Genomic DNA, 72,089 nt, shown 5'->3' with positions numbered 1-72,089 from the left:
TGTCCACACCATCAAACTGAAATAATATCGGAAAATGGAGAGCATTCTAACAAAACCCTTGTTTCTTAACCAGGAAAATATTAAAATATTTCATTACTCAACGTAACTAAACTTATGTTCGAGTTCTCTGTCATAAGGGTTTTGAGGAGCTATCCAATCCTCCTTTCGCTCTACTGTTTATGCTTAGAAAGTACCATAAACACACCAAAGGATTTTAAAAGGGGGCTCCCTCAAGGCTAATAAAGTGACAAAAGTAACAATTACATTATCAGATGCAAGATGCAAATGTGCCAACTAAAGGTTTTGACTAGTGCAATATGTAAACTCATCTTATCAATTTGTATTGAGGCAGGTGAATTTCTAATGAACCAGACACACCTGTCCAACCGCAGTGGGAGATGCAGGTTGGTCCTTGTCCCACTCTTAAATGTTTAAAATATTTTCAACCAACCACCACCCCCTACTAGTTTCTCTTCTCTAAGTCTTCCATCCCATCAAGTCTCACCAGTCATTCAATGACCCCTATTGATTTTCATTATCCACTGTGCTTTATCTATTGAGGTGATTTAGGATTTTTTATTTATTTTTACTGTTGAAGAATAACAAACTCAATATGCGCTGCATGCTTGATTTTATGTCCAACGGGAGATTGCTTTTGTTCAGTATGTGCTTTCATGCTTCATATTTTTCCTTTGCACACCCCGTCTTATGGTCTCTCTCCCTCTCTCTAACAGCCTCTTTTTTTTTTTCCTTTCTTTTTTTCTGCTTTAAATCAAAACAAGTTGTTTCTGGTTTCTCTCTATTTCAAGTGCTGTAGTCTTCTTGTGGGTTATGTTGTTTTTAAAATGCTTCTACGCTCAAGCACAACCCAGAAACTGAACAACCCGACCCTTGTTGAATCGGGTTGGGGTAGCTTGGTTGAAATTTCTTCAGTCAGTTTCAGTTTCCAATTTTCCCAAACCGGTAAGGTCTGGTTGGTTGGAAGCTTGGGCCTCAACCTACCTCCAAAACCAATCTGTGCCATGCCCAAATTTGTAAGATATTTTCATTAATACAAACGACATCTTCCAATACTGTCACACAAACAAGATATTTATAATATATTTTCATAACCAGTATGTATATATATATTTATGTACTTACTTGTCCACGTATATATGCTTCACCCGGCCACATTTCGAGCATTCTTCTTCAACATCGTCTTTAATGTCTATATCAAAATCTGGCTCCCTCTGCAATATAATATTAAATTTCAAAACAAATTTTTTTTCTTCGAAGGAAAGCAGAACAATCTTTACCAAAGAGCACAAACCTCTGTGGCTGGATCAAACATATTCTTTAATAGTAGACATTCACTGGGGTTTCCAATGGGTTCGGTGACTGCAAACGGCATAACTGTAGCCGGAAGAATTGGAGCAGAGACTGCCGCTTGACCATTGATCGGCAAAGTACCAGCTCGTTGATTTGGTGCTGACCCATTCAGCACTGGAACTCCAAGAGACCCCGCAATACTGCCAAAAGAGAAACAATCAGAAACAAGATCATGACATAATTATCTGAAATCAGTGAAGAATAATGAAGACAAACCTTGTGGCAATACCAGTGCGATCCAGCTTCTGCATTAGCAATGCTCTCGATTGGGCATTTAAAGACTGCAAAGAAAGATGCTTCACATCAGAGGAAGTCACATTTATAGAAATTGAATTATTCATTCATATTATACACTTCAAGAACAGGCAACATATGGCTCCCACAATTGGAATTCACTGTTCCAGGATTCTCCATCCTTCCATGATTCATCTGTTTTGTTGTAATTCTGCAATCCAGGAGGATGGAAAAAGCCTTCCCTTTCCCCTTTCCATGTCATTTATAAGTTCCTTTAATCTTCTTTAAGGGAAGCCAAGCATCCAAAAGTATGATTTACTCAACTGCATAGGTCAACCCCTTGATATATAAATAATACACATGCTTAGTATTAAATATCAATATTTTTCGACGTTCCCTTATTTTTAACAATTACTGGAAGTATTTTATGCTCTTTCAGAATACCTCATTTAAAATTTCCATCATTTAGTCTGAAAACTGATATTTTGTCAATACTTATATTTGTCAACCTTCGGTTATTCCATTAACATCAATATCAGTGCTTAAAATATACGTGAAAGTACTAACATTCATCAACATAATGAAAAGATTGAAACTCACCAAACCACCCCCATCATCATCATCAAAGTCTGCAGATTTTGCTCCAGTCTCTTGTGATCCAACATGATCCGTAACAGATGAAACCTACATAGTGTCCAATAACTGTGTTAACATGGGATCTTCACAAAAGAAAAAAACAAAAGAAAATAAAATCGTTACGAAGGTACAACCAGATATACTGACAGGAAATCACAAATATTAAAGCTATCATTTCCCTCTAGAAACTTGCAATATCCAACTTCCCTACAAATCTACAATAAAAAATGCAAACCAACCTTGATAGTTCGACCAGCAATCTCCAACTTTCCATTCAAACTTTGAGCTGCCTTTGCATGTTCTAGATGAGCAAACTATAAACATAATGAACAAATAAATAAGTAACAACCAACATAAAAATCTTCTAAACAGAAAATGGGAAGTAATCACTGACTTGAACAAAGCCAAACCCCTTGCACTGTCCTGTCTCAAGATCAAGGGGAAGTTGCACGAGTTCCACTGGACCAAATGGTTCAAAAATCTGAGCATGCAACATAAATAAAAAAAATATTGTGAGGAAAGAACTCCTAATTTTATTAGAGAGTTGAAGATAAAAAAATACTGTTAACAACTAGTTTATAGTAGTCCCATTTATTGAAAAGGTTGATTGTTTCATAGTGTAGATTTATTATTTAGAGCATAAACTTAAGGTTTCTAGTCTCGGATCGATTAGTCGCTTCAATTTTAGCTTCAATTTAAAACCTAAAATTGAAACTCTAAGGGACCATTATATGCCCTAAATAATCAACACTGTCGATAACAAATGGGACCAAAGTTGAAGAAAATTGAAAAGATGTGAGGTTTTCTCAACACATCCTGCCTTTAAGAAAGATAGGACATCCTACACAGAGAACAAATGCATATATAAGTGTCCATATAGGGAAATGTCCTCTTGCCAGACAGTTGCTTATGTTGTATACACATAAAAGTAAACATATATTTAGAAAACTAAACATAGATGACAAACCAAGTAGCAATACCTCTCTAAGGTGAGTTTCAGTCATGTTAAAATGTAAGTTCCCTACATACAGTTTCCTATCAACTGCACCATACGGTCCTGCAACACCTACGGCCCCACCAGATGTGTTGGACTGAACAAGATTCTTTTCAGCCTCTGAAGGTTTTACCATTACAGGTTGTCCTAGAAGTAGTTGGCCAGAGAGAGCTATAGCCATTGGCACAGACATTGCATCATAAAACTCAATATACCTGCAGTATCAACGGCCCTACACAGTAAGTTTGATGGAACATACAAGACCTTAAGTATTGCAATCAAAACTTACAAAGCATATATCAAAGAGATGTAGGGAAACAAAAACTCTAGGGCAGAGAGCTCAAGCTGAATTTCTTTTGATGAATCTGATGACTCATATGAAAGAAAATGTTAGCTCATCACAATTAAAAAAAACATGAGTACTACATTAAAAACTGATCTACAAGAAAACACTAATAGGATAGGGCACATGGGAAAAAAAAAAAAAAAAAGCAGTCATATGAGCTAAAGTTTAATAATGAAAACCCAATCATGAAAATTAACAGTGAACTTTCAAATAAGCCTTAACTAGGACTGGAAAGAGCACTAAGATGTCAACCAGACTTAGAACTTATGAAATACCAGAACCAAAGGAAATTGAGATAAAACTGTCCACTCGCTCTACCCACTTAAAATTTTACCATTCAGAAAATCTGCTATCATAAATAAACTCCACCAAGTCATTACCAATTTCCACAATAGAATGGGAGGACCATTAAATGAAGAATTTGAAAAGGTGCACTGGGATGCAGAGCGGTGCCCTTATAGCAGGAAACACGAAGAGGAAGAAAGCGGGAAGCGATAAAAATTAGGTTTTTGTCGTCTACCTTGAGTACGCAGCATGAATTGATTAAACATGATTGCAAGGTATTCCCACCATCCCTCATCATTATCGCATTGCTAGTCCATTTAAGAATACTGTTAAACTTGATTCTAAAAGGATGATATGCAAACAACTATCTTACAAAGTACACACACATGACTATAATATAGTTTCATATAAATGCACATACCCAACTCCTTTTGACCGTCTAGAATTCCTGTCCATGATCAGTCGTACATCCCTCACCTGAAAGTGGGAAAAAAGAAAGAATAACAAAAATGTAAGACCAAATAGAAATTCATGTATTGAAAGAAAAGTGGCTTATAGAGAGATATTTTAGATATTGACACTACGTGATAAAGCACCTAGTTTGGGGTGTTCACAAGATGACCGCATAACTCATTTGCATATTTTCACTCACCCCACATATACAGAATGTTGAGACAATAGAAAGTCATTATATTACTCGTAACTGAAGGCAGAGGAGCATGTACTGCAACAGGAAGCAAATGAATCTCAATAACATGCATCCATAATGTGTGAAGGAGTGTCTCATGCAACAAGATTGTAATTATTCTCAGGTATTAGGATTAAAAGATTAGAATCCTAATTCAGATGTCACAAAATGAGAAAATAAAGGTAGCAAACCTGGTTATATATATAATATAACATAACCTTCATCAAGAGGGAAAAAAAATCATCTAATAATCTAAAAGAATGAATGAATTTCAACCAACCTTGCCCGCTTTTGAGAAAAATTCATAAACATCTCTCTCGGTTGCCTTCAGTGGCATCTGTCATCACCAGATTAAACCAACCAAAGAATAGTCAGAGAAATTGCAAAAGGGAAAGAATTTGGTTAGGTTCGTTAGGTTCCCAAACTTAGGTTCATTACGTTCCCATATCAACAATCATTCTGCATATTTATATCTGTAAAAATCAACTTGACTTTAAAAATCCTAACATTTGAAATAAACTCTCATTTTTCTCATATCGTCCTGACTATTTTATTGTGAGTCTGACTGATCCCTTAACAACATTTACTAAATAGCATTAATCTGTAATCGAAACTAAAATTTCTAAGAAAACCAAGAAACCCTTTAAAAAGAATCAGGATTAAGACTTGATTGCAAATAAAATTAAAATAAATTTATTGAAGAGCAAAGGCACAAGCCACATACCTGGTAAGCAAAAACAGTTCTCTGATCCCTTTCTGGATCAGCTTCAGGCTCCACCGCTTCTTTTTTGTCTTTAAACCTCCTGGCATTTGAATGTCATTTGACACAGTTAATAATTTGAAATTATAATATAATTATCATTTTCAAATGAAATGTTTAAGGATTACTTTTCATAACCTAGGCATTATGGTGCATTAAAAAGGGCAAGAACCCTCCCTTAATATAATCCATGTACTTGTTGGCATGCAAAAGAACCCCTTTCTGTAATCAACATATTATTATATTGTTAACTGTAATACGTCTCTAACTATTAGCAAGAACCTTGACAGGAAATCGCAGCTACTAAGATAACGGAATATCTGCATATCAATTGAAATTTAATACTTTCTCCAAATTTCAACAGTTCAATACGTTCTCCAAAACAAAAAAATTCAATACTCCTCACAGCAAGTAATAATTGAAAGTTGAAGAAGAGAAGGACAAAATCTTCGTCTACAAGAGAGAGTTGCAATACCTAACACAGCAAAACATGATATATGTCAAATCTAATTATAAATTCCTTTAAAACAGAGAGTAACCAGCCAAAAACTATAATGCCCTGGTAAAGAAAAGTTCCGGCAAACAATCCTGGGGCCAAAGCTCGATTCATTCTTAACTATTAATTTCCTAATCTAAAAGTAAAATTAAACAAAAAAAAACATCATTGTAACTACTCCGAGTGAACAGCGGTTGCTAAAGTAAAAAATGTTTGAAGGTGCGAGACTGCGTGTAGTTCCCACAAAACAATCCACATTACCATACAAAATACTTACGCAAGTACCAACACGGGCATTAAGAAGAGCAAACCAGATAAAGTATTGAGAACCTAACATCACAAAACAACCCAATTGAAGTAAACAATCATATTATCAATACTAATTTTACCTGCTCTCTCTCAACTCAATTTCTCGTTCCCTTTCTCTAATTTCCCTCTCCCTATCACGATCAGAGCGGCTTCTACTTCTGCGAGACCTCTCCTTCTCTTCGCGGTCGATACTTTTGCGAGGCCTCTCTTTCTCTTCGCGGTCGCTACTTCTGTGAGCCCTTTCTTTCTCTTCGCGGTCACTACTTCTGCGAGGCCTCTCTTTCTCTTCACGGTCACTACTTCTGCGAGGCCTATCTTTCTCTTCCCGTTCGGATCGACTCACACTCCTCCTAGACCTCTCTTTCTCCTCCTTCTCTCTTCTCTCTCTCTCCTCCCTTTCTCTTCTATCTCTCCTCTCTCTTTCCCTCTCCTTATCTCTCTCCCTCCTCTCTCTTTCTCTCTCCTTCTCCTTGTCCTTGTCCTTATCTCTACTACTCCTGTCTCTGTCTCTTTCCCGCTCGCGGTCACGATCTCGGTCCTTGTCCCTTTCGCCCTCTCTCTCCCTTTCTCTACCACTTCTGTGGTGCCGATCCTTATCGCGGCCATTCTCGTACTCGCCCTTCGACCTCTTACTGCTCTTCCTATCCTCATCTTCGGCACCGACCGAAACGTCGTCGTCAACCTCTCTTTTTCTGTAACTCTTCTCGGTTCCGTCCTTCTTCGTTTTCTTCTTCGAGTCCCGCTCGTCGTTCTCCTGTACAGTCTTCTCCAGATAATCGTACTCGTCGAAGTCCATCGCTGGCTTCAGAATTGCTTGCCAAGGTTCTCTGAGCTAGGGCGAAACCCTAGGTTTACCAGAAAGAAGGAGCAATAAAACGCTGTGTATTGGGAATTTTTATAGTTCTAGGGTTTTGAAGAGTTTCAGCAAATGGGAAAGAACTTCGGTTGTTTCCTGTGTTTCTCTATTAAGCTGGGATGTAGGGCCGGATGTAATTTGCGCATATACGAAGGCCAAAAGCCCGTGGGAGAAAATCCATCAAGAAAAATAATAGGAAAAGCGCAAAATACGAGGTTAAAATTCTATTTATCTATTTCTTTGAGTGTTGCTACTTCTTTTTCCGTCCTATTTCCGTCCTCACTTTTATCTTCTCATCTATTATGTAAATTTGAAAAAATATTATCTTATCTTTTCATCCACCATTATTTCTAAAATACCCATTAATTATTAATTCAAGCAGTCCTGATTTTCTTGGAAAATTTTTTAAAGCCCGTCTGATAATATTTTCGGATAATATTTTCAAAGAATGAAAACGAATTTGCATTTTCAGAATTAGAGAATGCGGCTAGTAGATTAATTGAAAAACAAATTCAGAAAATAAAAATAGTGAAACATGTCTAGTAGTACGATTTTAGAATAATAATATGTGAGTTATTTTTCAAGTGTATTTTTGCTAATATATGTTATAAAAAAAAACCCTAGACAAAGAATGTATAACTTTAATAAAAATGCATCATATAATCTATGTGAGTTGTTTTTCATGGAATTATGGAATAGGGAAAAAAAAATACAGATAAATCTTTTATGAACATTCTAATTAAGTAAAAAGGGTAAACGTTAAAATTTCAAATAAAAAAAACAAAGGATTTATATTTAAAACCCCCTCTCTCTCACCAACCAAAAACCCCCTTCTCTAAACCACATCCTCACCCTGCATCCTCAACCCACACCCTCTCATACTCCCTCCCTTACAACCACAGCCGTCCCCCACCCACCGACCACCTAAACCAGAAGTCCCCAAAGCCAAAGTATGACCCATCGACCCAGAAGTGGAATTCATGTTTTTGTTTTCATAGAAAACAACAAGCTGTTCTCAACTTTTGTGCATAAGTTTGGCTTCTTTTTTAGAAGTTGATTTCTACTTTTTCAAAAACATAGCACCGAAAGCATTTTCAATGAAAAACGGATATGAAAAATAAAAATGGGGTCCTAAAAAAGTAAATGAATAGGCCCTTAGTTTCTAGTTTTCTTGGATTTAAATCCTCGCCCCTTAAGTTTTGCTTCAAAACCTGCAAAGGTTATTTTAGTTCTTGTTGGGATTTCAATGAGGCTATAGCAATCCGAAGATGCCCACTGCCTGCCATGGTAGTCACCCAATATATTTTTTTTTTTTGCCCATCTTTCATATCTCTTCACTTCACAATTTCTTAACACAACTTTAAACATTAAAAGAAGGCTTGAGAATCATCATATAGCAGGCCTAATAATTTTTATAGTTGACACTGCATCTATCTCTCAATCTATGGTTTAACGAAATAGATGAAGAATCTAAAAAAGTTGGGTTGATGGTCTTTAAGGATCGATTGAATCCTCTTGTCTTGCAAGGCCAAGAACATATAGGTTTATAGCTCAAGAAGTCTAAAACCTTCTGATACATTTCCATGACCGGGAGTTTGGGCTAGTGGGCTTTGTTGTTGAGGAAGGGAAGTTGATGGGCCTTATTTTTTCAAGTTTTTAATTTTATTTACAAACATAAAAAGTAGGGTTAAATCCAGCTACAAAAAACTTGAACACATGACAAATTTTAAAACTAGTCCTTAGAAGTCATTTTATAAAAGGGTAAATTTGTCTTTAAAATTTTGAAGATAAGATAGGTGAGGAAATATGACAGGGGGTGGAAATAGCACAACTCTTTCTTTTTGGTGCTGTTATTTCCATCCACTTGTACGAAACATCAATAGTACGAGAGTATAGGGGTGACATAAACCAGTACCTTGACTAATGGCATTTTGAATAAAATCAAGGGCACCACAAACCATTTGGCCGAATTACCATGTCGAATGTGTCATGTCAGACATTACTTAATCCAGTCGTGCTCGGAAACCTCTAGTCATATCTTATTCAATAATAAGATCCATGTATGTAGACTTGAAAGCCTCAGCCAAAATATTATTCATCATAACTTTGTTGCGTATTGAATCCAATTCTTTTTTAAATGGAGAAATTTAGCCTCAACTTCCTGAAGTCTTATCTCATACTTTCGACATTTCAGCAACATTCTACTCTATCTCCTTGTGACAATTAGCCCTTTTATTTGGTGTGCAAGTTATTTAGCTATTTATTTATTTTTCAAGTCTATTATGTTTTTTACATTGCTAATAGTGGCACGTTTGCGACTTACATCATCTAGAGCCTATTTCTAATGCTTGGATATTTTTAAGGTAAACACGACTTGAATTGTTTGACGGAGTCCAGACCAAGGCCCACAACATCACTCTCTTTGTTTTCACGGTCATCAACAATAGTGAGAATTGGCATGCCGCACGAATACACTCCAAGAAGGATGACTATATTGCCATTCCCGTTCGGCCACATTTAATTATTTACTTGGTTACATAATTAAATAAGGGCCAAAAGATTTGTGGAGCAACAACTTCCTTGTAGAGATATATTAATTTTTTAACATTTTGTTTCATTACTTTAAAATCTTTATACTCTAATTAGATGAATTTAATATATTATGTATTTTGCAAAACAAAATCTTAAGAAAAGCCTAATGATGATCCTTGATGTAATCATTTAATATGAATAAAATAAAAATAATAAAAAAAACTCAAAAGTTGCAACTCAAAAGTGTTACAACTAGAGTGTCAAAAGGGTCGTCCTGGCCCGGCCCGTCTAGAGTCGGCCCATTTAATAAATTGCCCATTTAACAACTTGCTTGTAGAGATATATTAATTTTTTAACATTTTATTTCATTACTTCAAAATCGTTACACTCTAATTAGATGAATTTAATATATTTTGTATTTTGCAAAACAAAATCTTAAGAAAAGCCTAATGATCCTTGATGTCATCATTGAATATGAATGAAAAAAAAAACATGGAACTCAAAAGTTGTAACTCAGAAGTATCACATCTAGAGTGTCAAACGGGCGGTGCTGGCCCGACTCATCCAGAGTCGGCCCATTGAATAAATTACCCATTTAACAACTTGCTTGTAGATATAGATATATAGATATATAGATATATAGATATATATATATATATATATATAGATATATAGATATATAGATATATAGATATATATATATATATATATATATATATAGAAAGGGGAAAGAACCAAGGAATAGTTAAGGAATAGCAAAAAGGGGGTGGGGGCTAAAGGAGAAACATAATAGGGGCTCAGAGATGACCAAGACAAGAAAAACAAAATTGAAATAAGTCAAAGTAAAATTTAACTAAAGCATAAATACAAAAATCTTATCTCACAAATTGCATGAAAGAAAATATAATTAATCATTTAAATGAATGCTTAGGAACGAAAATAGGATTAACATAAAATTAACTTAATAATTTTATTGACTTAATAAAACTTTGAAAACATGAAAATAAAACTTACAGAAAGCAATGTCACGCAGGACATTCACACTTCTACTGAACACTCGAATCCTATCTTGAAGAACTTTGAAAGAAAATTACAAAGGAAAGCTAGAAGGAAAAGCTTGGAGATTACAAATGACTTGGGGCTTCTACTTAAAGACTTGGCATTGGGAAGAAGACAAAATAACTTTTGAAAATAACTTTGGCATCTTTGCTTTAACTTGGGCATCTTTACTTTAACTCTGGGGAACTTGCTTGAACTCTGGGCATCTGCTTTAACTCTGGGTAATTTGCTTGAACTCTGGGCATATCTTTACTTTAACTTTGGGGAACTTGCTTCAACTCTGGGCACCTGCTTTAACTTCTGGGTAATTTGCTTTAACTTTGAGCATCTTTTGCTTTCGACCACTTTGCAAAAAGGCCTAGTCTTCATTCAAATCATAAGGATCCTGACTGTCGAGGGCATAATCTGACCATCTGGGCTTCGGCTTTTGACTAAAAGGAAGTTGGTTTGGTTGTTGACTGGAAGAAGATTCAGACTTTGGACTGGCATCATCACTATCTTCGTCGTTCATTTGTGTAACTTGGGCAAGGATTTGCTCAGCTAACTCTTTTAACTCTTTTTTGGATTTTCCCTGGAGGGAGGCATTGGAGCCACTTGGGGAAGCAGGCAGTGGAGCCACTTGGGGAAGCATCTTTGACTGGATGGATTGGCACCTGGAAGGGTGGAAACTCTGCATTGACTTGATGGATAATTTTGTCTGTCCCAAACTTATCCCACCATTTGACAGCAAAGTGACAAGATAAAACTCTGGTATCCCAATTAACTTGATAATTCCATTTCATAATCCATGAGACTTTGTATTTGGCGACATAATGGAGAAGTGTAGGGAAAATTTTTTCTGACTTTGTTAACTTGTGTTTTTGACCAAAATAATTTACTGACTGCTGGAGATTGATTGGAATGATTTCCCAAATAGGGCAATGGATATTCCACCATTGGAGAAACCAGAAAGGAAACTGGACTTCGAACTTGGCGTCAAAATTAATAAACCATGAGTGACTGAAATCAGGGTGCTGATGATAAAAAATTGTATACCAGGCATCAATATAATCACCATAATTTTAAGTGAGTCCTGACTGGAGGGGTTTCTGATCATAAGGATTGCAACTCCAAACTTGAGGCATAAGAATTTGGCGTATGTAAAGGGAATGGAACATGGTGACATTTGTTTCTTTGTCTTTGATAGGCCTAATATCTATTGACCGAGTTTCGTAGAGAATATCCCTGTAAAACTTAATTGACTTTGAAGGATGGCTTGGAAAATAGTGAAGATTAGAAGGGAAGAATTTCTGGGCAATTTTGACAGGGTCACAAAGCTCTTCTAGGTATGACTCAACTATAAAAAGATGGCAATGGCTTCTAGTGGCATAGTTAGACCTTTTAACTGGGCTTTGGCTCTGCGAAGGAACTGAAGCAGGAGGATTAACTATGAAAGGATCATAATTGGAAGTTAATGCTGACTAATAATTGGGGCGTAAAAAGGGTTGACTCAAGGGATTAAACCTATTATTGACTGGAATTGGAGAATGACCTGGGAAGGGCACAATATGTGAAGGCATGATTTGAGAAGATGATTCTTGTTTAACTGGCATTAGGGTAGCTGGGAGGATTCAGGGTTGACTCGGTTGATCATTTTGCATTTTTTGCTTGTCTTTTTCTTTGCTGGACATGATTCTGTTTGTTTGTCTTGCAGGAACTCTCTTGTAAGAAAATCAGGAATACTGTTTTCACTACCTCTCAAATATTCTAACTCAAAATCAAAGATACCCAGAATGGCTTGCCAACATGCAAAAATCTGTTTACTAGCTATATTTTTAACATCTTTTTCTAAAACATGTTTTGCAGACTTACAATCAATTCTGACTAAAAAATTTTGATTTAATAAACCATCTTGAAATTTACTAATGCATAATACTATAGATAAAACTTCCTTTTTAATAGTACTATAATTAGCTTGAGACTGACTCCAAACTCCGGAATGAAAACGGACAATTTGCTCAGGTGACTTAGGGGAAATTCTTTGCTTTAGAATACCACCGTAACCAGACTCAGAAGCATCTGTTTCAACAATTTTGAAAGAATTAACTAAAGGAATACCAAGGCATGGAAGGGACTTGACATGAACTTTGATTTGTTTAACTATTTCTGTATGACTCAGAGTCCAAGCAGGAGGATTGCTCTGGAGACGATCAAACAGGGGCTTGCATAATTTTCTTAAATTTTGGTATAAATAAGAAACATAGTTCAAGGATCCTAAAAACCTCTGTAATTGACTTTTATCAAGAATTTGATCTAGAAATTTATCTGCAAACTGGATAACTCGATTGATTGGGCTTATTTGAGACTGACCAATATTAAATCCTAAAAATCTGATATTGACTTGAAATAATTTGATTTTCTTGGTTGAGATAACTAGACCATTTTGCTTAACTATTTGAAGGAATTTATTCAGATATTTCTAATGTTGCTCAATTGACTCAGAAAAAATCAAGACATCATCAATATAAACTATGGAAAATTGACTATATTGATTAAAAATTTCATTCATTATATTCTGGAATTCACTAGGCGCATTTTTCAGTCCAAAAGGCATGACATTCCACTCGTAATGATTGAAAGGGGTTAGGAATGCAGTTTTGTATCTATCTAAATCTTTGATTTGGATTTGCTAGAAACCACTTTTCATATCAAATTTACTAAAGATAAACTGCCTTTTTCTAATATGTTAACTAAATCTCTTTTATTAGGAATGGGATACCTAATCCATTTAAGTACTACATTCAGGGGCTTATAATTGATTACTAAACGAGGGGCTCATCTTTCTAACTCTGCATTTTTCTGAACATAAAAAGCTAGGCATGACCAAGGTGACTTGCTTTTTCTCACTATTCCTTTCTGTACTAACTCGGTGACTTCTTGTTTACATAATTCCATTAATTCTTGACTCATTTGGATAGGATGGGCCTTAGTGGGAATGTTCTTTTCATTAAATGACTTTTCATAGGGTAAGGTAACTACATGCTGTTTTCTATGCCAAAATGCATTAGGTAAATCAGAACAAACTTCATTTTTTAACTTTTCTTCAAATGTAATTATTTGAGACTGAAGTGACTTGTCGGCTAACTGTTGTTCGACTCGTTTGAACTTAATTTCGTTTTAAAGAAAATTAACTTGTTTTGTTTTATTCTGAATTAATTTAATTGATTTAGAAACTGCTGACTTTTGTAGTGACTTGAGACTGTGTAACTCCGGTTTGGTTAAGAACTCAAATTTAACTCTTTCACCTAAGTGACTAGATGTAACTCCATCGTATTCTACTTGAAAAAGGTAAGGTAATGAGATAAAGGGTAAACCTAAAATAACTTTATCTGTGATATTTTGAATTAAAACAAAAGACGTTTTAAAACATATTTTGTTTTGGCATACGTAGGCTTTGGGTAATTCATATCTTAACTTTAAGGCTTTACTGGATGCTGTTCCTAAAACTTCTTTTGATTTTTTGTAAAACTGGGTTGGAACAAAACCTTCCTGAATACAATTTAGATCGGCTCCTGAATCAAATAAGGCAACTGTGTTTAATTCAAATTCATTAATAAAAATATTGACTCGGGAATACCATTTTCTAAAATTAATTTGCTTAATTATCTTGAGGATTTTGTCATATTTATCGGAAGATTCAGGTTCTGACTCGGAACTGGCTAAAAGGGATTACTAGACTCTGCTCTAGACTCTAATAATTGAATTAAGTCTTTTTTAATTTTGTAATTCTCAGTTTGTAATTGTTGACTAGCTTGTTTTAAATTTAAGATTTCTTTTTTGATTGTTTTAACTTCTAGCTGGAGATCTTGAAAGGTGACTTATTTCTTTTTGTTAAACCTTTCTAGAGTAGTATTAAGACTAATAGTGGGGACTTTGCTAGTACTGGGTTCTTCTTGACTTATGACTTTCCTAAGCTTTCTTAAATATTCAGTTTTTAATTCTAGATTTTTTATTTTACTGATTAAATCGATTAGCACCTCTTCTTGTTCTTCTTGCTTAGTTAAGACACTAATTGATTTGCTTAAGATTCTGCAACACTTATCTTTACAACCTATCTGGACCTTTGGTGAGCTAGACTGGGAATTGTCTGAATTATAATTAATTGAACTGACTGAAGACATAGAATCTGACTCAGTATTAGCTAACTCAAGAGCTTTAATTAAATTGGCTTCATCTTCGGATTTTAACTTTAACTGTTTAATTGTATCTTTAACTCGGCACTCATTAGCAAAATGACCGAATCTTTTACATTTAAAACATTTAACTTTTGTTTTATCCGAACTTTTCTTAAATTGATTCTTTTTACTTTGTCGGTAACCTTTTGAGTAGCCTTTTGACCATTTACTTTTCCTAGGGGTAAACTTCTTTTTACTATAAAACTCATCATTTGGTTTAAAGGAATGTTTTCTACGGGAATAATATCTACTTTTACTAAAGCGTCGATCATCACTTTTTTTGACTTGTCTAGACGGGGGAACTGGGGCTAGACCGTATTGCTCACAGAAATTTTCTAATTCATATTTAGCATTTTTTTATCGGCTTGAACTGATTTGTTAATTTTTAAATCTACACACATTTTCATTCCAACTTGATTAATTGTGCTAATTATATTGCCATATGTTAATTCATCATAATTAATTTGACATGACTCATTACTTAAGTCTGTTCTAATTTTGTGAGCAAACAAATTAGGAAGACTGTTAATGAACTTTTCTTTCCAGAATGATTGATTGCTGTCATCTCTTAACGTCACTCTAGAAATAAATACATCTTTATACCATCTAAAATCACTTAGCTTAGGGCATCGTAAATTACTTAATTGATCATGAATTCTGGCTGTTGTGCGACTAGGTGTGCCAATAAAATGTTCAATTATTGTGTATAAAAGGACATTGGCTCCATCTTCTATACTTGTTCCTATTAGCTCATCAAAAATAGGGTAACCATCATCATTTGTTTTATAGGCATGGATTATTCTTAATTTTGCGTCTTCTATGAGATGTTTATCCCACCAGAAACGAAGTGTTCCTGTAAATCCTGTTTGTAAAAGGGAAACTATTTCTGATTGTTTTAACTAGTGATTGGTGGCATAACTATTGGCTACCATTGACATGTGTTGTAATTTGTTGAGTATCTCCTATTCGGACAAGCCATCGATATTCCACTCTTATAGCTTATCAGAAGATACTGAGAATTGATTATGGGTTCTTTCTTCAAACTGGACATCTGGAGGCGTAGGCTTAGGATACCAATTTTTGGTCAGACTTGTGGGATTGACTTTACCTGTTAGGCGACTAACTTTAAGACTTTGGGAATCCTGATTAACTTGTAGTTTACTAAAGGCTTGTTCAATCTTAGAGATATTACTAGTTTCGGACTCTTGGCTGGAGATTGAATCTAAAGACGTGGCTGACTCACTATCGGAATTAACTTCAAACTGTAAAACTTTAACCGAAGTTTCTTCTTCTTTTCCTTTGTCTTTATCTTTATTTGGTTTTGGTTTAACCGGGGTTAATTCCTGAAATATTTCTTCAATTTTTTTCATGGTTGAATTTACTTTAAGGGAAGACTCGGGTTTTAACTCATTGAATTTTACTAAAGGTTTCTCTTTCCTAGGTTTTAAAGTAATCTCACTAGGGGTTAACTTATCAATTTTGGTTTCAATTTTGTCTAACTGTTTACCTATGACTATTAGACTGTGTTGGTGTAATTATTTTGTTCTATGACTCTTTTATCTAAATCATCTTTTGACCCAGCAACTTTGTAGGGACTAGCCATGATTTTGGCGTTCTTGTGACTAATTATTATTGATTCAACTGGGCGGTGAGTACTGATAACTTTGGTAATGTCTGCTTTTTCCCATTTTTCACTACTACAAAAAAGCAAAAAGACGACGGTAAATCACCGTCGTGTATTCGGTTTTTCAATGGTCGTGGAATCCACCGTCATCTTTTCCCTCATAAACCATGACGCTAAATCACCGTCGTTGTTAAAATATACAACATCATCAACAAATACAAAACGACGTCTTTGTACTGCAAAAAGATCTAAAAAAGCAGTTGAGGATGAGAATAGACGACCAACTCTCTAAAAAAACCGTCGTTAAAAAGAAAAAATATGACACATATTAACAGAATAAGGCCGCAAGATAGACATACAACGACGAAAATTAAAATAAGACGCCGTTAAATATCATTTTCACGACAATAAAAAATATGACGTCTTTAAATACATTAGAAGACGACGTTATTGATACCTACTACGTCGCATATATAAAAACAGCCGTCGTAAAATAAATTTTTCACTTTGATTTTTCTATAAAAGATGACGTGGAAATAGTTGTCAGTGTCATTATTTACGACGTATGTATTTATAGAGTAGACGTTGAACAACGAAACAACGTCGGTTACAAATATATGAGAGTCGTATTACAAAATTTATACGTCCTATTTTCAGGAACAAACAACGACGATAAATATTAGACGTTGTTAAATAAAACAACGTCGAAAACAAATAAAAACAGACGTGTTTAGTCTGCTAAAGTTCTAAAAAATAGTCGAGGATGAGAATAGACGACCAACTCAAACAAATCACCGTCGTTAAAAAGGAAAAATATGACACATATTAAAAAAACAAGGCCGCAAGATAGACATACAACGACGACAACTAAAACACTACGCTGTTAAATATAATTTTCACGACAAGAAAAAATATGACGTCTTTAAATACATGAGAAGACGACGTTATTGATATCTACTACGTCTCTTATTTACAAACAACCGTCGTGAAATAAATTTTCCACTTCGATTTTTCTAAGAAAGATGACGTGGGAATAGTTGTCAGTGTCATTATTTACGACGTATGTATTTATATAGTTGACGTTGAAATGCGAAACAACGTCGGTGGCATTTATATAGTCGACGTTGTATTTATATGTATTCATTACTCACGACGCACTTATTAATATAGACGACGTTGAACTTCTAAACAACGTCGGTTCTAAATAAATGAGAGCCGTATTACAGAACATATAGACGGCGTTGATTATGATGAGAGCCGTATTACAAATAACGTCGTTTAATTGATATTAGACGGCGGTTATAATGAATTACCGTCGGAATTCATTTCGTTCCTCTTCGTTTATAAAAGAACTTGCGACGTGGAAAATGTATGATGACGTCGTATTTTTTAACGTTCAGATTATATATCTCGTTTTTTAGACGTCGGTATTATGGGATTGGAGTCGTGTTATTTTGAATTACATGGCGGTTCTTAATCCTTCCCCGACGTGATATCCTGAATAATTGCTTCACAATAGCGTCGTGGTTCTTCATTGTTATGTTGCTTTAAAACATCGGTAAATATGCTGAATAACTGGTTCACAATAACGTCGTATTTTATTTGAACAGACGTTGTTTTTTATGCAGAATATAATGATGTAATCTGGAACTAGTATTTTTTGCACTGATTGTTTTGTGGCCAAAACCTGTATATTACAAAATTACAAAATTAATGAAAGTGAAGAAATCACATTACAATATATTACAAAATTAATGTCATACACTGCCAATTACATAAGCATCATTCAATCCATATATCTTTACACCCATCTCGAATATTTTGACCACCTAACTCACCCACCAGTTCATCAAATGTGTCAACATTTGGCATCCCTTTAGTAAATGGCTCACACTCAATTATGACATCACTTAAGACTTCATCACCAATAACATCATTATATTCTCTATTAGGCATTGATAACACTACCGACCAACCACGATGCATCGGGTCGTCAACAAAAAATATTTGTTTGACTTGAGAAGCCAAAACAAATTGGTCATTCCTATGTCCAATTTTACTCAAATCTACAAGGGTAAATCCAAGTTCGTCGACTACAAGACCAGAACTATCTATCCAATCACACATAAAGACTGGGATTGTAAACTTTTGGTAGTCAAGGTCCCAAATTTCTTGAATGACACCATAGAAACCCATATTTGAGAGAATTGGGTTTTTATCCTTGGCACTAGCAACTTGCATGGTATGTGCAAGTAAATAAACTCCACTATTTTGAGTTGTCCGCACATCATCTTGTGCCTTGATATTGAATTTAATACCTTTAATAAGATAGCTCCTATATAATGGCACTGCCATGTTTGGACCAGCTGCTAGCCACCTTAAATTTTCTGATACGCCATGATTGTCTTTCTCAAGTTCACTTTGAACCTGCAAATTAATCATATCTTAATTCAATCTAACATAGAAATAAGAAGAAAATTAAAAGAGAAATATGTTATTCAACAACATATACCTTGAAGCGTAGCCATTGAATGAAAGTGCTATTGTGCTTATCCTGCAGCCACTTTGTTCTCTTTCTAAATTTTGGATAAGCAGTCTTGATGTGGATCATATGTTGCCTACATGACACGAAAAATTCAAGCATTACGGTCCCAAATATATAAGATAAACATAAGAAATAATTTAAAATGGAAACTTAAAGAATAAAACTCATACGTACTCGATATAAGGTAGGACTTCCTCCGTATTCTCCAAGAGATATAGATGTGCTTGATTCAACAGGTCCTGATCAACTAAGCTCACTGTGCAACCTGATAATGGCTTTGAAACTCCCATCTTTTGGCTTGAAGGCACTCCAACTGTACTAACATGTTTTGCCTTCAAATTATACAACTTCACTAATGCCGATAACTTCGTGTACTTTCTACAACCAGGGTACACTGGTTGATCTCCATCCCCAATCACATTGGCAAACTCATACGGATCGGAACCAAAATCACCAAAATCATTATCATCCATATCAATTTCTTCAGACACAAAACTGTACCTACTATGGCCATCATCTTCTTCAACATTTCTACTAGCATTAGTAGTTGCTTCCCAAGGTTCTCCGTGAAATGTCCAATTCTTATAGCTTTGGTCAATTCCATTAAAGTATACGTGATCCCTTATAATTCCAACCCCAAACAACTTCAAATTAACACATTTAACACATGGACAACGGATATGTGTTGTAGTTAGAAGATTTTCTACAGCAAAGTTCAAAAATGCTTCCACCCCAAACTCATATGCCTTCGATCTTCTATCCGAGTGCATCCATGACTTATCCATCTCCGACACTATAACCTATTATCTATAATAAAGTGAAAATACAGGCAATGACCATCACTATAGCAGATTATACAAAGATCTAATAGCAAGTAATACACAACAGAGACGACGAGTTTTAAACAAAAACAGACGCATTTGGCATATATAGACGACGGATTTTCAACAGACGTCGTCTAATATAAGTAATACAAACGACGGTTTATGAAAAAACCGTCGTGTATAAGTAATACAACGATGGTAGTTTAAAAAAACCATCGTGTAATCGTCGTTGTATGCCTAAAAAGGCGTCGTGTCTCAGTTTATTTTCAAGAACCCAAAACCCATTAAGAACACAACATATATATGAAACCAAGCAAGAAACCAACATATACATGAAACCAAACATGAAAACAATAAATCCATTCCCAATTCAACATAACATAGGGTGATTAAAAGATCCGACAAAATTAAATCCATTCCCAATTCAACATAACAGATAATGTAATCCATGAACCCATTAAACAGAAAATCCATGAACCTATACCTATAAGCACATTATTAACAGATCGCAAAGCATATACCTAAAACCCTTTAACAAAACAACCTAATATCATTCAATGAATTTACAAGGGGAAGATAGGGTTTATACTTACAGGTTGGACGAGCTCACAGATTCGACGGAGCCTAGAGAGTGCAACTTTTAATTAGAGCAGAAGTGAGAGAGCGAAATGTTATGTTGCGCGAAATATGAAAATTTTAGGGTTCAGGGTTAGAAGTATAAGAATAAGAGCCAAATCTAAAAAATTTAGGTGGCGCGAAAATTTTTAGAGAGCGCGCTCTTTAAAACGTCGAAAGAAAAACCATGGCGAAAGTTCTACAAGAACCGACATAAATGTAATATTCCACGACGGAAACACTGAACGTAACGCCGTTTATTTTGACGCTTCATTTTTCGGATTAATTTTAAATTTATTTTGAATATTTTGATATAAAGACGACTGAAAAACCACGTCGGGGTTAAGAAATTGAAGACGTTGTAAATTATAATAGACGACTTACATATTAAAATGACGTCGTTTAAAGTATAAACTATGTCGGATATTTTACTGCACGACATAACATATGTATTCCACGACTCAACCACCGTCGTTAAAAATTAATACCCTAAACCCTTAAAACTAAATTATATAATTTAAAAATTTAAGTTTATAAAAGGGTTTATGGTTTTATAGCCTAATATATACCCTATACTACCCAAAAATTATACTTTAAAAATAAACCCCAATAAATAACAACCCTAATCTCTAAACCCTAGACTCTAAACCCTAAACCATAAAACTAGAAGTGATTTTATGACTCATCAAAATAATTTTGTTTTGGATGGTCATTTTAAATTTTTGTTATTCAAAATGAATTTTTTCAAGGTTTAGGGGGAAGAAAATATATCAATGACTTCATAGGAGTTGACTTTGCATTTTTCTGATTTATTTTAAATTTATTTTGAATATTTTGATATAAAAATAATAAAATATTCTTATCACAACAACAAACCACGTCGGTGTTAATAAATTGTAGACGTTATAAATTGTAATAGACGACTAAGTTGTTAAAATGACGTCGTTTAAATGAGAAACCATGGCGGATATTTAACTATTCGACGTAAAATATATATTCTACGACTTAACCGCTGTCGTTACAAAGTACTACCCTGAACCCTTAAGAAATTGAAGACGTTATAAACCATAAACGACTCAATTATTCAAAGAACGTCATCTAAATATCCTTTTACGTCGGATTTGTTTAAAACGAAACAACAAAAAACGACGGTTTTTGACTTTATTAGGTCGTTGGAAAAGTATTACACGTCGGTTACGCAATTTATATGTTTGTTTTTTTTTAATTTAAGAAAACCTCAATAAATTTTTACATTATATATTATAGAAATTTGTACATTATACATAAATATCAAGTGTTCAATAATTCCCCTATTCCAGGTGAAGGCAAACAAACTCTGCCCATTCATTCCGGACTTCATCAATTGCTTCTTGGGGGTATGGCGCTTTCTGTTTTCCCTTGGCATACTGCATAAACAATGACTATTAGGGTTTATAAATAAAAAGAAATTCAATCACAGACGACGATATTTTTCATAACCGACGTAGTATATCTATTCAACGACGGTAATTTTACATGACCGTCATTGATAATACAAAAAACGACGTAAAATGTATGAAGGTAATTTCTTCTTACCTTCTTCTCAAACGCCAAGGAAGGATCCATGATGATGTCCCTCATGAAGCGCATCACATAATACCCGCATTCGACACTGCTGGGTTGCTTTGGTGTGCTTGACAGAGTTTTCCAAATTACTGCTTTACGGCCTGATCTGGCTATGTGAGAATTATATATTTTTATAGCACTGTTCACGATGTTTTTGGCCTCTTCATCGACCACACGATTTCCGGACAGAGGATCCAGAAAATAGACAGTTTCCCTCTTTGCTCTCACAATCAGCAAGATCCAATGACGGCTGCACAAAATTAATATAAAAACGACGGTTATTTACAAAAACGACGTATTATAATATTTCACACGACGAAATAAAGTAGCAATCGACGACATTATATATTTATCACGACGATAAATAACTACCGACGTGGTTAGTAGTTTCAAACGACTCAATAAAATAAACCACCGACGTGGTTAGTTTATACGCTGTCATTTATTGAAAATCATAAAAATAAAATCCTGTTAAGGAGACTAACCCTGGATTGTAAGGCATCATGAAAATCTGTTCACCATCAGTCTTCTGAAGTCGAGCTGCTACCAGTCGTGATCTGTCAGCTATTGTCCCAGAGTTGGCACTAACTGTAGCAGGGTCGATAAAGCCAACCATGCTGCACATATTTGCTTGTTTCAAAAGATCGTGTAAGTACCTAAATATATAAAATAATATAAACAAGTCAGCACAAAAAAACACACGACAGTTATGTATAACAAAACGACGTATTATAAAATTTCACACGACGTACTGAAATAGACAACGACGTTATAATATATTTATCACGACGGTACATACTAACGACATGGTTAGTTAGTTAAGACGACGCAATAAATAAACCAACGACGTATTATTTTAGAATGACAAACCTCATATATACAGCAATGACAGTAGCTCCTATTTCTTCCATGCCTGTAAATTGTGTAATATCTTCAGGCAGGACGAAGGTATCGCGTTCCTGACCAAACACCTCCTTATCAATTGTAAAGTTCAGGGTCTTATCCTGAGGCACGAGTGTCGTTTCCACATAACGACAAAGGGATTTTAAAGAAGATGGCGCCTCCATATTTGAATAATCAACAACTTTAATAACCTGTTTAAAGAAATAAAAAAAATGACGTGGTAATTCAATAAAAACGACGGTTTAAGGAATAAAACGTCGTCTGAAAAGAATTTAAACGACGGTGAAAAAACCGTCGTGGTGAATAATTTATTACGTCTTAGAAAAAAATTCCGCCGTCTAAGTTGTAAACAAACGACGGTTTAAAGAAAAATATCGACGTCTGAAATTTTGAAAAACAAATAAAAAAAGCAAAGTTATGTGAACATACCTGGTCGTCATGCTTTTCTTCATCTTCTTTCTCCTTTTCATCTTGTTTTTCTTCTTTCTTCTCTTCATCTTTTTTTTCTTCTTCCTTCTCTTCATCTTTTTTTTCTTCATTCTTCTCTTCATCTTGATTTCCTTCATTTTTCTGTTTTAAGTAATAAAGAATGTAGAGAAATTAAAAAAATTAAATTCAAACGTCGTGGTAAGACAAAACACAAGACAGTATGTAAGAATTATGGACGTCTTAAATTATTAAACGATGGTAAATAGTAAACGTCGTGGGATTTATATATTACGTCGGGAATGACTAACACCGTCGTCTAAAAACCACAAAGTTTTAAAAATAACGACGTTTAATGGCGTGTAAAACAAGTAAACTAAATACGACGTGGTATTGAAATATAGACGACGGTTTATTTTTAAAATCATCGTGGTATGTATTTCAAACGACGGTTTTATTAATAATAACGACGTCTAATAGTTTTTAAAAAAACAGAGAATTCAAAGTTCAGATATGTTACCTTTTCTTCCTGATGTTTCCCATTTTTGGCAGTATCATCCTCAGAATGTAGGGATCTCACATCACCTCCAGAGCAGCTTGCTTTGTCAGACATTGGATTTTTGGGACTTTGGCTAATTCTTGGTTTAAGCATGCTTGGATCAAAATTGGGAATTAATTAGGAAAGCTGACTCAGGAAATGCTCCCTCTCAGCCTCTACCAATTGTTTGGTTCTAGCCTCCATCCTTAAAGCCTCTTCCCTTGCCTTAGCTTCCATCTTTTTATTCTCTTCTTGAAGGAGAACTCTTAAACTGTCGTTTAAACGGTCGTCAAAGCTCATCCTCTGTGGTTTGGGTAAATTGAAATATTGCCTTGGGGAAATCCCAGCACCTACACCTCTCACTCTGCCTGGATGCTCGGGGCCCAAAGCCATGGTCAGCACATCATTGTTGCCAGATACACTGACTTTGCCTTCCGAGACTTGTTTTTGCAATTCATCCTAAAACAAAGATATATAAAAAAGTAAGAACAAAAAACACACGACGGTTATTTATATACAAACGACGTATTATATAATTTCACACGACGCAATAACATATAAATCGACGTTATTATAATTTATCACGACGGTAGTTATACCGACGTGGTTAGTTTTTTAAAACGACGAAATGAATAAACCACCGACATCTTATGCTTTATTTACAGATAACAGAGGGATAATTCAATATTCACAGTTTTAACGACCTTGTTTAAAACATTTCGACGTAGTAATTTAATACAAACGACGCGAAAATGAACCACCGACATCTTATGCTATAATTACAGAAAATAGAGTAGTGATTCCTGATTTAGACCTTTAACGACGTTTTTTAAAAAATGTCGACGTGGTAATATCATTCATACGACGCAAAATATAACATAAGACGTAATAAGAATTATTCACAGTTTAATAAAAATTTAAAACAGAGTGAGTAGGCTTACAATTAATTTTGCTTTCTCTGCCACCTTTGGATCCGGGATGTTACCATGTTTGTCCTGTCTAGCTCTCTTCCATAAGGTAGATCGATCAATTTCTACCCCAGGCATGGTTTCCTCCAATTGATCCTCCAAACCAGCATATCCTTTTCGAGACAATCGATGATTGTACTCAAGTTTCTCCCTAATCTGTGCATGTTGAGAATGCACAGAATCAAAATCTTTGGATAACCTTGAAGCTACAAAGGCATCCCATTGTGCTTTCTCTATGAATTTATATGTTTCAGGGGGTTGGCTTAATCTCTCCCTGTCATTGGTGTATGGAAGGATATAATGCCTCGTTAGTGTAGACTTAAATCCTTCCATTTCTTGGCAGCAGAAGCTAACACAGAGTTCTTGCCCCCTTGACCTACCACAAAAGCAATGTCAACTGCTTCCCAAATCTGCTCCTTTATATCCTTGGGGATTTGAGTCCATTTCATGTCCACAAGTGGAACTCTGGAGCGTGCCAACACACCAATGTAGGACTGCATCTCACTATGTGCTTGGCCAATTCCTTTCCCCCTTTTATTGTACTCAACAATTGGCCTGAGTTTCTGAAGTTTTCTCTTCACAACACGAGGCATTGTGCTCATAGCTCGACCAGACTTTGAATCATCAGAGATTGTTGTCGTGCTGGTTGGTTCTGTCTCAGCAGATGATGAAGCAAACTTCATCTTCTTCGAAGACTTCTCTTCAGGAGTTACCATTCCAAGCTCCTTACCTCCATTTTTCTTGGAGCCAGAGTCCTTACTTTGGTCTTGAGAAACCATTTTTACAGACAAAACTGCAAGTGAAAATATTTCAGGAAAAGATTAAGAACACAAACGACGGTTATTAATAAAATACGACGTATGATATGATTTTAAACGACGCAATGAAATAATCTCAGACGTAATAAATGTTTAAAACCAAGGTAATTAAACAACGACGAAATAATATAAAATAAGACGTAATAATAACTTATTATGTCGATATTTACCGGACGACGTGATAATTAACTATAAACGACGAAATATTTATATAATGTTGTGGTATTGATGTTCACACGACGTCAATAGTAATATACCGTCGTCTATATAAGGATCCAAAACCCTTCTTTCTTTCTCTGTGAATGTTTGATTGCAGATTTGATTTTTCTGAACCATGGTTTTTGTTTTCTAATTTGATAAAATACAAGGCCAAGAAAGAAAGTTTTGGAATCTTATATAGACGACGGTATTTTAATATGACGTCGTGGTATTAACATTCACACGACGTAAAACAATAAGATACTGTCGTCTATATTAGATACCAACCTTACTTTCTTTTTCTTTATATTTTATCAAATTAGGGAAAAACAAAACCATTGTTCAGAGAAATCAAACCTGCAATTAAACAAGCAAATAAAAAAAAGACTATAAGTTTAAAAACAACTTTGTCAATTTTCAGACGACGCTAGAACGATTGACGAACCGTCGTGGTCTACATATTTAACCACGTAAATAAGAAGCTACCGTCGTCTTATTTAGTTGAGGTAGTTGTCTTCAAAGTTAGAAACTTTCCCTCTTTGTCTGTATATTTTATCAAACTTGGAAAGAAGTAAAATGATTTTGGCCAGAAAAAAGGTAAAAAGATTTTTCAAACAAAAAATGTATGAGCATGCAAAACAGCAACCAAAATAGTGAAAATGAAAGCTTACCTTTTGCGTGCAATGAAAGCAAGAGGAAGACGATGTTTAAGTTCAGAGACGACGAAGAAGACGAGAGGAAGACGATGAGATACTCCGACAGTGCTCTGACAAGGAAAAAAGACAAAAAGTTTTCTCTGGGAGATTGAAATTTTTAATCGGGTTTGGAAACAGTGCATGTAGTCAGGTAGACGAAAAGTTGCTTACATATAAAACCATTTCAAAAAAATAATACGGCGGTTACATATAACTACGACGTATAAATTACAAAATACGACGGTACATTTAACTTCGGACGTGGTAAATAAATACGACAGTAGAGTTGTAGGTACCGTCGTAGTAAACTCAAAAATTAAAGTACATAAGTAATAACTCGCGTCATGGTAGATTATTTAACACGTCGTTTTTATTAATGTACCGACGTGGATTTCTGTAATATACGTCGGTCATACCGACGTTGATTTTACAATTTAAACAGCGGTTTTTTTGTAAGGACCGCCGTTGGTTTTAAAAATTTATTCTATAAATTTGTCGCTTTCATTCATTTTCGGTTTACATTTAGGGTTCCAAGTTCTTCCTCTCTCAGAGACACTGTCTCTCACATCTCAAAGACAATAATTTGGATGTCTTTCTCAAAGAGAAATTGAGCTTACTCGCATCAAATCTATGTCCACAAGAAGAAGCTTGTCAACTAGCCTTCTCACTTCCTTGATCAAGCCTGATAGGACACTTAGTGCTTCTGAATACTCCTTGCTTTCCATCAAAAGAGATGCAAGCCTGGCCTCCACTCGCTGTCGAAGGAAAGTTCGCTTCTCAGGGAAATCTGAAGATCAGATGTGCCTGATCCTCTGCTTGATTTTCTTGGCTAAGAAGATCCGTCAGATTTGTGATAGCCTCTTCCTTTATCCGTAGAGCTTCAGAAGAAGAAGATGGGTTTCAAGAATGCGATAAAGAATAGAAATGGCTTCAGATGGCCTCTAAAGCATGAGCAATCGAATCAGTAGTTGCTGGGAGATATGATGAAGACATTGTCAATGCTTTGAACTATACAAGTCCTGTAGAAAGATAAAGGACCAAACTGTTAAAGAAACTGAAACAACGGCGGTTTTCTATTCTACCGTCGTCTTTTCTCGTCGTCTATATTAAGGTAAGATGACGGTAAATTTATAATTACCGACGTAGATTATTTTGTTAAATGTCGTTAAGTGTAATACAACCGACGTGAATTTTATATTTAAATTATAAATAGAGTTTTTTTCCCGAATTCTTTCAGTTTTAGTTTTCAATTACAAAGCGTGATAAATAGATTTTTCTTTCCCGAGCAAATTTAAAATGAGGGAAATTAATGTTCTAGAATTTGTAAACTAACACGACGCAATATTACTAACCAGAGGAAATTATAAATAGATTTTGCTTTCCCGAAGAAATTTTAAATTAGTTCAGTTTGAAACAACGACGGTTTTTTGTTATGCCGTCGTTTTTAACTAACACGATGCAATATTTATTTTACGACGTGGAATCTTTTCATTTAACGTCGTTAGGTTTAATATAACCGACGTGGATTTGAATTTTTAAATTATGAATAGAATTTTTTTTCCCGTGACCTTTCAGTTTATTTTTCAATTATAGTGCGTTATAAATAGACTTTTTTTTCCGGAGGAAATTTAAAATGAAGGAAATTAATGTTCTGGAATATGTAAAGTTTCTTTTTTGGATGACAGATTTAAATAAAATAAGAATATAAAAACAACGACTGTTTTTGTATTACTGTCGTCGTTTTTCGTCGTCTTAAGTAAGACTAAGACGACGTAATATATTTGTTGAGCGACGTTGATTTGTTTTTTAAACGTCGTTAGGTATAATATAACCGTCGTTGAAAATTGTCTCTCTGATTGCAAATTTGCAACGACGTTAGGTATAATATTTTTAGATACACAAACGCACACACATCATCAACTTCCAAAAAATTGTCTCTCTGATTGCAAATCTGTGTCATCTGTTAAGATTATGATGTGGAACAGAGTTCCATATGGTAAGATTTCGTAACCCTTGGGATCTCAGAAAAATCTGATTATGTCGGCGGTTTTCTATATAAACCGTCGTGGTTATTTCAATTCTTGTCATTAAGTAGATCTACCGACGTAGGATAAGAAAATCAAAGAAAAAAATTGTTAACAAAAATTCTTATTAAGACGACGGTTTAAATTAAAGGTACGACGTATAAAATGAATAAATACGACGTTAAATTTTATAGTACGATTTAAAGATAACGTCGTAGAACTATACGAGAATGACGTCGATATATTTATATTTTCCGTCGTTGTACATTAATTTAATACGGCGATATTTTGTATTTTAAAGCCGTGGATTTGTTTGTAATTATACGGCGTCTTATACGAAAACCTCGTCGTGTTATTTTATGAGTAAAAACGGCGGCTTTTATTGAAATCGTCGTTTTTACTTTCTACGTCGGTCGATTCATAACTTCTGCCGTTCTTTGTTGGCTTTGATTTTACACTGCGGAAATCTGTTTCAAATAGACGTCGGTTGTTTAATTAGGTACGTCGTTGTTTTTGAACAGCCATTTGAATCTCCATTTTTTAGTTGTCTAAGGTGGTATTACACGACGGTGTTTTTAGAACCGTCGTCTTTTTAAAAACCACGACGGTTTTCACTTAGACCGTCGTTGTTTTCTGGTCGTCTTTTTCACTTTTTGTAGTAGTGTTTCCTGGGTTAAAGTAACTAACTTTTGACTCATATATTTGCTTTCTACATAATCAAGATAAGGTGACTCTGTCCTAGTCTTTTTTAAATATTCTTTCCATTCGTTGAAAATTTCTTTTCTTTGAACTTTGGGGAAAGATGCATGATAATTGGCTTTTCGTGATTCATTTTCTGGGGCTTGGAAATGGGCCTCTAATTTTGACCAATGAATTTTAAATAGTTTACTAAGGGTTCGTTATTGGGCATCACAAACTTCAAAGGTGAAACCTTCAAAATCTGTTCTAGTAGGTGATTCAGGTTGAACTGGCAAAGCTGGCTCTGCAGGGGCTTTCTCGTAACTTGGTTGGACTACTTGTTTTTGTTTTCTTAATTCATTAATTTTGAAGTCAATTAGGGCTATATCGGCTTCTGGATCACGTTCTGTTATGGAGGATGACTCTGCTGAAGAATGTCTAGCAGGGATTTTAAAAGATTGACTAGGGGTTGGTAATTGTTCTAGTTGGACTGTGGATTTGACTGGCCTATCAAAACTAATTTTAACTGTACCATCTAAATAAGGTTGAATATAATCTAAATCATTTAGACTACATTGGATCGGCTTCGGAGGGCATTCGGTTGTTAAATACCAATCTTAGGGTAACTTCACATCAGACCATCTAATCATTTGGGGTACAGTAACATTGGCGTTCGAAGTATGATTTTGAATTAAAAGTGTTTGATTCTTGGGGCTTTTACTAAGAGCTTGAAAATTCATATTTGTACCTGTGACCTTGTAATAAATTCTATAAATTAAAGCTAATGGTTGACTACCAGGTAAAATGTTGTATCCACGCGTTTTAATATTTAAAGTCAAAACTTTTAATATATGAGGGTCACTTAGGCTAACTGTAAAATCTGGGTAATAATCAAAATGAACTGGACCATTACATAGTCTTGAGATGACTAATCAGATAAATACTTTTACCATTAAACTATCAACCCTTTGGCAGCATTATCAAGTATGTACATGCCTAAGCCCAACAAAGCGAAAAACTAACGGAAATTGGCCGTGGTCTGAGCAATTAACTACTTGCAAATTTAGTCTACCAGCTTGCTATCCTGGAATATGTATGTGTATATGCTTTGTTTCTGAAAAAAAAAAAAAATCAAAGCAAAAGGGTCCTTATTATGCGGAGGAGATTGGATTCACCATCCATATCTGATTGACGGAATATATAGATGTACGGCAAGTTCTTCTACATTTGTGAAGATGCCCAACTGTCCATTCTTCCTTCATTACAAGTCGTTGCATTGGCTACTCCCACTCTTTGGCAACTTGTTCTGCCTTCATAGATTGGCACTGCAACAAATTATTCAATGATTTCAAGTTCTAAATCAGAAAGGAAAAAACAAACGAAAAACAATTTGAAGTTGGAAGGAACTCTGTTTTCGGTGCTCATGGTCATGGAGAGAAGTTGTTTCCTCTTGTCAATCACCTTCTTGCTGGTGCTGCAGCTGCAGTGCTGTTCTCTAGGCACAGTAGGTGCAGCACAAACCAACATCACCACGGACCAGTCTGCTCTTCTTGCTCTCAAATCCCATATCACTAGTGACCCTCACAACATCTTGGTCAACTGGTCAACCACCACCTCCGTTTGCAATTGGGTTGGAGTTACTTGTGGCGCTCGCCGCCTCAGAGTTTCAGTCTTGAACCTCTCTTACATGGGACTCTTCGGCACCATTCCTCCACCCCTCAGCAACCTCTCATTTCTTGTTGAGCTGGACTTAAGAAACAACAGCTTCCATGGCACCCTGCCCAAGGAATTGTCTTATTTGCGTCGGCTGAAGTTGATTAGCTTCAGATTCAACAATTTTATGGGATCCATTCCATCGTTGTTTGGGTCCTTCCCCAAACTTCAAACATTCAGTTTACGTGGCAATCAGTTTTCAGGTTCCATACCGACGACTATCTTCAACTTATCTACACTGCAAGTAATTGATCTAAACTTTAACCGACTATCAGGTACGTATGTGTGTCAACAAGTTATCTAGACTCTATTGGTGATCTATCATTATGTTTTAACATATTGTTATTAATCTATAAGCCTGATGTGTCCTACTTTCTGTAGAAAATTATGCTAATTTTTTTCACACTTGCAGCTCATCCAATACTGAAAAACTCTCACTTGAATAGATTATGTATTTGGTTTTTAATTTTAAGAACGGTTGAGTCTATAATGTTGGGTTATTTTGTTTTATTTTAATGTTGGGTTTTTTAATTTTATTTTACGAAACTAGTGAGTACATGTTGTGTACGCTACAAATGATAAAACTAGTTGGGCGTTGGGGGATAAAGACAGAGATGATACATTGTAAATAATAGGGAATATTTATGACCTTTTTCACATGGAGGCCCATTATAGCATGATATTTTATAAATGTAAAAAACATCCTTGAAAAATTCCATATTGTACCTTCAAGTGAAAAAATTGTATCATATTAATAAACCAATTAGAAAGTGACCAAGTGACTAGTTGAGAGTTTTTTTTTCCCTCCAAAATAGTCTTATGTAGTGTGGTGTTTTTTCTAATTTCATTTATTTACATGTATTCTGAGTCTTTGTTTGGCATACTTAACAAGTGCGATCCCCAGAGAAATAGAGAACTTAACAATGTATGCCAACATCTTTTGTTGCAACAATTTCAATGGTATATATATGACTCCGCTTTTGTTGCAAGCATTATATATGCATAAAACATGAATTTAACATATAAATGTGCATATATATATATATATATCTTAATGATTTTTCAGATATCCCAAAAGAGATTGGCTTTTTAGATCATGTGGAAGAGTTGTATGTGCAGTACAATGCCCTAAAAGGCCCTGTTCCTGTGGTTATTTTCAACATGTCTTCTTGGACTACGTTGACTCTATATGGAAACAACTTGAGTGGTGGTCTTCCAGACAATATATGCCAACATCTTCCTAGTCTTCAACTCTTGAATTTGGGTCGCAACCAGTTTGATGGTTCACTTCCATCCAAATTATGGCAATGCAAAGACTTCTTAGACTTTATTTGGGGGAAAACAATTTCAGTGGAAGCATACCAAAAAATATTGGGAACTTAACAATGGTGAAGGAGATGGGGCTTGACTACAACATTTTGACCGGTAATTGATATTTCATTATGTTAATCCAATTATGATTTATCTTTTTCATTTTGGTTGCATAATTTATTTTTATTTAACTATTTCATATTTTAGTAAATGAGGGAGATAGTTAATCATGAATATAACAATTTTTTTGTCAGAATCACTGGAAAATTCATTAGAATCGAATAGCAAGGTCTACAATCATGAATATAACATATTGACTTGCCTAATAAACGTTCTGTCTAAGTCAATATGTTCAAATCTAAGGTTAATCAAAGTAAGAAGAAAAAAAAGAAGAAGAGGTATAAAGACATGCAAACAAAAGCGTGTTTTGCTCAAGGGAATATGACATTTTGTAAACCATATATTTTCATCCCCAAATTATGGCCAGATTGTTGAAATGTAAATTGACTAGCTAATTTCTTGTTAGTTAGTAATTTACTTGGTATGTTTCTACTCTTAGCTTCATTAAGCATTATGTTAGTTAAGTGACTTGAGCTCATATGCCAAGTGTAAGGTGTAAAGCAGTCAATTAGTTTCCAACGGCTCTTAGGCCTTGTACTGCCATGTGTCACATTCACATTGGCCCTTGTAATAGAATGTTGGTGATTGGCTGATGTAATGTGAGAATGAATACAAAAGGTGTGATCTCTGTAAGATGTTCTGCAGATCGTACCAGAGAACTTTTTCCATTTTTCTGTTTTCTCTTTTGAGCTCACTCTTCCCTGTACCTTCCTAGCTCCCTCAGTAATCCAAAACTTCAACACGGATTTCTTAATTTGGTTCAAACACAAAACTTTGTAGAGATTTCCGTGTAAATATTATTGTATTAATTAATATTATGAGTGTGACATTTTATACTAAAGGTCATGAACGAGTAGATAGAGTTAGATTAGATTCCATAAATTCATACAAAGTTAAATATGCAACGGTTGTGATATTGTGGCAAGAACTATACCAGATGAGATGGGTGATCTATAAAATTTGGAGTCTTTTGCAGTAGGCGGTAATAATCTGAATAGTCACGATAGAATAAAATAGATTGAATTGCCGTTCTATCTAAGTCAATATTCTTTTCAACTAATGCTAATGCTACAACGTTTGTGAAATTGTGGCAGGCACTATACCAGACGAGATCGTTGATCTTCCAAATTTAGAGGTTTTGTCATTCGCATTTAACGATCTCAATGGCCTCATCCCATCTTCACTCTTCAATATCTCCACAGTGAGAGCACTGTTTCTTTCTCCTAATCAGCTATCGGGTAGCCTCCCAGCAAACATAGGCCTTGGGCTTCCAAACTTACAACACCTTTATATAGCAGCAAATGACCTCAGCGGAGTAATCCCCAATCTCTCCAATGCTTTTACGCTCATCAAGATAGATTTGAGCAAAAATTCACTTACAAGGTTTATTCTGAGGACACTCTGTGCCTTAACAAACCTTCAGTCGCTTAACTTACAAATGAATAAGTTGATGATTGATACTTCCACTCTCTCTTGTTTGGTTAATCTTGTAAATTTGACATCACTAGGTTTGGCAATTAATCCGTTAAATGCCAGACTTGATGATTCCTTTCAGAATTGCTCTACATCGTCGCTATATCTTTATTTATTCAATTGCAGCATGAAGGGTAACATTCCCATTGGTATTGGCAACATTAGCAGCTTGGTAACCTTATCCCTGGGATACAATGAATTGAGTGGATCAATTCCAACTTCACTGGGAAGACTTCAGAATCTCCAAGCTTTGGGCTTCATTGATAACAAGTTGCGAGGGTACATCCCATATCAACTATGCCAATTAGATAACCTAGCTTACTTAGATTTGAGTAGTAATCAGCTCTATGGTTCTATAACGTCTTGCTTGGGAAATTTAACCGCATCTCTAAGATATCTATCATTGGGGTCCAATTCGTTGAGTTCCACAATACCATCTACCTTTTGGAGACTTGCCTATATCTTGTCTGTAAACTTATCATCCAATTATCTAATTGGACATCTCTCACAAGATATTGGAAACTTGAAAGTTGTGATAGAGGTTGATTTATCAAATAACAATTTATCTGGTATCCTACCAAGCACTATTGGGGGTCTTCAGGGTTTGGTTAATCTATCCTTGGCAAATAATAATTTGGAAGGCCCTATTCCAAGTTCATTTGACGGGTTGCTAAGCCTGCAACTCTTGGATTTGTCCAGAAACAATTTGTCTGGAGTGATTCCCAAGTCTTTAGAAGCTCTGTCACTTCTCAAGTATATGGATATGTCTTTCAATAGGCTCCAAGGAGAAATTCCAACTGGTGGACCGTTCCAAAACTTCTCCGCTCAATCATTTGTCTCAAACAAAGCACTCTGTGGTGCAGCCCGACTTCAGGTTTCACCATACAAAAATGGTACACATGAACCAAATTGGAGGAAAGCTAAATATATCATCCCAGGGATTATATCAGTAATTCTCTTTGTGGCCTCTGTATCTATCTTTTTACTATGCAGGAAAAGGAAAGTGGAAGTTGCAGGAGAGGCTACCTCATTGCCTCAACTTCTTTGGAGAAAAGTTTCACATCTAGAACTTCTACGGGGCACAAATGGATTTAATGAAAACAACCTACTTGGAAGTGGGGGTTTTGGTTCGGTATATAAAGGGACGCTTTCAGATGGAATAGATGTTGCAATAAAGGTTTTCAGTTTACAGCTAGAAGGATCTTTCAAGAGTTTTGATAGGGAATGTGAAATGCTAAGCAATATTCGTCATCGAAACCTTATCAAAATCATCAACTGTTGCAGTGAAATTGATTTCAAAGCCTTGGTACTCAAATACATGCCTAATGGGAGCCTCAAGAAGTGGTTGTACTCTCAAAATTCTTTGAATATCTTACAGAGGTTGAACATAATGATAGATGCTGCATCTGCACTGGAATACCTACACCATGGTTATTCAATACCTATTGTGCACTGTGATATGAAGCCAAGCAATATACTACTGGATGATGATATGGTTGCACATGTTGCTGATTTTGGAATTGCAAAACTCTTGGGTGGAGGAGATTCTATTACCCAAACCATGACTCTAGCCACTGTTGGGTATATGGCGCCAGGTGATGTACTTGCTAATTTAATATCTTTTAATTCTATACATGCTGTCCTTAATTATGCATAATTTTCATTTAATATATATTCATGTATATGAGTATAATTCATAATGCAGAATATGGATTCAAAGGAATGGTTTCAACAAGAGGGGATGTGTACAGTTTCGGAATTGTAGTGATGGAAACATTCACTAGAAGGAAGCCAACAGATGAGATGTTTGATGGGGAAATGAATATAAAGCAATGGATTGCAAAATCACTAGTATTACCAGATGCAAAGATAGATGAAGTTGTGGATGCCAATTTGCTTGGGATCGGGACAGAGCTGGAAGACGATGATCATGTGAGGAAGAGGGATTGCATATCAGCCATTATGAGATTAGCTCTTACTTGCCGTGCAGAATCACCAGAAGAGAGGATAAGTATGAAAGAAGTTGTAGCCACACTCAACAAAATCAAGACAAAGTTTTTGAAGGACGCTACTACGGGAAAAGGTGTGCTGTTAAACCATCCTTTTGTTCAGCAGCGCTTTAATTAATGAGTCATATCCTATGACATGTATTTCATGCACTTTGATTTGATTCAATTTCAGTCTTTAATTTAGACAATGTAGAGCCGCATGCCGTTTTATTTCGGACTGATTTTATGATGGAGTGTGTAGACTTATTATATAATATACTAGTCTTGGTTGTTGTTATGGTATCAGTATGATAGGAGGGTTTGTGCTGTTGTGTTGTGGCTGCGACCACGATCTCTTGGGAGCTCCACCGCTGCTTTCGCCATGTCAAGAGGCAAACAACGGCTGATTACGGCAGCCAGGCCTCCCGCCCTATTTTTGTTGTGTGTAAACAAACGAGTTAGGTTTGGGCCCTTTTTGGAGCTATTAGAGCAACTCCAGCGAGGAGCCCTAGCCTCTGTCTGGGGGGGTTTGGGCCAAAAAGCTGTTTTCAGCAACAAACTGAAGTCCGGGCGCAAGGTGGGACCCAGCAATCTGGGCTGGCCCGAACTCCAGCCTGAGTTTTGGTGCTGATGTCAGCAAGCTACAGTGCCGCTACAGTCTACAGTGCCACTACAGTGCTGCAACGGTACAGTGCACCCGCTACAGTCCACGTGTCGCACTTTGGGCTCTCCAATCCAACGGCAGCCAATTTTTGTGCAATAAAAAATTGAAAAAAATTGAAATTTTTTTAAAAAAATACCAAAAAAATACTGAATTTTTTTTCTATAAATACCAAAAATTTATCCGATTGAGATATGAATTTTATAATAAATATTGACACGTACGAACCCAAAAATATTATCCGAAAATATTATCCAAATTAATTGTTTAGGTAAACAAATTTGTGAAAAAAACAAAAAAATGAATAGTATTTGCCCTTTGCCATGGCAACGGGTGAAAACACACAATACTATTTGCAAGGACAACCACTATTCACGTGAATAGTGGCTGCTCTAGCTCCTCCCTTGCCATGACAAATGACAAATAAATGGAGTTGCTCTTAGCCTAAAAGCTCAAATCATACACACGTGATTCTAAGCCCAATTGAATTTGTGTAGACAAACCAATCCACCTACCTTAACTATGTATCTGGTTCTCATTAAAATAAAAAAAAATAAAAAAATCTATGTATCTTGTCTAACTTTGAATTAAGAGTCACCAACAAAGCAAGATTTTCATAGAATTATGAATAAAGAAATAAAAAATTGGTTGGAGAGGGTTTGTTAGCTTAAATTATGTATGGAATATTCCCAAATGTTGGTTGGTTTTTTTTCATAGTTCCATGACTTCTCTCTACCTCTGTCTCTGTCTCTCTCTCTCTTTCTCTCTACCTCTGTCTCTCGCATATTGGGATGGTGAGAAAAAAAAATCCATGACTTTTTCTCTACCTGATTGTCACATATGTCTCTCTCTACCTCTACAGACCTTTTTTTGGTCAAAATCTCTACAGACCCTTTGGTTTCCCAAATCAAGAAGGGTTGAAGACTTTTTATTTATTTTTAACAAAACCAAGAGAGAACAAGAGAGAAATAAGAAAGAAAGTGGAAGGGGAAAGAGAGACAGAGAGAAATAAGAGAGAACAAGAGAAGAAAAAATAAAGAGGGAAGAGAAGGAAAGAATCGGAGAGGGAAGAGGAGAGGAAGAAGAGGATGAAGAAAATCAATGACAAAAAAAGGGAGGAGGGAAGAACAAAGATAAATGAGAAACATAAAAAAAAGTTTTGGACGGCAGAGGCATGGAGATGTGATGGGCAAAATGCTTTGGGTAGAGCAAATGGCAAAAACAAAGAAGTAAAATACATATATATAAAATTTTGGTGCCCCTTTAATTGGAGGCCCATGGCCGTCGCCCTCCGTGCCCATGCCTCAGGGCCGGCCCTGAGTCTAAGTCGTTGCAATGAATAGACCAGCAAAAACAGACAAATGAATAGACCACTTCCAAGTAAGGTTAAATCCATTTGTCCATTCTTGCTTTCTTACAAGTCTAGGTCGTTGCATTTGGCTACCCGCCAATTTCATCCCCCAGGGTGCAATCCCAATCTTTGTCAACTTGTTCTGCCTTCATAAATTGGCACTGCAACAAATTATTCAATCATTTCAGGTTTTCAATCTCGGGGGGAAAAAAGAAAATGAAAAACACTTCGTAGTTGGAAGGAACCTGTCTGTTTTCTGTGCTCATGGAGAGAAGTCGTTTCCTCTTGTCAATAACGTTGTTGCTGGTACACCACAGTTCTATATGTACAGTCGGTGCAACACAAACCAACATCACCGCAGACCAGTCTGCTCTTCTTGCTCTGAAATCTCATATCACTAGCGATCCTCACAACATCTTGGTCAACTGGTCAACCACCACCTCCGTCTGCAACTGGGTTGGCATTACTTGTGGTGCTCGCCACCTCAGAGTAGCATCATTGAATCTCTCGTATATGAGTTTCACAGGCACCATTCCACCGCACTTAGGCAACCTCTCATTCCTCGTTGCACTAAGCTTCAAAAATAACAGCTTCCATGGTAGTTTGCCCCATGAATTGTCTTATTTGTGTCACCTGAAGTTGATTAGCTTCAGATTCAACAATTTTATGGGATCCATTCCATCGTGGTTTGGGTCTTTCCCCAAACTTCAAAGCTTCGATTTGTATGGCAATCAGTTTTCAGGTACCATACCTTCGACTATCTTCAACTTGTCTACATTGCAATACATAAATCTAAGCGCTAACAAACTATCAGGTACGTGTGTGCCAACAAGGTATCTACACTATTGTCATTATGTTTCAACATCTTGTTATTAATCTATAAGCCTAATATGTTTTTTTCCTTTATAAAATTAGTCTAACTTTAATCACTTACAAGTCATCCAATACTAAAAAAAACTCTCACTTGAATCGATTATGTATTTGGTTTTTAATTTTAAGAACAGTTGAGTCTATAATGATTTTTTTTCCTATATACTTACAAAACTTACATTTATGAAACTAGTGAGTACATGTTGGGCGTTGGGGGATAAAGACATAGATGATAGATTGTAAATATTAGGGAATATTTATTACCTTTTTCACATGCAGGCCCATTATAACATGATATGTTATAAATATAAAAAACACCCTTCAAATTTAATACTATAGAAAAATTCCATATTGTACCTTCAAGTGAAGAAATTGTAACATATTAATAAATCAATTAGAAAGTGACCAAGTGACTGGTTGAGAATTCTGTTTTTTCTCCAAGATAGCCACTCTGACAGCTTTTCTATAAATTATGTAGAGTGGGGTTTTTTCTAATTTTATTTATTTACATGTATTCTAAGTCTTTGTTTGACATACTTAATAGGTGCGATACCCAGAGAAATAGGGAACTTAACAATGTTGAGGAGGATAGCCCTTAACTCCAACAATTTCAATGGTATATATATTTGTTGCATTCCCTTGATGTGATACAGTTATATATGACTCCGCTTTTGTTGCAATGCATTATATGTGCATAAAACATGAATTTAACATATAAATATATATCTGAATGATTTTTCAGAAATTCCAAATGAGATCAGCAATTTAGATCATGTGGAAGAGTTGTATGTGCAGTACAATGCCCTAAAAGGCCCTGTTCCTGTGGTTGTTTTCAATATGTCTTCTTTGACTACGTTGAATCTATATGGAAACAACTTGAGTGGTGGTCTTCCAGACAATATATGCCAACATCTTCCGAGTCTTCAAATCTTGAATTTTGGTCGCAACCATTTTGATGGTCCGCTTCCATCCAAATTATGGCAATGCAGAAAGCTTCTTTTCCTTAATTTGGAGGAAAACAATTTCAGTGGAAGCATACCAAAAAATATTGGGAACTTAACAATGATGAAAGAGATATCCCTTTCCATCAACAATTTAACGGGTAATTGATATTTCATTATGTTCATCCAATTATGATTTATCTTTTTTATTTTGGTTGCATAATTTATCTTTATTTAACTATTTCATATTTTAGTAAATGAGGGAGATAGTTAATCATAAATATAACAATTTTTTTGGTCAAAATCGCTGGAAAATTCATTAGAATCGAATAGCAAGGTTTACAATCATGAATATAACTTGCCTAATAAACGTTCTATCTAAGTCAATATGTTCAAATCTGAGGTTAACCAACCTCAAACGTGTTTTGTTTCAAAAGACAAATCTTTTTAGGACTTTTCTTTTATTTTTAGAGATTTCTGTTTTAAAATTGTTGTATTATTAAAAATTCTGTTTAAATCTTTTTAGGACAAAGTCATGAACGATTAGATAGGGTTAGATTAGGTTACATAAATCCATATATAGTGAAATTGTTGTAGATTGGATTGTGACATTGTGGCACTTGCAGGCACTATTCCATGGTCAATATTCAATATCTCCACCATCATAGTACTGTCGCTTAGTCAGAATCAGCTATCGGGTAGCCTCCCAGCAAACTTAGGTCTTGGGCTTCCAAACCTACAAATCCTCCATCTTTCAGAAGCTGGCCTCAGCGGAGTAATCCCTAACTTCTCCAATGCTTCTATGCTCACGCGGCTTGAATTGGGGCAAAACTCATTTACAGGGTTTATTCCTGGCACGCTATGTGCCTTAACAAACCTTCAGTGGCTTAAGTTAGACAATAATAATTTGACGATTGATACTTCGACTCCAGAAGCAAACACTCTCTCTTGTTTGGTTAATCTTAGAAGTTTGACAATATTAGCCTTGGCAGCTAATCCGTTAAATGCCAGACTTGATGATTCCTTTCGGAATTGCTCTACATCGTCGCTTCAATATATTTATTTATACTATTGCAACATGAGGGGTGACATTCCCATTGGTATTGGCAACTTGAGCAGCCTGGTAATGTTATCCATGAGAGGCAATCAATTGAGTGGATCAATTCCAGCTTCACTGAGAAGACTAGGGAATCTCCAAGCTTTGTTCTTGACTGATAACAAGTTGCGAGGGTACATCCCATATCAACTATGTCAATTAGATAACCTAGCTTACTTATTTTTGAGTAGTAATCAGCTCTATGGTTCTATACCTTCTTGCTTGGGAAATCTAACCGCATCTCTAAGATATCTATCATTGGCGTCCAATTCGTTGAGTTCCACAATACCATCTACCTTTTGGAGACTTGCCTATATCTTGTACGTAAACTTATCATCCAATTATCTAATTGGACATCTCTCACAAGATATTGGAAACTTGAAGGTCGTGACAGAGGTAGATTTATCAAATAACAATTTATCTGGTATCCTACCAAGCACTATTGGGGGTCTTCGGGATTTGGTTAATCTACCCCTAGCAAATAATAATTTGGAAGGCCATATTCCAAGTTCATTTGACGGGTTGCTAAGCCTGCAACTCTTGGATTTGTCCAGAAACAATCTGTCTGGAGTGATTCCCAAGTCTTTAGAAGCTCTGTTACTTCTCAAGTATATGGATGTGTCTTTCAACAGGCTCCAAGGAGAAATTCCAACTGGTGGACCGTTCCAAAATTTCTCCGCTCAATCATTTGTCTCAAACAAAGCACTCTGTGGTGCAGCCCGACTTCAGGTTCCACCATGCAAAAATGGTACACTTGAACCAAATTGGAGGAAAGCTAAATATATCATCCCAGGGATTATATCAGTAATTCTCTGTGGCCTCTGTATCTATCTTTGTACTACGCAGGAAAAGGAATGTGGAAGTTGCAGAAGAGGCTACCTCGTTGCCTCAACTTCTTTGGAGAAGAGTTTCACATGTAGAACTTCTAAGGGGCACAAATGGATTTAATGAAAACAACCTACTTGGAAGTGGGGGTTTTGGTTCAGTATATAAAGGAACACTTTCAGATGGAATAGATGTTGCAGTAAAGGTTTTCAGTTTACAGATAGAAGGGGTTTTCAAAAGTTTTGATAGGGAATGTGAAATGCTAAGCAATATTCGTCATCGAAACCTTATCAAAATAATCAGCTGTTGCAGTGAAATTGATTTCAAAGCCTTGGTACTCGACTACATGCCTAATGGGAGCCTCGAGAAGTGGTTGTACTCTCAAAATTCTCTGAATATCTTACAGAGGTTGAACGTAATGATAGATGCTGCATCTGCACTGGAATACCTACACCATGGTTATTCAATACCTATTGTGCACTGTGATATGAAGCCAAGCAATATACTACTGGATGATGATATGGTTGCACATGTTGCTGATTTTGGAATTGCAAAACTCTTGGATGGAGGAGATTCTATTACCCAAACCATGACTCTAGCCACTATTGGGTATATGGCTCCAGGTGATGTACTTGCTAATTTAATATCTTTTAATTCTATACATGCTGTACTTAATTATGCATAATTTTCATTTAATATATATTCATACACATGAATATATAAGTATAATTCATAATGCAGAGTATGGATTGGAAGGAATGGTTTCAACAAGAGGGGATGTGTACAGTTTCGGAATTCTAGTGATGGAAACATTCACAAGAAGGAAGCCAACAGATGAGATGTTTGGTGGGGAAATGAATATAAAGCAATGGATTGCAAAGTCACTAGTATTACCAGATGCAAAGATAGATGAAGTTGTGGATGCCAATTTGCTTGGGATTGGGACAGAGCAGGAAGATGATGATCATGTGAGGAAGAGGGATTGCATGTCAGCTATTATGAGATTAGCTCTTACTTGCTGTGCAGAATCACCAGAAGGGAGGATAAGTATGAAAGAAGTTGTAGCCACACTCAACAAAATCAAGACAAAGTTTTTGAAGGACGCTGCTGCAGGAAGAAGAGGTGTGCTGTTAAACCGTCCTCTTGTTCAGCAACGCTTCAATTAATGGGTCCTATCCTATGACATGTATTTCATGCACTTTGATTTGATTCAATTTCAGTCTTTAATTTAGACAATTTAAAGGAAGGCATGCTGTTTTATTTCAAACTGATTATATGGTGGAGTGTGTAGACTTATTATATAATATACTAGTCTTGGTTTTTGTTACGGTATCAGTATGATAGGATGGTTTGTTCTATTGTGTTGTGGCTGCAACCACGATCTCTTGGGAGCTTCATCGCTGCTTTCGCCATGTCAAGAGGCAAACAACGGCTGATTACGGCAGCCAAGCCTCCCACCCTATTTTTGTTGTGTGTAAACAAACGAGTTGGGTTTGGGCCCTTTTGGGATCTATTAGCCTAAAAGCTAAAATCATACACACGTGATATATATATATATATATATATATATATATACACATATGACAAGCCTAAAACCAACAAAGCAAATTGCTCAACATAACATTTTGGTCATGGAAAGGCAAATATCCAGCCATGAGCACAAACAACCAAGGTCTAAAATATTGATAGTATCAGAAAATTGGTAGTCCAAAGTATGGAAATTTTAATGGAAATATTGAGATATTATCGATATTGATAAAAATTGAATGAAAACCATGGAAATTATAAGAAAAACTTGGGAAATTTTTATTGAAACTTTGGAGGATGTTTATTTAGTTAATTATCTATTAGTTTATCACAAAATTTTTGAAGGGAATGCATTGCATGATGGGTTTAACTAATTTAAATTGATTATATAGCGAGCTGACAAACACAATAAGTGTATAAAATATATAGTAATTAATGAAAGATGATTAAACACATCATAATTATATATATATAATGATTTACTACAATATCCTTATAGATTACATGGTAAGATACATGAGTAACTTAGTACCACATAGAGTTCCCTTTTGCGTATTATTGCAAAAACATATCAAGGCGTTGGATGAGTGAAATGGCAGGGGTTCGAATCCCCTTCGCATGTGTGCTTTATGTTTGTTTTTGTTTTTTTCTCATTACATCGATAGTTTTTATATTTTCAATATTATAGCGATATTTTGACAAAATATTGCTGAAGTGTGAGCGAAATTATCGACATTGATATTTTTAGATATTATCGATATTTATATGATATATGTATGGATATGTCTCGAAATATCCGTGACCTGAAAAACCGTTAATATCCTTAATATTTCGTCGATGTTATCGATATTTTATACGATTGACAGAGATCAATTATTGAAAATATACTCAAATAAATAATTAATTAATTAAGAGCCATGCCTAGTAAACCAACTATATTTTCAAGCTTGGATTAATGTCTAGACACATATCTATTCTGAAAATTCGCATGGATCGATATATATATGCATGGGCCATAATTGACGTTAACACATTTGAAAATTTTTCCTCTTTTTTAAAGAGCCTAAATTAGGGTTCGCGTTATTGATAGATATTTCTAGCTGATTGATTAAGGCAGCATTCAATTTAGTTGTCAATGCTTTTATCACCAACTACCTAGTAAACCGTACCTAGTAAACTTGCATGGACCTAAATTAGGGTTTGTGTTAGCTTAGATATATAACTATAAGCTAACACAAACTTGCATGGACCATACTTAGTAAACCAACTATATTTTCAAGCTTGAATTAATTTACGTGTAGGTAGCCCATTTATGTGTACTATTGGACTTATCTCATGGCTTAAATGGATGGTTCTGTGCACAGGGCAGAGTGACTGCCCGCCCATCCCAAATTTTTTTAAACAAAAAATACTTTTGTATGTTAAAAATCTAGCCCTGTTATAAATCTGGAGAATTGAGGAGAAAAACTTGGAGAGAATTGAGAGAGAGAGAGAGGAAGAGAAACTGGTTTCATCCATTTCTCTGTGGTTCTGAAATTGTCTGCTGAATGTGTCTCAGATTGTGTACATTTACAAGCAAGAAGGAGAAGATTTTATAGGCATCTTCAGGGGGCATTTTGGGGACTCTTTATGGGGCATTTTGGGGACTCCACTTTTACAACACTCCCCCTTGGAGACCACAAATGATACAGAATATGTCTCGTTAAAAACCTTGCCAGTAAAAACCCAGTGGGACAAAAACTGGTCAAAGGGAAAAAGAGTACATAATAATGTGTAACATAAAATTCAATGTATATTGACGCGCGTGCGACACTGCCTCGTTAAAACCTTGCCAGGAAAAACCCAGTGGGATAAAAATCCGGACGAAGGAAAAAGAGTACGGTGTGTGAAGATCTTTATTGATAGCACGCTCCCCCTGATGCTTGGCAAAATATCTTTGAGTCATACTGTTTATCACCTTTCTGAATATCGTAGTTGACACTGCTTCTGTGAGTTAATTGTGATCGATACTACTGCTGTGAGTCAATCTTGAGTGACACTGCTGCTGTGAGTCAATTTTGAGCGACACTGCCTCGTTAAAACCTTACCAGGAAAAATCCAGTGGGATAAAAACCTGGATGAAGGAAAAAGAGTACAGTGTATGGAGGTCTTTATTAAAACCACGCTCCCCTTTGTGAATATCTATAATGGACAAAGCAATGTGCCAGCAAATGGTTCATCTGCTGCACGCCTAAAATGTGGCAGACCACTAGGCTCAAAGGATTCAGTTCCTCGAAAGAGGAAGTTGATGGACAAAATGAATCCACATGAAATAAATAGAGAGCCCACAATTCATAATTCAAATGCCCCCAAAGAGGGACAGGTACTTCTTGACAAGGAAAAAGTCATTGGTGAAACAAGTGCCCCTGGAGTGGCAACCGTACCTGAAAGTCAAGAAATCTCCATAAATTATACGTCCACTAATGAATTGTGGAGTAGAAATGAGATGATCATCGATGATATATTTGCATTCTCAGTGGCTGCTGAAATCATAAAAGATGATGATATTGAACCACGCTCTATTAATGAATGTACACAGAGGCAAGATTGGCCCAAGTGGAAGGATGCAATCCAGACAGAATTAAATTCTTTGGAAAAGAGGAGTGTTTTTGGACATATTAGTCCAACTCCACCCAATGTAAACCCTGTAGGTTACAAGTGGGTATTTACAAGAAAGCGCAATGAGAAAAATGAGATCTCAAGGTATAAAGCGCGACTCGTTGCGCAAGGTTTTTCACAAAGGCCTGGAATTGATTATGTGGAAACGTACTCTCCAGTAATGGACACAATTACATTCCGTTACCTAATAAGTTTGGCGGTTTCAGAAAAACTTGAAATGAGACTCATGGATGTTATTACCGCATATTTGTATGGAGAATTGGATACAGATATATACATGAAAGTTCCAGAAGGATTCAGGTTGCCTGAAGCAGCCAGAAACACACCACGGGGCATGTTCTCAGTTAAATTGAGAAGATCATTATATGGGCTAAAACAATCTGGACGAATGTGAAACAATCTGGACGAATGTGGTACAATCGTCTCAGTAAGTATTTACTGAAGGAAGGATACACAAATGATCCTGTTTGCCCATGTGTGTTTATTAAGAAATCAAAGTCTGGATTTGCGATAGTGGCAGTATATGTCGACGACATGAATCTAATTGGAACTTCTGCAGAGCTTCAAAAGACTGTTGATTATCTCAAACGTGAGTTTGAGATGAAGGATCTTGGAACGACAAAATATTGTCTTGGCTTGCAAATTGAGCACAGTGCTAATGGAATTTTGGTGCATCAATCAACTTATACTGAGAAAGTATTGAAACGGTTTGGCATGGATAAAGCCCATCCACTTAGCACTCCAATGGTCGTTCGATCGCTTGACACTAAGAAAGACCCATATCGTCCAAAAGGGAATGATGAAATGGTCCTTGGTCCAGAAGTACAATATCTCAGTGCAATAGGTGCTTTATTGTACCTAGCACAATGTACCAGACCAGACATATCATTCTCAGTAAATCTGTTAGCAAGGTACAGTTCTGCTCCAACAAGGCGACACTGGACCGGCATCAAACATGTTCTACGATACCTTCGTGGGACAACAGACATGGGGTTATTCTATTCCAGTGAATCGACCAACGCCCAGAGTATTATTGGTTATGCTGATGCAGGATATCTCTCTGATCCACATCAAGGACGATCACAGACTGGGTATGTATTTACATTGGAGGAACTGCGATCTCATGGCGTTCAACAAAACAAACATTAGTGGCCACATCTTCCAATCACTCAGAAATACTTGCCCTCCATGAAGCCAGTCGTGAATGCGTTTGGTTAAGATCGGTAATCCATCACATCCGAAGCACATGTGCCCTACCCTCAACAACAGACACTCCAACAATTCTGAATGAGGACAATGCAGCTTGTATTGCTCAGATTACAGGAGGATATATCAAGGGTGACAGGACCAAACACATATCACCAAAGTTTTTCTATACACATGAGCTCCAGAAGAGTCAAGAAATCAAAGTCAGACAAATCCGCTCAAGTGATAACCTGGCAGATCTCTTCACTAAATCATTGCCGAAATATACATTCCAAAAGTTAGTACATGGCATTGGATTACGACAACTCTGCAAGCAATCAAGTTGGAGCATGCAAAATCAGGGGGAGCATTCAAGAGTCCTCTAACATAGGACATATGCACGTTGTACTCTTTTTCCTTCGCTTAGATTTTCCCACTGGGTTTTTCCAAGCAAGGTTTTAATGAGGCAACCAATCTAGGGTCATGTGGTCTCCAAGGGGGAGTGTTATAAAAGTCTTGATATGGAGCCCACATTACTGTTCATTACTGTTCATTTGGCGGCTTTGATACTGTTCATTACTGTTCATTACTGTTCATTTGGCGGCTTTGATAGAGTTTGTCTGTCACGGGTGAACAGTGATGAATAGTGATTATTTCAGCCTATAAATAAGAAGAGAAACGGAAAGAAGAAGAAGAGAAAAAAGAAGAGAAAGGAAGAGAAAAAAGAAGAGAAAGGAAGAGAAAGAAAGAAAAGAGAGAAAATTCAGTGAGCCACATATGTTGTAAACACTAAAGTTGTAGCCATATTATTTTATAGTGAAAGGTTACTGCTGCTGCTCTCCGAGGACGTAGGCATAGCCGAACCTCGTTAAAAGCTGTGTCTTATCTATTTTTCGTGCAGCTCAATATCCGCATATATTCCAGGTTATTTTATAACACGTTATCAGCACGATAGTCTCTCCTTTTATTTCTGAAATTTTTCAACTCAACACTATATAATATACTATATCTATCTGCTTCTCTATTACTAACCATTAACAAAAATGGACCCTTGGTAATACTAAACATATTATCAATGGGAGACCGTTACTAATACTAACTTTTTCTTATTTTATTCGGTGGTGGTTTTAACCCCACATTTAATTTTATTTATGGTATGGTGTAGGCTTATTACCCATACGGCAATATTTATTTAAAGGGTGGTGCGGGTTTATCGTCCACGCCTTTACTTTTATTTAAATGAATGGAGCAGAATTAGTGCCCATACAAGCACATTTACTTTACCGCACATTTACTAACAATTAACAAAAATGGACCCTTGGTAATACTAAACATATTATCAGTGGGAGACCGTTACTAATACTAACTTTTCTTATTTTATTCGGTGGTGGTTTTAACCCCACATTTAATTTTATTTAAGGTATGGTGCGGGTTTATCGTCCATACCAGCAAATTCATAACACTTTACTTTTATCATCAATTAATATACCTGAATAATGAGGACCTGAAATTCCTATTAATAAGTGGCTTAATATTCAATTAATATACCTGAATAATGAGGACCTGAAATTCCTATTAATAAGTGGCTTAATATTCAATTAATATACCTGAATAATGAGGACTTGAAATTCCTATTAATAAGTGGCTTAATATTCCAGATCTCGAGCCTAAAGTTTTGGATGGCAAATTTGGCAAAACTAGAGTTTGCTGCCTTGGACCTTTCCAGGGACAACTATTTATCATGGGTCCTGGATGCCAAAATTCATCTACGAGCCAATGGCCTCGGACAAACAATTGTAGATGAGAATGATGCTTCGCCTGAAGAGAATGCGAAGGCCATGATTTTTCTTCGCCGCCACATCCATCAAGCGCTGAAGAGCGAATATGTGGTGGTTGATGAACCGTTGGTTCTGTGGAAAGCTATAGGTGAAAGATACGATCACCAGAAGACGATGACTCTCCCAAGAGCTAGATACGAATGGACCCACTTGAGATTTCAAGATTTCAAGTCAGTGTCCGAGTATAACTCTGCTATGCACAGAATTACCTCATTAATGAGGCTATGTGGGGAAAATATATCTGAGGAGGATATGCTCGAAAAAACTCTGAGCACTTTTCATGCTTCAAATGTCCTCCTTCAACAGCAATACAGACATAGCAGTTTCAAGAAGTACTCGGAACTTGTCTCTTGCCTCTTGTTAGCTGAGCAGAATAATGAGCTTTTATTAAAGAATCACCAATCTCGCCCAACGGGCTCAGCACCACTTCCTGAAATAAATGCTGCATCTCAGGAAGTGAATGCCACTTCATCTCGTGGCAGTATCCACAAACGTGGGCGAGGGGGCAAGCGTGGCCACTGGCAATGGAGTAGAAAAAATCATGGTGCTCGTTCAGAGGGCTTAGGTCCAAGGAGCGGTCCATCCATGAATGGCAAAAATGCATCCCGTAATAAGGGAAAGGCACAGATGACCCATGTGCCTAGAAATGTTGAAAGCCCTTGTCACAGATGTGGTGCAAGGGGACATTGGATGCGCGCATGTCGTACACCCAGGCATTTGGCGGATCTCTATCAAGCTTCACTTAAGAACAGGAAAGTGGAGATAAATTACATTGATCATGCTCCGCCAGCCACAGATGGCTCATCAGAAATATCACGTAAGCTAAACAAGACGCATCTAGATGTTTCTGATTTTGTTACTGAAAAAGGGAATGAAGGTTATGAGTCCGAATTAGATTAAATTCCTTAATGTACTATTTGTATTAGCTGAAGTGTTGTTTAAATTTCAATCCAATAAAAGTGGTAATGCTGTCTTCTTTATTAAGTCCGAATTAGATTAAATTCCTTAATGTACTATTTGTATTAGCTGAAGTGTTGTTTAAATAAAAGTGGTAATGTTGTCTTCTTTATATATTCCAGCTCATTTTACTTATTTGGTGGCATGGATGTAAATTATGGATGCCCTCAAAACAAAGGCTATGGCAGAGATATTTGTCTCGCAGACAGCGCAACTACTCATACGATCTTTCAAGATCGGAAGTATTTCTCAAAATTAATACTTACAAAAGCAAAGGTAACAACCATATCAGGTCCTGCAGATCTGATCGAAGGTTCAGGAATAGCCCAAATTATGTTACCTAATGGAACAATATTGTCCATTCCAGATGCTTTGTATTCATCTAACTCCAGAAGGAATCTGTTGAGTTTCAAAGATATACGTTTGAATGGCTACCATGTTGAAACAAAGAAAGAGGAAAACATGGAATATCTTTGTATTACCTCCAGTGATACCCAAAAGCGTATACTGGAAAAGCTTTGTGAGCTCTCATCAGGGTTGTATTACACAACCATACGGACAATTGAGGCACATAGTGTCATGGACCAAGAGTCTACTGACTCAAATGCTTTTAAGCTTTGGCATGACAGATTGGGTCATCCTGGATCCACCATGATGCGCAGGATCATCACCAACTCTAAAGGACATCCCTTGTTGACTAAACACATTATGTTATCAAGCGACATCTTTTGCCAAGCTTGTTCACAAGGGAAGTTGGTGATCAGACCATCACAACCAAAGGTTGATGTTGAGTCTCCATCATTTTTGCAGAGAATTCAAGGGGACATTTGTGGACCCATTCATCCCCCATGTGGACCATTTCGGTACTTTATGGTCTTGGTGGACGCATCTACCCGATGGTCACATGTTTGTCTTTTATCTACTCGGAATATGGCATTTGCTAGGCTTTTGGCTCAGATAATTAAATTACGAGCCCAATTCCCAGATTATCCCATTAAGTCAATCAGACTCGATAATGCTGGTGAATTTACATCTCAGACTTTTGATGACTACTGCATGTCATTAGGCATTGATATTGAACATCCTGTTCCCCATGTGCATACTCAAAATGGCTTGGCAGAAGCTTTAATTAAACGCCTTCAATTGATAGCACGCACTTTGCTAATGAAAACAAAGTTGCCAGTTTCTGCTTGGGGATATGCCATTTTACATGCAGCATCGCTTGTGCGATTGAGGCCAATCGCCAATAATCAAGGTTCTCCAATACAACTCGTATTGGGAAATCAACCAAACATTTCACATTTAAGAATCTTTGGGTGTGCGGTATATGTGCCTATTGCACCATCGCAACGTACTAAGATGGGCCCTCAACGCAGATTGGGAATTTATGTTGGTGTTGATTCACCATCTATCATCAGATACTTGGAACCCCTGACGGGTGATATTTTTACCGCACGATTTGCGGATTGTGATTTTGATGAGACAATCTTCCCACCTTTAGGTGAAGAAAAATCTGTGTCTAAAGAACAAGGCAAACTCATTCCTGAAAAACGATATGAATTATCCTGGAATGTATCCACATTGTCTCATCTCGATCCTCATATTGCTCAATGCGAAAACGGAGTGAGAAGGATCGTTCACCTCCAAAGTATTGCAAATCAGATGCCAGATGCATTTAATGATGCAGCACAGGTGACGAAATCTCATATCCCAGCTGCAAATGCACCCGCACGGATTGATGTCCATAATGGACAAAGCAATGTGCCAGCAAATGGTTCATCTGCTGCACGCCTAAAACGTGGCAGACCACTAGGCTCAAAGGATTCAGTTCCTCGAAAGAGGAAGTTGATGGACAAAATGAATCCACATGAAATAAATGGAGGTCTTTATTAAAACCACGCTCCCCTTTGTGAATATCTCCCCCTGAAAAATTTAGGACTAGCTTTTGTCCAGTAAGCGACCATAAAAATTTTCATAGTATACCCTAAACCCTTGAGCGACACTGCCTCGTTAAAACCTTACCAGGAAAAACCCAATGGGATAAAAACCTGGATGAAGGAAAAAGAGTACAGTGTGGAGCTGAGCTCTATCTGGTCTAGTATACTTCCGGAAAAACATTTAAGGACCAACGGATAATCCTCATAAAAATGCTTCAATACTTTCTTAGTATAAGCAAGAATCTCGTTGGCATAATGCTCGATCGAGACAAATATTTCATGAATTCTGCAGAAGCTTTAATGTGTTGCAAACACATTATAATCAATGTACTCACTGAGGTAATTTATGCATATTAATATTGAGTACAAATTTCGTGCTTCAAGCACATGTCCTTTAGGGACTTGCTTTATGCAATATCAATCCTCTCAACGGATTTTGTCTAAAAAGGGATTAAATTTTATGACACATTATATAGCTTTAACCCAGCTATTTATACATCTTTAGGGAATCGCTTCTGGCGATATGCTCCGTGCATTTAATAACCCTTAAAGATAATATGTTGGTCTCCGTAATTGTGTAATAAGGGGGGCACAATTGAATCTGTACATATGGAGAAAACCCAACATTCCTTGTTTATTCCCTTTTATTCCGAACACCCAAGTATAAATTTCAGTATTAACATCTTTTGGGGTTCGTATTGTGGGTTTGTTCTTTCACGTTCATTCTCATTTATAATGGAATTACCTCGTTCCATTTTGGCCAATGATATTGTCGACATTTAATAATTGAACGTGGTTCCAATCAACACAGCCCATTGATGATTTGAGTAGCTACTCCAAAACCAAAAATTGTCATTCATCAATTCATGATCCCACCATTCTCATGTGCATGCGCATGCATCAATTATAAGCATTTCTTTGCTTTTGGGTACCCAAGCCACTTCATGGGGCTTTTATTATGTGAGAATGTGGATTATAACCTCCATCGGAGCGTTATTTAGTAGTAGGGCGTGGATAATCTCCATTTAGGGAGTTGGAACATTGAGAACCCATATATCTGTCATGCTGCAGGCATGCCACAGATTAATACATACATGTCAATTAATTTTTGGGACTTTAACCCATATTATGGGACTTTAACCCATATAATTTCCTACGCATTAGGCGTGCATAATATCAATATTGACATGTCAAAGGATTGTCCTTTCGGGACTTCAATCCATATCATTTGCTACGCAACAGGCGTGCACCCATATTGATCACTGCTATACCCATATTCTGTTCTTATGGGACTTTAATCTGTGCAGTGTATTATCAATGTATCCATCTTACAATCTGTAAAATTTGCATTAATAATTCATGGATACATACAAGCCATTCTTTTGGAACGGACTTATCTCCCAATTTGGTTACCTTTCAAGATAAAATATCAAATAGGTATATAAGCATAAAATAACACAAGTATTGCTTACATCCTTAGGTGGGAGAAACTTTTCTCAAGTATCATTCAAGCTCATATCAGCCCAGTAAATATAATGTAGCGCTTGATGATCTAGTTATATCCTGCAAGAGCAAAAATCACAACTCTTTTGCCTCTGTCAAAACAAATAACCCTCATAGTTAGGATTACTTCATGGATTCATTCTTCAGATGTTCATTCTAAAGAAATAAAATCTCTTATGAACAGAGAGTTATAAAAAAAGAAAAAATGCAAAAATAATGTGATATTGATTGCAAGAGAAGGTAAGCAATCAGGGAAGGAAGCTGGTGGGAGCAGACAATAAGCTCTCATATCTCCTAGTCTAGAAGGACTTCCGGAGATTAAAGCATAAGATCGCCTTCACAGTTTCCTGATGTAGTGGAAACGTGATCAGGGATAGTCTTGCTTCCTGAATGGATGATCAGAGATAGTCTTGCTTCTCAGGCATATTAAGTGCTCATTGATAAGAAAAACAAGTAGATATCGCATCACTAGGTATGGAGTAAACTGGATGTCTTCTGCAAAGAAAATTTCATTAGTAACACATTTATACACAAATATAATGAATAGGTAGAACCGGTGAATTTCAAATTAACTATAGGAAAATTGCGAGATTCTCGGGATACTTTTGAAAAAGTAGCTCCGTGAAATCCGTAAAGCAATATCGGCTTTGAAAATAATACTTGAAAATGCCGAAAGTGCCGACAGGTATTATTAGAGGCCACGTGAAGTTTTGGACTCTAGGAAAGAAAAAGAAATATGGGAATCCGAGAAGATATTGGGATCCTGAAAAACAGTAGCCATATTTCCTCTTATAGATATTGCCTTTGCAAAACTTGATTGGAGTAACTGCGTTTCAACTCAACTTCCTTCAGAGGCTTCCAGAACATAATGTATTTTTATAGATTTTATAGGGCCTGCACCTTCATTGCAGGTGGAAAAATCTATCTGTTGTATGTTCCTGTAATAATAATTGCGCACATTCTAAAACTGGCACCTGTGGTTTTTACGTCTTTTCAAAATGACGGTTTGGAACCTTGTGCCTTATAGGTTCAAATAACCACATTGTTTCTTCCAAATTTCATATTTTATCGCATGGTAGCCCGAAACTTTTGGCCTGGGCACAAACTCAGAATTTATTTGCCCTTTTCAAATGGACATGAAATATGAATTGAGTAAAAGCCATGATAATATCGCAATATAGTAGTGAAGAGCATTAACTACTATATACCCACAACTTCAAGTTCAGGATCTCTCATATATTTGGATCCATGGGCTTCCGGCCCAGATATAACAAAATATGTGGGGAGCCTCAATTCATTATTTGAGGTTTATATTGATATTATCCATTTCGCGGTGTATTCTTAACAACCGGGATTCACAAAATATATTTCTTTCTTGAGGTGTCGATTATAACAAAATCGAACTTTATTAGATTCATCATCTTCTTATTCCAAAGAAATATGTGGCATACCACAATTTGCAATAATACCTCAAGGGTTGTCCATTTAATTGTTGGAACTTCAGGTTCTCAACACTGTTAAATTTTGAACTTCAGGCCAAAATCACATATTCTCATGGTATGGACATTCAATCCCCTTAGATTTTGAACTTCGGGCCAAAATCACATATTCTTATGGTATGGACATTTTTACAATTTTCTGTACATATTTCTGGACTTCAAGCCCTTACATAATTGTCCATATTTTGAGGAACTTCTGGCATCTCATTTAATTGCTCATCCATGAGTTTAAGGAACTGTAGGTTCTAGTACATTTGCCAGTACAGTTATCATCCATGTGTACGGCATTATGAACCAATACGGTACTGTTACATCATTAAGGAACCCCAGGTCCTTATTTACATGTCAGGGATCAAGGACCCTCAAGTCCGATCACATGTTTACAAATATAGTACCGGAGAGACTGCCAGCTCTCATATTAACATCATCATCAAGGATCTGCAAGTCCTGATGTAATTGTATGATGAGGATCAAGGAACTTCTGGTCCTGATCTGCATACTGTAAAAACTCATCATACAGCACATTTAATCCATATAATAAATTGCTGGTAAATAAATTACTGGTATGGACGATAAACCCGCACCATACATTTAAATAAAAGTAAAGGCGTGGACGATAAACCCGCACCACCCTTTTAAATAAATACTGTCGTATGGGTAATAATCCTACACCATACAGTAAATAAAATAAATGTGCGGTAAAGTAAATTTGCAGTAAAGTAAAGGTGCTTGTATGGGCACTAATTCTGCTCCATACATTTAAATAAAAGTAAAGGCATGGGCGATAAACCCGCGACACCCTTTTAAATAAATACTGTTGTATGGGTAATAAACCTACACCATACAGTAAATAATTTACAGTAAAGTAAATTCAGAAATTAAATTGTTAGTATTAGTAACGGTCTCCCACTGATAATATGTTTAGTATTACCGAGGGTCCATTTTGTTAATGGTCAGATAAATATAATAGGAAATAATAGAGAAGATAAGGGAGCAGAAAACTTATCGCTTATGCCCTTGCTGAGTGATCCCCCTTTTTCTTTTTCCTTTTTTTTTTTTTTTTAAATTTTATTTTATTTTAGTATTTAATGGCTGGGACTCGTGGTCAGCCTGCTCGATGACATGGACAAAGACGACGAGCCATCGGGTGTGGATGAATGGCTGGGACTCGTGGTCAGCCTGCTGCTGGCACTCCAAGATCATCCCAAACAGCCTTAGTACCTTCGAGCTCCCAACCGACGGCGTCGTTTGACTCATGTTCTGGACACCAGACCCTGCCAAACTTTCTCTTGTTACCACTCGGGAAGCAATCTCTCTCCTCCACTTCCAACACAAACATGAAACCCAGGAAGTCTAGCAGGAGACTCGGGGAAGAGATAAGCCTTGCTGAGTGCAGGACGTTCGTATGGAGCCACCGCCTCTTTGGAAATGACTGCTAGTTCGTCTGGCTTAAGCCCTTGTTTGGCAAACTCCCGAGCTGCATATCCAGCTGAGACTCCACCGCCGAGGATCACGTACTTGAAGTTCTTCGCGGCCAGCTTCCTCTGTTTCGTTTTGGCTTTTGCTCTTGTTTGCATCACACCTGGCGCAGGGCTGGTCCAGTCGTGGGCGGCTATAGTGATGGGCATGCTCTCTGGTAGCATTCCTTGGGTCCTTCACATAAGTGCGCATGGGTTCGTACCTGGCCAGTCGCCAACTCCATGGATCGGCTCGGTGATGGGAAGCCAGGCGTCCTGAGGATCAAGTTTTGTCAAGTGACCAACTTCTTCTAAGTAGCCTCTCATGCTTGCAACAGCCTTCTTCATCCTGGGCCGTGGCCGGCGGCGGAGGGAGGTTGTCGGCGACTTGGCCGTGATTGACTCCGATGAAGGACTGCGAAGCTCGCAGCTCCGGTGAGACGATGGAGGAGATGACGCCGTCGGGGAGGTCAGGGCGTGTAGGCCCCGGTTCTTGTTGGCTTCGGTGGTTGGCTTGCAGCTGAGGCAACAGTCTTCCACGTCGAAGAACGGGTGGGCATGCATCCGCTGCCCACGAACCACTTTCGAAACCAAACGTGGCGTTGAACAAACCCTGATGGGATTTTCCCAGGCATAGAAAAGGATAGCCAAGGATTTGAGGGAGATCAGAGGCCTTGGATTTTTGGGTTTGGATGCAAAGAAGGAATGATTGTTCTAAGAAATTTCCAGGAAAGGCTATGGGAGGCCACTTAGTTTTATATGACAAGAGAGAGAGGGACCAGATGGTTGTGGTGGTGGTAGATACAGCCGCCATGAGAGGCTTGAATTATGCCCAGGGCCCACTGGAATATGGAGAAGAATTGAAGACCCATGAGAAGTTTTGTGAACCAAGTCTGGTTCTTGAATTTGTGAAGTGGGTTATCTAAGAAATCAAAAGAAAATCCCAGCAAGCCTCTGCTTGAGTTTTGCGGAGAGAAAAAGAGAGAGCGTTAAGGCTTTGAATTTAAAGATAGAGAATTCGTGCTGATAACGTGTTATAAATCTGGAGAATTGAGGAGAAAAACTTGGAGAGAATTGAGAGAGAGAGAGAGGAAGAGAAACTGGTTTCATCCATTTCTCTGTGGTTCTGAAATTGTCTGCTGAATGTGTCTCAGATTGTGTACATTTACAAGCAAGAAGGAGAAGATTTTATAGGCATCTTCAGGGGGCATTTTGGGGACTCTTTATGGGGCATTTTGGGGACTCCACTTTTACAACAAGCCCAACACTCTCTCTCTCTCTGTCCCTCTCTCTCTCTCTCTCTCTCTCTCTCTCTCTCTCTCTCTCTCTCTGCTGGGCAACATCTTCTCATTCTCACTGTCAAAAAAAAGTATTCTTCTCATTCTCTCATATTCTATATATAATTATAATTTTGATGTTGTAGGGGATTAATTAGGAATGAATTATAATTTGGAGATTTTGTTAAAATGTAAACTTTGATTTTAGAAATTTTGATGTTCTAGGGGATTATATATATATATATAATGATTCACTACAATATTGTATCCTTTATAGATTACATGGTAAGATACATGAGTGACTTAGTACCACATATAGTTCCCCTTTGCGTATTATCGCAAAAACATAAACAACATGGTGATTAAGGCATTGGAGGAGTGAAATAGCAGGGGTTTGAATCCCCTTCGTGTGTGTGCTTTGTGTATCTTTTTTTTTTTTTCCATTGCATCGATATTTTCGATATTATAGCGATATTTTGACAAAATATTGCTGAAGTGTAAGCGAAATTATCAACATCGATATTTTCCAATATTATCAAAATTTATACAATATGTGTATAGATATATTCCGAAATATTAAAATGAATTTCAAATATTTAATTATGATGCAGCTGAGTGCCTCTTTTTGAATGACACATTATTTCTTTCTCCTCTTCTTCTTCTTTTCGAATGAAGTAGGCCCATTTCTACCTGGCCCATTGGGCTTAGCTTGGCTCAGCCCGATGAGCTTTCTCAAGTCCGGACCAATCCTATTAAATTTAGGCAGGGCCGAACGAGCCCTAGACAACTATAACTATTTTTGGAGTTGAATAACCACAATGTAACTCCAAGTAGTTGAGAGACCATAGCTACAAATAAGCCTTTTTTTGTTTTTTTGGCTAATGTATATGCTGCGAGGTTAACCTATTCAACTAAGTTAATTAAATTGGTTTAACTTTTAAATAATTGGCCCTTTATTGAGCTTCCTTGTTTTAGTTTTAGAGTAAATAATTTGGCTTTTAAAAAAAGCAATACTTGAGCTTAATATATTATCAATATGATATTTTTAAAGTAACATACATATGTATATATAGAGGGTTTTACAAGGAATTAGATATAGTAAAGAATTAAGAAAGTATCTCATAATTGTACAATTTTCACTTATATAAAAATAGGAAAGTAAATCTCTTAATTAATCAAGGAAGTAAATCTCCTTGATTAATTAGGAAACTCACGTCAACAACTATTACCAGATGCAATAATAGCTGAAGTTATATGTAAGATCCCACATCGACCAACGGAGAGGGGGTGATGTGCCTTATATGTGCACACCCGCATCCATCTAGCACGAGGCCTTTTGGGAGCTCATTGGCTTCGGAGTCGTAGGAACTCCGAAGTTAAGCGAGCTGGGGGCTAGAGCAATCCCAAGATGGGTGACTCACTGGGAAGTTGCTCGTGAGCTCCCAGAAACAAAACCGTGCGGGCCAGAGAGGGGGGCCCAAAGCGGACAATATCGTGCTACGGCGGAGCCGATCCCGGGATGTGACAATTTGGTATCAAAGCCACTCTGCCGTGTGGTGCGAGTGTGCCGACGAGAACGTCGGGCTCTTAAGAGGGGTGGATTGTAAGATCTCACATCGACCAACGGAGAGGGGGTGATGTGCCTTATATGTGCACACCCGCATCCATCTAGCACGAGGCCTTTTGGAGCTCACTGGCTTCGGAGTCGTAGGAACTCCGAAGTTATGCGAGTTGGGAGCCAGAACAATCCCAGGATGGGTGACCCACTGGGAAGTTGCTCGTGAGTTCCCAGAAACAAAACCGTGCGGGCAGAGCAGGGGGCCCAAAGCGGACAATATCGTACTACGGCGGAGTTGATCCCGGGATGTGACATTATAAATGCCAATTTGCTCGGGGCAAAGCAGAAAGATAATGATTTCGTGGGATTGTTTATCGTCCATTATGAGATTAGCTCTCGCTTGCTGTACAGAATCACCAGAAGAGAGGATAAGTATGAAGGAAGCTGTAGCTATACTCAACAAAATCAAGACAGTTTTTGAAGGACACTGCATAACGTGTGCTGGTAAATTAATGGATCCTATGGCATATATTTCATGCACTTCGATTCGATTCAATTTGAGTCTTTAATTCATGTGGATGGAACAAGTACGATAAATAAATTCATAGCTTCTTACATACTTTGAATCGAGTTGGTATCAGAGGAAGGCAAGCAATATTCCATACCTATTGTGCACTGTGATATGAAGCCAAGCAATATATTAATTACTTGATCATGATATGGTTGCTGCTGTCATATAAAAACGATAAAAACGATATAAATTGAAATTGTATAAATTCTACCAAGCGTTAGGCTAAAAGCTCAAATCATTGAGCTTTTTATATAATTGAGCCTGAATAATTGAATATTTTGATTACCAAAAACAAAGAATAACTAAATATTTCTGAAAAAGACATGAAGAGGAAATAAATACTCAAAAGCTAAAAGATAGTGGGAAATTTTTCCTTGACGTAAATATGTAGGAAGCTTTAGCTTGGCTTCATATCAATCATCTTTTAATTAAATAAAAATTTAAGTTAAAGGATTAGCTTTAGCTTGACCAATAAAATTGAAGTTAAAGGTTTAGGTTTAACTTTAGCTTGACCATTGTGCCTAGATAATTATAAATATTATGCGAAGGAGACTGGATTGATTTATTGAGACTGGACCAATATATGAATCATGATTGACGTGAAGACGCGTGGAAACAGACAGGTGCCCAATTGTCCATTCTTCCTTTCTTACCAGACTACAAGTCTAAGTCGTTGTAATGAAAACAAACAGACAAATGGATGTAATACCAAAAACATACATTCCCTATGAAAGCTCTTGAAAGCCCCTTCAGAAAAACATTTTCTGTTTTCAGTGCTCATGGAGAGAAGTCGTTTCCTCGTGTCAATAACGTTGTTGCTGCTGCAGTACAGTTCTATAGGCACAGTAGGTGCAGCACAAACCAACATCACCACGGACCAGTCTGCTCTTCTTGCTCTGAAAGCCCATGTCACTAGTGACCCTCACAACATCTTGGTCAATTGGTCAACGACCACCTCCGTTTGCAATTGGGCTGGCATTGTTTGTGGTGCTCGTCACCTCAGAGTAGCATCATTGAATCTCTCGTACATGGATCTCACAGGCACCATTCCACCATACTTAGGCAACCTCTCATTTCTTGTTGAGCTGGACTTAAGAAACAACAGTTTTCATGGCACCCTGCGCCATGAATTGTCTTATTTGCATCGCCTCAAGTTTATTAGCTTCGGATTCAACAATTTTATGGGATCCATTCCATCGTGGTTTGGGTCCTTCCCCAAACTTCAAAGTATCAATTTGCGTGATAATCAGTTTTCAGGTTCTATACCGACGATTATCTTCAACTTGTCTGCATTGCGAGTCATAAGTGTTGGATCACAACAAGATGATTAAACCAAGAACAACCACACAAGTTTGAACAATAGGAAGCTAACTTTATTAATGAACAAAGTCTTTACAAAAGAACTCACTTAATCTTCTCAAGAGTTCTCCTGCCTTACAAGTCTCTTCAAGTTCGCACCCAATACACAATAAGGCTTACCTACATATATACTAGATAACCTAACCATAGAACTAATCCTAAACTAAGTTAGGAATCCCGAAACCAACTGGAAACTTGCGTCCAAGTTTCCTATACAAAATACAACTTGGATTCCTATCTTAGTTAGGAATACAAACCTGATTTCATACTAATTCCAACAATCTCCACCTTGGTAAGAAATCCACATCAGAGACCTTCATCTGCTTCCATTGCTCCGCCATTGTCAATTTTTCAAGCTTGTCTAATGCGCACCAAATCCAAGCAATGCTTAAACTTTGAGACACCAACTATCTTCGTTAACATATCAGCCGTAGCAATCTTCTTGACTAGAATTTCACCTTCAGCTATAACCTCTCGAACAAAATGATATCTCACATCTATATGTTTGGTCCTCGCGTGATGTACCTGATACTTTGCCAAGTAAATGACACTTTGACTATCACAATTCACATCCAACTTGTGTTGATTTACATCCAAATCCTCTATCAATCCAAGTGTCCAAATAGCTTCCTTAATTGCCTCAGCCATCGCCATATATTCAGCTTCTGTTGTTGATAAAGCAACAGTTGGTTGTAGTATTGATCTCCAACATATCGGACCTTTCGCCATAGTAAATACATACCCTGTTGTAGACCTTCTTTTGTCTAAATCACTGGCAAAGTCTGAATCCACATAACCAATTGAGAACTTATCAATTTCTCCATTATTCCTTTCAAAACAAATTCCTATATTTCTTGTTCCATGAAGATATTGTAGTATCCATTTAGTAGCATCCCAATGCATTTTTCCAGGATTATGCATAAACCTACGAACCATTCCAACTGCATGAGCAATATCAGGCCGAGTACATACCATAGCGTACATCAATCCTCCAATCAAACTGGAGTACGGAACATCTTTCATCTTGGCTTTTTCTTCATCACGTTTAGGACATAGTTGAGCACTCAATTTGAAATGAGGAGCAAGAGGTGTACTCACAGGTTTGGTTTCCCCCTTAATGCCAAACTTGTGTAGCAGCTTTTCCAAGTATTGTTTCTGCGACAAATACACCATTCTCTCCTTCCTGTTTCGTGTGATTTCCATCCCCAAAATCTTTCTTGCTTCACCGAGATCTTTCATCTCAAACTCTTTCTGCATCTGAGCTTTAAGCTTTCTAATTTCAGTGATGTCACTTGAGGCAATAAGCATATCATCTACATAAATTAATAAGTAGACATATGTACCTCCACTTAATTTCTTGTGATACACGCAATGATCGTAATGACTTCTAGTATAGTCATGATCCTTCATAAACTTATCAAACCTCAAATACCATTGCCTTGGTGACTGCTTTAAACCATATAGTGACTTGTTGAGCTTGCAAACTAGCCCCTCATTTCCTTTTTCTTCATAGCCTTCAGGTTGCCTTATGTAAATCTCTTCAGACAAATTTTCATGTAAAAAAGCAGTTTTTACTACTAACTCGAGATCAAACTGCGCCACTAATGCAAGTAGAATTCGGATGGATGAGTGTTTCACTACAGGAGAAAAGATTTCATTATAATCTATTCCTTCCTTCTGAGCATAACCTTTAGCAACTAGTCTGGCTTTGAACCTCACCAGACTTACATCATCTATTCCATCTTTCTTTGCATATACCCACTTGCATCCAATAGCCTTTCTTCCTTTAGGCAACTCCACCACTTCCCAGGTTTTATTCTTCATGAGTGACAACATCTCGTCATCCATAGCTTCATGCCAATGCTTTGCTTCTCCACTCCTCGTTGCTTCAGTAAAACTTGTAGGGATATCGATTTCAATTACTGGTAACGCGTATGCCATGCATGCAACACAATCTTTTAATCTGGCAGGGAGCACAATCTCTCTTTTTCCTTTCCTCTTAGCAATGCATTCTTCTCGAACATCATCATTAACGAATTCTTCATCTTGTCTCCTTTCTTGGTTGACATAATCTTCTTCTTCACTATGAACATCATCCTCGGTACTTGTTTTTCTAGAACTATTGGATGATAGCTCCACCTCATGGACACCCTTCCTTTCTTCCCTGAGTTTCATATGGGATTCATTAAACGTCACATCTCTGCTCACTACTACCTTCTTGAATTCTATGCTCCACAACCTGAATCCCTTGACACCATTGTTGAACCCCAAAAAGATAGCTTTTCTTGCTCTCAGATCCAATTTGTACCTTCCGTGCACTACTACATTTTACTCTTTGCGCGACGAAGAACAAAACGTCGCGCAAAGTCTCATTTAGTCGCACTAATTTCAGCGCGACAAAACATTCGTCGCGCGAAGATCGTGAAGAAAGCCTTTGCGCGACGAGGTACAACCCTTCGTCGCGCAAAACTGTGCGACGGGTAAACCATCGTTGCACCAACGGTGTGGAGACGAAACAACTGTTCGTCGCATAAATATTTGCGCGACGATAAATTATTCGGCGCACGTATATTTGCGCGACGACAGGAATAGCGCGACGAAACATAATTCGTCGCGCAAAACATGTTCTGGAGACGTATATGTTCGTCGCAGAACAATTCGCGCGATGAGAAAGTTTTCGTCGCTCATATATTTGCGCGACGAAATGTTTTGTTGCGCAAAACGTGTTTGCGAGACGTATGTATTCGTCGCGCAGGAATTAAAAGTGATAAAAAAGTTGATTTTTTTTTTGTTACATGTTGGTTTGCGCGACCAAATGTTTTCCGTCGCGCAAAAATAATATTACAATTTTTTTTTAATTTTAAATAAAATTGGTTTCTTTTTATTGATTAAACAATGAAATTGCAATAAAAATAAATTAGAATAAAATTTTGTTATAAAATAAAATAAATGTATTACAAATAAAATAAATGTTTATGATGAAAATAAATACACTAATCAAATAATGAAGCAAAATCAATCGGGTCGTCGCCAGTATGCGGCTCAGAGGTCTGGGCGTCCACCGGGGCAGTGGTCTGGTGGGCATGCTCGGGGTGGAAGGGCTGGGAGGTCGACGCACGAAACTGCGGGATCGGAAAGCCGCGCTCTGCGAGGGACTGTAGAATCACCGACATCTGACCCTGAAGCTCGGCCACCTGTGCTGTCAAAGCAGTCACCTGACTGTTTGACTGCGCCGATGAACGAGGTCTAGGTTCCCTCCGCCTGGCATTCCCCATCCCTCGACAATATGTCCCCGGCCTCCTCCCGAGAGTCTGATCCAACGTCTCCGTCAAGATCTGAAATCCAGCATCCGGTGGAGGAGCCACAGACTCGAGCGGAGTCTCAGGAGGAAGCTGGGAGGCGGACTCCTGAAGAACAAACTGGCTCCTCTCCACCATCGTCGTCTGTTGAACATAACATAAAATATAAATTAAAACATGCATATAAATTGAATGCATAACATAAGAATTAAAATTAAATAATACTTACATGAAGGGACTCGGCCAACTCATTCCCGGGTCGAACATAAACGTCACCAAAGACGTCGATCTCTGGGAACTTGGACCCCTCCTAAATTGAACAAGAGAAGAAAAATATTAGTATGAAAAAAATAAATTAATAAAAATGACATTAAAAATGAAATATAAATTATGTGATTATTACCCGTCGCCGTGCATCCATCCTATACGAAAAGGGCCTGGAGCCGGAATGGTGGAGAAGGGTCTTCTTCTTCCTATTACCCTTATTCACTTGGGCTTTATTCTGTTATACAAAAAATGAAACGTATTAGTTAAAATCTAACAAATTAAATAATAATGAAATAAAAAAAATGAAATAAACATTAATAAGAAATAAGTAATAATTAAACAAATATGATTAAAAAAATACCATATATTCGGGCGCTTGAAAATGAGCGCAGAGCCACTCCCAACTATCCTCCCGCCCCTCAAGCTCCTTCGGGCAACCCTCCTGAAGAGCGACTTGCGGATCATCAAAGGCTTGAAAATGATGGTGCAAGTCTCTCTTCCACTGCTTGTACCTCTCAGCGAAGAGTCTGTTGACGTACGCCAACGACTCTTCGTCGAGATCCTCCAAGTTATAGTTCGTCTGCAATCAATTAATTAGATACGTTAAGTAATAGAAATATACACAATTTTAAAGAAAAATAATGAAAATGTAAGGTACATACCGACAACTGGCCGCGAACCTCCACCTTTATTTCGTCAGGAATGACCCTCCAAGACTTCCATTGCATCGGGCAATGGGTCCGCACGACGTGGCCAATGTCGTGGGCCAAGGAGCTATGCAACTCCGCCGTGGGTGCAGCCCGATGGCGCTCGTCGTATCCGATGCTGATACGACTGTTGGTCACCCGGGTGACCTTCGCCGTCTTCAGCTGACGACACGGCCCTCGGGTGTTCTTCTTCGCTGCAAAGAAATAAGATATTAATGTTAAATAAACAACATTGTCAAATTTCAATATAAAATTAACAATAAAAAATGGTAGTTATACCTGGCTGTGATCCCGAGGCACCAGTACCCTCGGTCGATGTCGTCTCGGTGGTGTCGGTAGGCCGGTGCCGCCACCTAGCACTAGCTGGCTGCGCGACGGATGACGCAGATGACGCTGGCGCCTGGGACGCCCCGGGACCAACCAGCACGTGATCCATCAAAGCTGGAGTTGTGGCAGCAGATGCCGACTGAGCCGGGGGATCCGAACTCGGTGCAGTCGTCATCGACCTACCACGTCTAATCAAGTCGGACATCTGCACATATAATTTTATTAAGAATTTAAACTAATTAATTAAAAGCATAGCATGACCTAGGGTTTGGAATTTCGGAGTATCCGGGACTCCGATCAATAATCGGTCGAATCCTAAACGATCCTAGAAACACAAAGGTACAACTACGTGAGTTTGAGTTCGATCCAACGGTCCGAACATATCAAACCTGGAAATCGCAGAATAGGCGAAATCCGATCAATACTCAAACGGTAACCAAATTCAAATCCGAGCAAACCTACGCGCTCGTGACAAACAGGGGATTGCTCTGGGACACAATGCCCCACTGCCACAGCATCCCACGCGCCACCACACGCGCCGGCAGCGCGTGGGTGTCCAAAGCGATAACATTCGCCGGAAAATTCTAAAAACTAACGGCCAAGGTTCCTACCTTAGGTTGAAAACATTAATTGGAGCCACTTTTGTTCTCGGACCTACCTCGAAAAATGGCCGGAAGTGGCCGGATTTGAAATTCCCAAACCGGCCAAAACCTAGGGTTTTAATTCCTATTTCCTATAGCGAAAATTCAACAAATCCTAACCAACCATCAGCTAGAGCACAAAAAATAGTCGAGAAATCATACCTCAGGCGTCGGAAATGGTGGCCGGAGGAGAGAGAAATCACCGACGAAGAATTGGGAAAAAACCGGCAGCCTCGACGGCGGGCTCGACGGCGAAGGCAGGGGAGGCTACGGCAGGAGCGGCGGTGGCTGAGGTGACGGCGGAGAGAGAGGGCTGAGGTGACGGCAGAGAGAGAGGGAAACGGAGGAAAAAACCAGAAATGGGGAAGAAGGAGGCATCGCGGCGTTTCTGCAAATTTTTACGACTTTGCGCGACGAAGGACATCATCCGTCGCGCAAAATGCTATTATTGAATCTTGCGCGACGAAATATCCGTCGCGCAAGGTCTCCCAGAATGCCAAATTTTGAATGGGGATTAGGGTCTGTGACTTTTGCGCGACGAAAAACACTTAGTTCGTCGCGCAAAAGGCTGTCGTTCCGCCAAATTTTTGGGATTTAGGGTTTAGCGGGAGGCTGAAACTGAAGGGTTTGTGCTTTTGCGCGACGAAGAGACTAAACGTCGCACAAGGGTACCCTTGCGCGACGGGAAAAATTATATTCGTCGCGCAAAAGGCTGTCGTTCCGCCAAATTTTTGGGATTTAGGGTTTAGCGGGAAATGAAGGTTTGTGCTTTTGCGCGACGAAGACAGTAAACGTCGCGCAAGGGTAACCTTGCGCGACGGAACACATTTTATTCGTCGCGCAAAACGCTGTCGTTCCGCCAAATTTTTGGGATTTAGGGTTTAGCTGGAGGCTGAAACTGAAGGGTTTGTGCTTTTGCGCGACGAAGAGACTAAACGTCGCGCAAGGGTACCCTTGCGCGACGGGAAAAATTATATTCGTCGCGCAAAAGGCTGTCGTTCCGCCAAATTTTTGGGATTTAGGGTTTAGCGGGAAATTAAGGTTTGTGCTTTTGCGCGACGAAGACAGTAAACGTCGCGCAAGGGTAACCTTGCGCGACGGAACACATTTTATTCGTCGCGCAAAACGCTGTCGTTCCGCCAAATTTTTGGGATTTAGGGTTTAGCTGGAAATGAAGGGTCTCTGGATTTTGCGCGACGAAGATAGTAAACGTCGCGCAATGGTATGTTTGCGCGACGGAAAATATTATATTCGTCGCGCAAAACGCTGTCGTTCCGCCAACATTTTGGGGTTTAGGGTTTAGCGGGGCGCAATCTATTTCACTTTCACTTTACGCGACGCATACCGTTGTTCGTCGCGCGAGTTCAAGATTGTGATTGAAATTTTCACTAAGTGTTCAAAGGGGATGGAGGTGTGAAAACTGTCGCCCAGATTGCGCGACGAACATGAGATTTGTCCGTCGCGCAATCTATTTCACTTTCACTTTGCGCGACGAATGCCGTTGTTCGTCGCGCAAGTTCAAGATTTTGATTGAAATTTTCACTAATTGTTCAAAGGGGATGGAGGTGTGAAAACTGTCGCCCAGATTGCACGGCGAACATAGGACTGTTCCGTCACGCAATCTATTTCACTTTCACTTTGCGCGACGATTATAGATATGCGTCGCGCAAAACCTAGACCCTAAACCCTTGTAAACCCTAAACCCTAAACCCTAAAATAGTTTCAATGATCCAACCGGCAAACTTATTTTTTGATACTTGGAGATCATATACGCCAAAAATCAAAAAGACCAAACATGAAAATATCAGGGAACGGGACTAAATATTTCGACGGTTATAAATGAAAAGTCATGATTGAACGGTTATTTTAACTCCGATTTTGATCATTTTTTACAGCAACATTTGTTGACCCTATATGAATACAATGACTGAATTTGATCTTCAATTTCAGATTTTTACACTAGGGGATACCACATAAACGTTAAGTTACATTTTCACAAATGTATGAACAAATTTTAGGGTTTTTGGTGAATATATGATTTTGATAGCACACGCAGTCTACGAAACAAGTTTCAGTCATCCAGCCATCAAACTTGTTTTTTTAGACTTCGAGATCATAGACAGCAAAAATCGGACAAAAAAAACATTCAGAGATTAAGTAACGGGGTAAAACTTTTCGACGGTTCTAAATAAAAAGTGATGATTGAACGGTTATTTTAACTCCGATGTTGATGATTTTTTGCAGCTACAGTCCTACACTCCATATGAATACAATGAACTACTTCGATCGCCAATTTTAAATATATATGTGTGTATATATTATACTATAACGTTACCTAATATATATTTGCGCGACGAAGGGCTCATTATCGTCGCGCAAAAATTCCATACGCGAAGCATACATATTCGTCGCGGAAACTATGCGCGACGAATTGTGTTCGTCGCGCAAACGTTACGCGACGCTTATATATGCGTCGCGTATGGTATGTTTGCGCGACGATAATGAGCCCTTCGTCGTGCAAGGATTTGGCGCCATAAATCCTCATTTAATTCAAATTGTGTATGCTTTGTATTTTTTGGAAAGGTTTTGTATTCATCATTTTTTATGCTTTGTATTTTTTGGAAAGGCTTTGTATTTCTCAATCAAGCTTTTGATTTTGAACACATCTCTCAATCAAGCTTTTGAGTTAATTCAGCCATGGCTTCTCTTCATGACACTCCAACATCTTCAGCTCCCATACCCCACTTCTTCAAGATCATTCTAGATGACACTTCTAAAAACATCAGAATTGTAAGCATCTCTCTCTCTCTCTCTCTCTCTCTCTCTCTCTCTCTCTATGCTAAGAATGTTTTCTGATTATTGAAATATTCATTTCTTTTGTTATTTTTATTGAAGCTTTAACTTGTTCTGTTCTGCAGAAAATTCCAATGAAGTTTGTGATGAAATATGGAGAATGAATACACAACTACATATGGACAACTACATATATTCAAAGATTTGTATTACACAAAATGAATACAGTAACATAATAAATTTACAAATAAATTCATTATTCATCATCTGAACTATAATAACTTTCGTTATCGTCGCTATCATCACTCTCGGTCTCCCAATCTTCTTCCTCCTCCTCCTCTATAACTGCATCATCGGCGTTGCTAGGTCCCACTGCAACATCGTATCGGGGAAGATCACCGAGGTCAATTGTAATTGACTGAATCGGTATTTCGACTGAAGACACTCCTTCTATTTGAAACGGTTCTTGTATAACATTTGTATCTCGAAGTGTTTCCGCATCATTTTCCATTGAAGATTCTAAACGTTGGTTAGCCACATTGTCGACGTCGTTGTCACTTGGGTCTAGTTCTGGTATATCATATACGTTCTTATGATCCATCTTCTGCACAACTTTCCACCCGTTCCCGGCTTTAGGGTCATCTAGATACACAATTTGGGACGCCATGTTTGCCAAAATGTACGGGTCGTCATCATACCAAGTTCTGTTAATGTTCACAGACAGTACTCCATGGTCGATTTTAACACTTCCCGCCCTATTTGGGTTGGTATCGAACCATCGACACTTAAACATGATGACTTGGTATCGATCTTTGTAAAGCAATTGCATGACAGTTGTCAGTTTGCCATAGAAATCAATGTCCGTACTTTCGCCTCCACCTGGGACATGGACACCGCTGTTTTGCGTACACAACTTGTCATCTCGTGCGGCCCCCAAAAATTTGACGCCGTTAACATTACAACCCGAGAACAATTCAGCGCGAATTGGGCCGAACGCCAAGTTATATAACTCATCACTGTAAGTGGGGGAATTCGATGATTTCAATTTATTCACCTAATAGTATACAAAACCATTTACATGTTAGTCTAACAAAATTAAATACTACAATTTATATTTGTCAATTACAAAACACTTATAACTTACAGAATCCAAAAACCATTGTGGAAATAATTCACGGTGTTTCCGGGCAACCAAATGTGATGAATGTTCTCGCTTCATCATCTGTTCATGCTCATCTAAGTAGGCCATTATCTCATCACAATTGTTCAGTACGAACCAATGCGCTACCTCCATGTCATTTCTAGAAAACGACTCTCCTCGTCCAGGATCTCCAAATGTTAGTGCACTTTGGGCAAAAACAGAAAGTTTTTCATTTCTCATACCTCCGTCATTATTGCGTTGAGGACGATTGAAAACCGTCTCCACATCTTTTAAATACATTCCACAGAAAGTAAGCGACTCATATTGAACCCAAGCCTCTATAATTGATCCTTCGGGCTTTGCCCTGTTGCGTACACTTTTTTTCAGCTCTCCGAGAAGCTTGCCAAAATAAAATGATATGATACAAATTAGCAAACTGTCGATAATGATGCATACACAAATGATAAAGATTATATACCTTTCTATTGGATACATCCAGCGATAGTTGACAGGACCAGCAAGCAATGCCTCTTCTGGCAAGTGAACCATCACGTGCATCATACTTGTAAAGAAAGCTGGAGGAAATATCATCTCAAACTTGCATAGGACTTGGACAATGTCATGGCGCAACTGAAACATGTCTGTCCTTCGCAATGTTTTTGCCGTCAGTTGGGAAAAAATTCTGGATAACAACATGATTGGCTTCACCACATCTTCCGGCAGTAGGTGTTGAATACCCACAGGAAGTAGGCGTTGCATGAACACATGGCAGTCATGGCTTTTAAGTCCAGTAAATTTACCCCCATCGACATTCACGCAACGTGCGATATTAGAAGCATACCCATCGGGAAATTTGACAGACGATACAAACTTTAGAAACTCCTTTTTGTCATTCGGTTTCATAGAAAAGAATGCAAGATCCCTTCTAGCTTTATCACTGTCCCTATTCATCCATAAACCCCTTCGTATGCCCTTTCTTTCCAAATCAAGACGAGCTTTGATTGTGTCCTTCGTCTTCCCCTCGATATCTAGAATCGTGCCCACCAATGTGTCGAATACATTTTTCTCAACATGCATCACATCTAGATTGTGCCTAAATTTCAGTTTCGACCAATATGGGAGCTCAAAAAACATAGGCTTGTGCGTCCAGTTCAAATGTGTAGAAGGTCTGGTCTGACTAACTGTTTTCCCGAACGGAGCAAAATCCAAACGGTTCAGCTGTTCCAAGATCTCATCACCGGACCATTCTCTAGGTCTGAGGCGACGCTCTGTGTTCCCGTCGAACTCTTTATCTTTTTCTCGCCACTCGTGGTCCCATGGCAACCATCTCCGATGACCAAGGTAACAAACTTTTCCCGCGTGCCAACCAGAAGTTACATCTTCCTTGCATACAGAACATGCCATATAACCCTTTGTGCTCAACCCAGAAACCATTGCATATGCTGGAAAATCATTCACAGTCCACATAACTGCTGCTCGCAAAGTGAACATCCTCCCAGTTGATTTATTGTACGTGCGAACACCGTTTGTCCATAAATCTTTCAGCTCATCAACCAGAGGCCTTAAGTACACATCAATTGACCTGCCAGGGTCCTCAGTTATCAAAACAGTCATCATCATGTATTCTTTTTTCATGCATTTCCAAGGCGGCAAATTATATGGGAATACGAAAATCGACCAAGTATTGTGGTGTTTGTTTAGAGCCCCATACAGATTGAATCGGTCAGTGGCAAGTCCCAATCTAACATTCGGGGATCAGCAGCAAACTCGGAGAACGTTCGATCGAACTCTTTCCATGCCTCCCCATCTGCAAGATGCCGCATCACATCATCGTCTACCCGTTTTTCCTTATGCCATCTCATGTCTGTGGCAATATACGTCGACATATACAATCGCTGCAACCTAGGTTTAAGGGGTAGATAACGCATGACTTTTTGTGGTATCTTAGTCGTTCTATTCTGGGATGTCATTTTGAACCTCGACTCATTGCATATAGGG

The 72,089-nt window shown here is 37.5% G+C and overlaps 5 protein-coding genes across 5 annotated transcripts in view; 4 read left to right on the top strand and 1 right to left on the bottom strand.

Moving 5' to 3' along the window:
- Positions 1-7,083, bottom strand: part of LOC18779771 (RNA-binding protein 39) — a 7,794-nt gene extending 711 nt beyond the window's left edge. The window contains exons 1-11 of the mRNA XM_007212750.2: positions 6,200-7,083; positions 5,279-5,357; positions 4,835-4,891; positions 4,288-4,343; positions 3,222-3,450; positions 2,636-2,722; positions 2,481-2,555; positions 2,206-2,289; positions 1,588-1,652; positions 1,313-1,511; positions 1,144-1,232 (exon numbers count right to left, since the gene is read on the bottom strand). Of these exons, the coding sequence (XP_007212812.1) occupies positions 1,144-1,232; positions 1,313-1,511; positions 1,588-1,652; positions 2,206-2,289; positions 2,481-2,555; positions 2,636-2,722; positions 3,222-3,450; positions 4,288-4,343; positions 4,835-4,891; positions 5,279-5,357; positions 6,200-6,915 (1,736 nt within the window). The 5' untranslated portion in view covers positions 6,916-7,083. The remainder of the gene's footprint in view (positions 1-1,143; positions 1,233-1,312; positions 1,512-1,587; positions 1,653-2,205; positions 2,290-2,480; positions 2,556-2,635; positions 2,723-3,221; positions 3,451-4,287; positions 4,344-4,834; positions 4,892-5,278; positions 5,358-6,199) is intronic.
- Positions 30,671-35,985, top strand: LOC18780759 (probable LRR receptor-like serine/threonine-protein kinase At3g47570). The gene is made up of 3 exons (XM_020565740.1): positions 30,671-31,229; positions 33,480-35,453; positions 35,564-35,985. The coding sequence occupies exons 1-3, from the start codon at positions 30,671-30,673 to the stop codon at positions 35,983-35,985; spliced, it is 2,955 nt and encodes a 984-aa protein (XP_020421329.1).
- On the top strand, positions 38,123-39,838 carry LOC18779819 (probable LRR receptor-like serine/threonine-protein kinase At3g47570). The gene is made up of 3 exons (XM_020565739.1): positions 38,123-38,672; positions 39,273-39,344; positions 39,471-39,838. Exons 1-3 carry the CDS (start codon positions 38,123-38,125, stop codon positions 39,836-39,838), a joined length of 990 nt encoding a protein of 329 aa, XP_020421328.1.
- On the top strand, positions 40,748-42,896 carry LOC18781113 (receptor kinase-like protein Xa21). The gene is made up of 3 exons (XM_007213245.2): positions 40,748-41,427; positions 41,612-42,213; positions 42,332-42,896. The coding sequence occupies exons 1-3, from the start codon at positions 40,748-40,750 to the stop codon at positions 42,754-42,756; spliced, it is 1,707 nt and encodes a 568-aa protein (XP_007213307.2). The 3' UTR covers positions 42,757-42,896.
- LOC109949650 (probable LRR receptor-like serine/threonine-protein kinase At3g47570) lies at positions 60,337-60,888 on the top strand. Its single transcript, XM_020565737.1, has one exon. The coding sequence runs from the start codon at positions 60,337-60,339 to the stop codon at positions 60,886-60,888; it is 552 nt and encodes a 183-aa protein (XP_020421326.1).

The sequence above is a fragment of the Prunus persica genome, chromosome G6, assembly GCF_000346465.2.
Source record: "Prunus persica cultivar Lovell chromosome G6, Prunus_persica_NCBIv2, whole genome shotgun sequence".
In the NCBI taxonomy this organism is placed as follows: Eukaryota; Viridiplantae; Streptophyta; class Magnoliopsida; order Rosales; family Rosaceae; genus Prunus; species Prunus persica.
The sequence above is the reverse complement of the archived record's forward strand: the minus strand, read 5'-3'. Positions and strand labels throughout refer to the sequence as shown.

Excerpts from the sequence above, each read along its gene's own strand:
- LOC18779819 (XM_020565739.1), top strand. The coding sequence starts at position 38,123 with ATGGAGAGAAGTCGTTTCCTCTTGTCAATAACGTTGTTGCTGGTACAC. Across the intron at positions 38,673-39,272 it reads AAGCGCTAACAAACTATCAG|GTGCGATACCCAGAGAAATA; the intron begins GTACGTGTGTGC and ends CATACTTAATAG. Across the intron at positions 39,345-39,470 it reads TAACTCCAACAATTTCAATG|AAATTCCAAATGAGATCAGC; the intron begins GTATATATATTT and ends ATGATTTTTCAG.
- LOC109949650 (XM_020565737.1), top strand. The coding sequence starts at position 60,337 with ATGGAGAGAAGTCGTTTCCTCGTGTCAATAACGTTGTTGCTGCTGCAG.
- LOC18781113 (XM_007213245.2), top strand. The coding sequence starts at position 40,748 with ATGAGGGGTGACATTCCCATTGGTATTGGCAACTTGAGCAGCCTGGTA. Across the intron at positions 41,428-41,611 it reads GAAATTCCAACTGGTGGACC|GAAAAGGAATGTGGAAGTTG; the intron begins GTTCCAAAATTT and ends TGTACTACGCAG. Across the intron at positions 42,214-42,331 it reads TATTGGGTATATGGCTCCAG|AGTATGGATTGGAAGGAATG; the intron begins GTGATGTACTTG and ends TTCATAATGCAG.
- LOC18780759 (XM_020565740.1), top strand. The coding sequence starts at position 30,671 with ATGGAGAGAAGTTGTTTCCTCTTGTCAATCACCTTCTTGCTGGTGCTG. Across the intron at positions 31,230-33,479 it reads AAACTTTAACCGACTATCAG|GCACTATACCAGACGAGATC; the intron begins GTACGTATGTGT and ends AAATTGTGGCAG. Across the intron at positions 35,454-35,563 it reads TGTTGGGTATATGGCGCCAG|AATATGGATTCAAAGGAATG; the intron begins GTGATGTACTTG and ends TTCATAATGCAG.